The following is a 60,948-nucleotide window of genomic DNA, read 5'->3' as shown; positions in this document are numbered from 1 at the left end:
AAAAGACATCAAGTTAATTTTGCTGCAGTACTTCTCTTTGTAACTGAGCCTTTGTTCTCAACCTGAAAGTACACCAATATAATTTTACTCAACTTTCCAAATGTCTGAAATTCAACTGGAATTTTAAGAATTTGAAGCAGAATAATTTTCTAAGATCTAGACTGTAGCAAAACCTTTTTTTTCCCCAAGAATGTAGGTACTAAGGTTTCATCTATCCAGAAGTGCTGTTAAAGACTGAACTAACCAATCTTATGTATCATATTTAGCTCTGGAACCTGAGGAAAATGCCTTTTGCACACTCTGGGAAGTCCCTCCATGCTTTGTTTTCCCCCAGATGGGTCACATACTTTCACTCCATCATATCCTTGCTATGAACTCAAGCTGTGCCTCAGCACTTTTTCCAGAGAACTCTCACCTTTACTGCTTCATGTTAATTGAACAATTTAGGGCTTTGCTTATTTTAATAGTCAAGACTTATGATATTCATCTCTTCTATGCAGTAAGGCAGAAATAGTTTCCAGTCTCTGTGGCCACTGGGCAATTTTCTGTGCAGAACATCCCTGTGTGGAAAAGCTGCTGAAGGCCATTCCCTGGAACAGAACCACTTCACTCTCAGCTCCTCCAGCTCTCATTTCACACAGGTGTAATTGCACTGACTGAGGCAATGGTTTTTGACTTGTTCCAAGGTGCTGGGAAAATGCAGCCTTCCAGTTAGACAAAGGGAAGAGCTCTGGCAGGATACCTCAGCTGCCATCAGCAGGGCACAGACGATTGCTTTTGATGTTAGATGGCAGAAGATGTGCTCTGAGGGGATTTGGGAGGTGAAGCATCTCCTGCTCCCTTTTGCACATTTTTGTCTCCTAGCAAGAGCTGTGGTGAGCCAGGCCTGGGTGTTTGCCTGCTTGCTGAGCTGATGGATCTGTGTGTGCCATGGGCATGGCTGGACCTGGCTCAGGGAGATGGGCTCCCCAAGGTGAGGTATCCTGGTGGGGTGAGACAGAACTAAACTGGACTCAGCAGCCTCTCCAATATGTCCAGGAAAGGCAGGGCTGAGGATAAGGAGCTGCACTGTTGTGATGTGGGGTCACTCTGAAGGGAGCTGCTGGGTGGGTGCACTGAGAGCACAGCAGTGAGTGCCTCAGAACCTGCTGGGGGCTCTCCTTGCTGCCCTGGATTCACTTGACTCCAGTTTGCACAAGCTTTGGATGTTCCAGCTGAGTTACTCCTAATTCTTTCCTAATCTTCAGACAGTTAAAAAAGATTTCCCATGTGGCTGGGGTAAATGCAGGGCTGTAGCAGCAATGGTTTATAATCATTTCAAGAACATTGCCACTGGTCTTTAAAATACCTGTAGGTTATATCAAGAGTATTTTTTTGGAATCAGAGACACCTCCCGGGCAGTGCTTAAGCAGATTACTCACATCATGCAGCCATGCTGCTGCTACAGCTTTTCTATTTTTAGTTAAGAAGGTCCCTGAGGATGCAAACATGGGTTTTCCTCATTTACCAACTGCAAGTGCTGTCATATTATTGCAAAAGTTCCATACTGTTGTCTCCTTATCACAAAAGTTTCATGCCTTCTTGCTGTTTTCTCATGGGCAGCTCCTCAGAGCACTGACTCTTTCTTCCTCACAAAGCAGCCAACTGACTCCAGTCCCTTCTCAACCAGCCAACCCACTCTTTTACAGCTCTCTTCTTCTCACTGGTCACAGCTGTGGCCTGTTAAAGTCAGGCCTGTCCCTAATCTTTGGTAATTGGCCCAGCTGTAACTCCTTAGGGGTGAGATTACTTTCTGCACTACCTTTATTATCTTATATTCTATCCCCACACAGAAAAGAACATGAAGTGGTTATTCCTTGACTTGTGTATGATCAAAGAGTCTTTTGCAGAGCTGTGATCCCACATCATGAATTCAGGATTTCATCAAAGCTGCTGCTCTACTGGCCCACATACAGGTAATTGCTCAATTGTTTATGCTCCACACACCTCAGAGATAATGCAATAATAAAAATAACCAAAGCACATAACCAAAACTGGTTATTGCTCTCCCCTTGGTGCAGTACAGACTTTGGGGATGTATGTGGATATCTCTGAGGAACTGGCTCAGTACAATAACACCACCTGCCTCTGCAGGTGAGCTCTAGAGTTTGTGTCTGTGTTTGTGGTTAATGCTGATGGTTTTATTAAGTCACAATGATGTGCTTGTTAATTATTTTAGTTTTGTGTAAGTGCTCCTTATGAGCAGATAAAAGCTCTTATCGGTTACATCTTGGAAAAAAACCTGATTTTTATACTAAAATTCTAAAGGTCGTTGGGATCCTCATAGAAAGAAAAAGGAAGAAAGAGCAGTCACTTTCAAAGCCACTGCTGGGGCTGTACTGGAAGCTGGTCACCACCTGGGCTCCTGGAGGTGAAATACAATGGAAACTCCTTTAAAGCACCAGCACTTTGCCCCACCTGTGAAATGCATGATCTTGTTTGAACAAGAGTTTCATTCTTAGCTGTTGGCTGTTCCTATGCATTGAACTGCTTGTTTCATGTTCAATAGAGCGTGTTCCTATGCTCTACTGAACTGCAGAGTTTTGCTTGTTTCTGGTCAGGCTGCAACTAATTTGTCTTAGAGAGCACCATGATGCCAGAACCTGCAGTTTCTGTTGTCAGGATGGTAATCCACAGGAGGCCTTGCAGATCACTCAGGGTACCTTCAAAAAGTGTCCTTGAAGTCTAATTTCTTTCTCTCTTAGGAGCTTTAGAAGTCACCTGCAGTGACCTAGAAGAGGATGTGCCTTAAAATATATAAGTGTGAACCTGTTCCACGAGCCACTGTTGCAACGTGTCAGTCACAGTAAGAAAATATTACAGTGCATTTGGGAGAGATGAACATACTTCCAATAACTTTGCTTAACGACTGTGCCCTTTTCTGTCTAATGCTCCTTGGATTTTTGTGAAATACCACGGGTTTGCCAGAGACACCTTTCCTAGGCAGTAAACAAAAAAGCATTGATGGGAGCAAATTGCCAGACAGAACATTGACCTCGGAGCAAAGTCTCTGCAAACGGGTGCAGGACATGGACTGCTGCTCTGAGCTGTCAGATCACTGCAGAAAGGGGACGTGCAGGGATGATACTCTCTCAGAAGACATTGGAAAACAAGAGGCAGAGCTAAGCTAGAGGATCAAGAACAATTTCCACAGCTATATCAGGGCCTGATGGGTAGCTGTGAGTCTCCAGGGAGTCCAGCCCATCTGTTCTAAATAGACAGCAGCCAGAAGATGATAGGCAGCACAGGAACCAGACCTATGTCCCTGTGGATGTTAATGACAAATCAATCCAAATCTCTTGAGCTTCAGGACATTTTTTCTTATGTCTAGTTTCAAGTGAAAAAGACAGTTCTTATGCAAAAAAAGCTTAATTAAAGTTTTTTTACACAAGTCCTGATAGGAAACATTCCTTACAGCTATTTCCTTTGTTAATCAGGTGTATTGCCCAGTCAAGTCTGCAGTCCTATATCTTAGGGCTCTGCTATCTCAGCTCACTGTGGGAGACACAGCCACTCCCAAGGGATCTCTCACCTGAAAAACAAACCAGGAAAGCAGAAAAAGAAAAGCAAAATTGCTTATTCAAGGTGACGAGGATCTGCAGTAAAGTTGGGAGTGGAGTTCAGATATTTGAACTCATGGAACACCTCCCTGCCACAGGCTGTACCAACCTCCAGCAGCATTTATATGTGAGGGTCTTTTAATCTCTCAGATGTGCTGAATTTACTTTTTGGGGAAATTTTCTTGTAGGTGCAGTGTGGAAAGATACAGTTGGTCAGAGCAGCTGGAGGATGTAGACAGGCTCAGATTGCCATCTCTTCTTGTAGAAGTCAACTAAAAGGTGCTGCAGACATTTGCCTGTTGAGAGTAGATGGGGGATCAGCTGCACTCTGCTAGGCACGGGATAGAAGAGTTAGAAGATGTGCAAGATATTCAAATGTTTCAAAATATTCCATCACTTCTTCAGTTCACAAGATTTACATTGGTTTTAGGTAGTAGTTTCAAGGTTCTTGTAAGAACTAACATCTGTACTGGTTTTCAGAGAAGTTTGAGTCCACAGCTGTCTAGGTGCCAAATGATCAGGTCAGTACTTTTACGTAACTCACAGATTCTCCAGACCACTTTGGGAGCTGCTTTAGCTATGTCAGCCTTTCATTTCTCCCTTTCTCAGTGGTGTTTTCTGCCTGTGAAAGCTACCTGGAACTCAGTTTACACACATGAGTGCTCAGCATGTGCCAGCCACAGCTCAGAACAGTGTGAGCTCCAGAACACAGCAGGATGGGGTGAGCTGGGCAGCTCCACCCTAACCCTCCCTGAGAAAGCTCCTGATGTTTGAGCTCTGCAGGAGACAGGATGTGCTTGTAAGGACATTCTGGGACTGGAGATGAGATCTGTTTCAAGAATGAGGGGTATGATGAGGCCATTCTCCAAGAGGGAAAAACAAACTAACAGAATAAAGCTTGCTGATGAGTTTAGATAGAATTGGGACATGGATTTGAAGAAATTTGCATATTGTTTTCATAAGGCACAAAGAAGCCAAGAAAAGAGGGAGAGTCATAAAATGAAGAGACAGCAAACCTGAAGCCAGCACTGGGGGGCAATCTGGTGGCTGCTGAACTGAGTGGGAGGGAAGTGACCATGCAGTCTGTCTGGGCATGTGTGTTAATCCCCTGGAAAGAGCAAGGACACCAAGGCAAAGGGAGGAAATGCCTCCTTGTTGATTATCATGAACGGGTCTGTGTGGTTGTAATTTTGTCAATGCATCTTTCCTAGAAAGGAAAAGCAGGCTTGGTAGAAATAAGAATGCAGTTGTGCTGAGAGATTCTGATCCATACTTAACCTTCACTGTTTCCAGGCATGGAGGGGGATAGGAAGAATTTTGTGCCTTCACATTAAACATTGAATTTAGGCAGTGCAATCCTTTGTGCTCAAAGAAGGAAAGTAGCTGCTTGGGAAATGACAGGAAAGGCACATCAGAGTACATTATTTTGGCAATGTTTTGGCTCACCTAGGTGCTTGAAAAAGCCTAATGTACCTTAGTTAGAGACCTCTGTACCTCTCCAAGGAACTACTGAAAATAGCAACACAATCAGAGAGCAAGGAAAACAGACTGGAGAACTGCCAGAGAAAAGAAAAAGCCAGAGTCACATTACTTTTGTAGAGTTCATCTAAATCTTGGAGTTGTCCTCCATCTAAAGCCAAGCCATTTAATTATGTCACTTCTTTCACAGTTTATCTCTTGTCTCTCAAGAGTCAAACCAGGATCAGGTTTAATCCAAGGCCACACTCAAATCTCCAAGCTGTAGATTTCTTATTGCTGAGCACAACCAACATTGCAGGTTCTTCTTAATAGATTTTCATCTTTAATATTTTCTTAGCTTGGATTTCTTGTTTATATTTTGGATTTGGAGCTAAAAGGAGGTAGTGAGAATCAGGAGGGGTCTAGTCCAGTGTTATCACCCAGCAGGACTACACTTATCTGTGGTCAGTTCAGGTCAGGTGGTGATGGTGTTTGGAACAGGATGGTACCAGCTCTACAATGCTGGAAAAAAAGCTGTAATGATTTGGAGTTGAAGGGAATGAGATGCAAAGTTTTAATACCATGAAACATTTTTTCAAGTGGTCTGTGGCCATTCTGGCAGCTGGTGGGTCTGTTCTAGTCCGAGTGCATTGCATACCTTTGTGTGTTCGTATTGTCCCCTGACAGCCAGTGTGCCTGGCCCGGAAAGAGAGCCCAGGTTGGAATATTTATAGCACAGCTATAGCTGGAAGGTGCCCTTGAAGTGGAGGGGACATGGAGACCTTCTGGCCTGCATAAGTAATGCCCCAGCACAAACATGCCCGTCACTGCACATCCAGACTTGGCTGGGGAAGGAAATGTGCTGTGACAGCTCAGGCACACAACTGGCAGCAAAACAGCGTCTTGTGTAAATAGGCCAGGGCAGACTGGTCTGTAAGCTGATTAGGTTTTTGTATTTCCAAGTAATTAATAGTCATGAAGAAGGTTTACAAGTGTTCTTAGCGCCATGAACATCCCTAGGCCTATTACAGAAGAACACTTGGGCAGCTGCTGCCTTCTTCATTGGGACCAAGGCTGGTTAATGCCTTCCCTCTGCTCCAGTGGCTGTGCAGGCTCTGTGGGCAGCACTGCAGAGACAATTTGCCCCATAACTGTATGAAGCAGAGTCATGGCTCAGATGGAAGCTCAGATCAGGCAAGCATACGAGAGAGGGGTAAGACAGCAGAATGATCCATCCTTTCTGTGGGGAGCCCAGGGAGTCACCTGGGGCTGGGTGTCCAGCCATGGGAGCCGGCAGATATTTTCAGATCTGGGAGTTCTCTGTCTCATCAGATCTGCCACAGCAGAAGCCTCATATGAATTAGGCTTTTGCTGTTATGTATACACGCATCTTGGTTTGTTTCCCCCTTCTTTCACCAAGAAAATATAAGTAAACTGATATTTCTGATGGAGTTTACACATGGAGCTTAATCAGAGTGAGGCTTGAGAGTTCAGATCCCTGGAGACAGAGAGTAGGAAGGGCAAGAAAGCTGGTGATGCAAAGCCTGTCATTCCCTACAGTCACAGTGACTGGAGCTCCTTGTCATCTTTCCTTTATGTGCTGTAACATAAAGTGATCCTAGAGCAGGTATTAATGACTAAGCTGAACAGCTAAAAAAAGTAATTGGCTTTTCATAGTTTAGTAAAATGTGCCTGTATTTCAAGTTGTGTGTATTTTGTACTGTCTCTAACCTACCAGCCTTTGGTTTTTTTTTGGGTAGTAAATTCACTTTTTATCATGCAAAGATTGTTTTTTCATCTGGCCAGCTGCTGAAGTGTCAGTAAGGATGGCAGCATTGGGCAGAGAATGCTTTTAAGTTTAAAGGTACTAAGATCAGGAGTTTGTGCGACCTCCTCATTAACAGACCACAAGTTCCATCCAGTGTTTCCTACATGGAGATACACTCACCCCACTACAGGGCTGTACCAGCAGGGACAGAGGATCATGGAATGGTTTGGGTTGGAAGGGACCTTAAAGGACTCTCATTCCAGCCCTGCCATGGGCAGGGACCTTCCACTACCCCGGGCTGCTCTCTGTCCAACCTGCCTTGGATACTTCCAGGGATGGGGCAGGATGGCCAAACATCTGTCTGTGGGTGATGTCATCTGGGCAGGCCAAACCTTAAGGTGCTTTACCTAGAGCAAGTGCTTTGGGAACGCTTCCCTTCTTGTTTGGAAAGGGGGGCTGGAGTCTCTGGGGTGTCTGTGAGCTGAGCTGAGAACCAGGGGCCACCACACCTGCTGGTGGCACTCTGTTGTTGGAGCTGACTGGCAACATCCCTGCGCCACAGGGACACCAGGGGTCCCCTCCCATCTGCAGTAAGTCCATTTGCTGTGAAATACCTGCACTTAGGCTGCAATCTTGGTGGGGAAGCATCTTTCAGCTACAAGGTCTGCCCCTGCTGAGGCCACACCTGCAGAATAAGCAATAAGCACTTACACCTCCGTGGGAATGAGGATTGGAAGGATTCTGGTTTGATGGTAGTGGGATCCTCCTGGTTTTTCAGCCCCCAGTTTGTCCTGTGCTCTTTCCCAGCACAGTAAGTAAGGATGTGGTCAAGGGACTCTGCAGAGGAGGGTGAAGTGGGGGAGTTTGATATTCCACTTCTCATGGGCTACTGACAAGGATTGCCTTTCTTTCCACCTTCCACATCTATAAAACAACTGCTCCCATGGACTTTGAATTTCAATACTGGGAATATGTTTTGTAATAGCTCCTGACACTTCTTTCTCAACTGTTAATTTAGTTGAGCTCTCTGCTGCACAGGCTAACGCTTCAGTGTGGAGGCAGTGGAAAATCATTTAATAAAACTTAACGCTGCTTTCATTTCATGGCTGTTATTATCGAATATTAGTCATTGCTGAGAATCATTCCTTGAACAGTTTGTTCTTATCATCTGAATGCATTTGGCTATCACCCCTTTGAAATGCAGCAGCATCTTGGGTGGTAAAGGAAGGCAGCTTTCATTTTGTTCAGTTGTGCATCTTGAAAGCAGTTGTGATCTTAACAAACAGGAGTTGTTGTAATTTCTGTGTCTTCTGTGGTAGTTCAGCATAAAAGATGAAGTTTTAGCTGAAGTTTCATGAAAGGACACCAGAGCTGAAAAAACAGCAAATGGTTCTGTTACCAGTGAAACTTATTTCTTAACTTTGACTGAACCAAGCACATAATTTTTGGTGAGAAACATTTTCTTGCTGTTGGGTCAGAAATACCCTTTGCCTTCTCTTAACATGAATTGATAAGAGCTGGGAAGAGCAGACCCAGACGTTGAAAAGCTTTCTGTACGTGTGTTTACATACAGGTACTGACTACCACAGTTCTGCTGCCTATTTGTATGAACAAAGCTCCATGTACAAACATTCAAAACTCTTTCAAGACCAGTAATGTTTGCAGCGTAGACTGAAACCCTTTGATAATGTTTATTTTCTCCTTATATTCATTGGGTAATGAAGATGTGCGTTACCAGTGTTACTTTGGTGAAAAATCAGAGCATTCCCACCTGTGATATTCTACTGAAATGGGTGTAGCTGTCTCATCCAGCCACCCTGCTCTCTCAGGACAGAAAAACATTGTGTTTTATGTTAGAGTCTGGATCTGTGGAAATAACAACCCTCAAAAAGTTTTTATCATCTGGGAGATGTTTCAAAATATACCCTGCTTTGTCATGTTTTTTTCTTCTAATCTTCCATTCTGAATGCTATGTTTTCCAGTCAGACAAAATCAAATTTTTCTGTGCTTGATGCTGACATTCCACCCAAATGGCACACAGCAGGCAGCACTATTTATACTATTTATTTTCTACAGCTTGAATAAATTCTAAGAACCTGGTCTGTGTGGTGGTTCTTGTCAGCTGCATTTTGCACTGCTGTGGTAGGACCAAACCTGGTTCACCAGGAGACATAAAGAGGTTTGGAAGGAACTTTGGGAACACCTGGAGCACTCAAAACACACACATTAAATGAGTTCAATGGGATGGTCCTTACAGTCTCATGGATCAAAATGTCAGTGGTGAAGGACAAAGTGCCACTCGTGGCTTGTCTGTTTGTTGGATATTTGTGTTTTAGGGAAGACTAATTCTGTCAGAGCTGTACAACCCACGCTGCAGGGGCTTCCCGAGGAGGTGTTTATTGAAGCAGCTCTGCCCCATGGAGAGCCAGCCCAGCCTGTCCCCATCACAGCTTCCCCTGTGCTTTGCACCATCAATATCAACATGGGAACCCTGCATTTGCTTTCTGGTGTGTGGGTGTCTTGAGTCACCTCTCCCTGTGGGTGCCTGGCAATGATGTTTTCTTACCCTCACAGCATTCATTGTGCTGCTGCGTGAAGGGCAGTGTCTTCTCTGTGTAAATCAGGAGTCTGTGTGGTCAGGGAACTTTCTGAGAAGGCAGGAAAACTTAGCTAAAACTGAGAAGAAATCTCTTGTTATTTCCGAGGTCGTCCTCACTCAAAATTTGTTTAAACATTCATTATTTGCTAAAAGTTAAATGGGCTTTTACAGAAACATCACAGACTCCTGAGCTGGAATTTTCTGTGTCTGGCAGAAACTGGTCCTTCCCAAACTTTTATTCAAGATGTATTGCCATTTCATGAGTCAGATAGAAAACCTGATCTTGTAAGAAAACTAAATCCCCTGTCACTCAATTTCAGTTAATTTCTATTTGGAGTAAGACGTGTGGGAAGAGGGAATATCTCTAATTGTCACATTTAGAAAGAATAGTCAAACTTTTGGCTGCACAAATGTTGTCATCTAATTACAAAAGCTCCATGCCTTCTTGGTGATGTCTCAGGGGCAGCTCCTCACAGCACAGCTAACAAACTCCAGCTCTAACTTAACTTCTCAACTAACCAACCTACTCTTTTACAATACCCATCCTAACTGGACCTAGCTGTGACCTATTAATGGCAGGCCTGTTCCTAATGCTTGATAATTAGTGCAGCTGTAACTCCTTAGAGGTGAGATTACCTTCATCACTATCCCTATTCTCCTACATTCCATCCGTCCACACACAAGTGTTTCCCAGGGGACAATGCAACTTGTAGGATAGCTGTGTCTACTTGCCAAGCTGATTTCTCTTCTCTCTTTGCACCCATTCTTAAGACTTATCTCCAAGAGTTACATTCCCTCTTCCTTTCCTACCTCAACTCAAGGAACTGCCATTGTTTTCCTCATGTCCCCAACACTTTCACCTCTTTTTCTTCACCCCCTCTGTGCTCCACAGAGCTGAGTTTACTGGAGCTCTCCAGGGAATCTTTGAGGATTTGATTCTGCTCAGACCGAATCAGAGGCTCACGGGCATCTTTGGGTTGTGCTGGTTTCCATGCCCCAAATCTTGCAGCCTCTGAGCTGTGCACGCTGTGTGCACTGGAGATCCCGGGGTCCCAGCGGCAGTCAGTGCTGCAGTGGGATCCCTTTAGGATAAACACATCTCTGGACATGGAAAATGGGATCACTGCAGTGTTATTTTAAAGGTCAGCCTGCTAGATTTGTATGGCAGCACTGAGGGTGACTGCCTGCCCACGTGATTTATGTGGACCAGGCTTGGGGCCAAATACTGATAATGCTGATTGAAAAAGGCTGGGGAAGGTGAATCCTAGCACTGCAAATATTGAACCTCTTATGTTTATAATCTTATTAAAAAAGGGAAATTTAGTAGGAAAATTAATCACTTACTCAATGATAGAGACTTATAGAATTTTTTAACAATTTCAAAGCAAACCCCCACCCTTGTGGGAATCAGCCATCTGTGGGGGTAAGGCCAGCCTGTTGTTCTGATTAACGTAATACAAATGCAAATAACATCAAGATTTAAAATTCAGGCAGCTGAACTGCAACCCTAAGCAAATCATCTGCAAAACCATTAGAAGGATTTGGTTTCTTCAAATTCTGAAAGCATTCACAGGTTTTTTAATGGGAGAAGGGAGGTTCCTCTTAGAGGATTCAAAAAAATAAGAGGCATAAAAAGCACCATGGTGGATTTTGAAGGGGGCTGTGGGCAGTTATCCATCTCAGAAATACTTATCCAACAATGGGTATCAGGGTCAGATAATTTATACATGCCCCAAATCCCATTAACATTAGAAATTAGAAAATTAGAAAATTTCCTTTTGTAGATATAATCAAATAACAGTAAATAACCAACAAAGAAAAAGAGCAAGGATTAAACTCATTCATCTCTAACTAGCACAAGAAAAGGGAGGGAAAACAACCATCTTTATAATCTTGTACGTGTTCCTAATTTATTACTGTGCACATGAGGGGTGAGTATCAGTATTATAGCTGGAAGTAGAGAGAAATGACAAAGCAGAGAGCAACATTTTCCTCATTTTGCAGCGGTTCTGAGGCTTGTCAGGGGCTCAGGATGGGCCTGAAGGTGCAGCCTGGCCCGTGCAGCCCCTCGGTGCTCCAGCCAGAGCTCGTGGGGCGAACGCTGCCTGTGGCTGTCCATTCCCAGACTCATTTTGAGGTCTGCCAGTGTTATAGCAGAGGATTTTGTTCTCTCTGCATGGCTTTGTACAATGCATCCCAGCAGCAGCCAGCTCTCAGAAGCACAGCCTGTCCCAGAGTGCTCCAAGGACTGCAGGAGGAGAGGAGAGGCTGCAGAGGAGGCTCCTTGCTCTCACCACAGGGGTTTGAGCTCTGCCTTGTGCCACCTGCACATGGACAAAGGAGCTTCCCTAAAAGAGAGGGGACTGAGTGAGGGTTTGCACAACAGCCCCAAACGTAATTTCAGCAACCTGCACTCTTGTAAAATCCAGTACAGCTCATTTGGTTCTAGATGTTTCTTCCTAGAACTATTTTTTACTGCTGTAATGGTTCTGATCTGCTTGCTCACAGTGAAATCTCTATTAGGACTTCAACATTTCTTTGTTTCTTTGCTAAGCATCCCCTCTTAAGTATGGCAGCATACTGCAAAGTGCTTTTAAATAACTAGACCTGTAGCCATCCCAGTAAAGGAACTAGGAATGCTTTATGGAGCAAAACATTGTTTTCATTGTGTTTTTCCAATTACTTTGTAATTCATAAGGTTCAGTAGCTCACAATGGGTCTCCCAGCAATTATTGCAAATTTGCACAGTTCTGCTGTAGGTAAATTACAGGATAGAGAACTCCAGCAAGAAAAGAAGCTACTTTACTTTCTGCCAAGCCTTCCTTCCCCTTGACTTTCTGCTGCCTCTCCATATTCTCTTTGTTTTGCTCTGGCTCTAAGGAATTCATTTCTGGGTACTGCTGGTGGATGCTTCAGAGAGTTTCCTGGAAAATCAGTGAGGTGGGACTGGAAACACTTTCTCATCTGTGAGAGTCCTTTTCAGCTATGAGGAGGAACAGCCCCACAAGTTCCTATGGCTCTTCAGGAAGCAGCTGCTTTTGCTCAGCTGCCTGGAGCAGGAAAGGAGCCTGCCATCCCTGTGTCTGTCCTGTGTTTAGCAGGGGCAGCTGGGATAACATTTCTGTCCTTCCTGGGAAACTGTAGACCTTTAGGAGAAACCAGCCTGTTCATCTTCTTTTTCCCCTTCTTTTTTCCTCTATGTGTCTCCTTTGCCTCTCCCTCTGCCCTCTCCTTCTCTCTTCCCATCTTCTCTGAGCTGTGTGTGCTGTTCAAACCCCTCCTGCTGCTCCTCTGATTGTTACAGCAACAAACAATGGCCCTGTGGAGAGATCAGCAGGAGCCACTTCATCTGCTGAGGGGAGATTACCACAGTATAGCAAGGAAGGAAAAGTTTATCTGGAGGAGCAAAGAGTAAACAACCACGTTTGCAAACCATCTCAGGGCTGAGTCCCAGAGAAGAGGTGAAACCGCTGAGACCCCCCTCTACAGCCCAGGCAGAGTGCACTTCCATGAGTTCAGGTTCAAAGAACAGATTTGGACTTTGCTTCTCCACACTCTGTGTGTCTGTCCATCCCTCCTAAAAGCTTCTGGCACTGTCAGACAGTTTCACCAGTTTGATAGAGGGATGGTGGCTTACAGACCTGGTTCCTGTAAGATTCACAGCCACAGAGGGGCAGTGCAATCCCTGCTGCCTGTCACCATGATATTTTCTGAAAAATCCCTTTGCCAGGATTTTTTCTCCTGAGAAGCCTCAGAGGAAAAGAAAAACAATAATTATCTGCTGCTGTGCAATGCAACAGGTACATCTTTGATTGGTACATGTTGGTTGTTTTTAATTAACAGCCAATCACACTCAGCTGGCTTGGACTCTCTGAGAGTCATGAGCTTTTGTTATCATTCCTTTCTCTTCCTTTCCAGCCTTCTGATGGATCCTTTCTCTCTATTCTTGTTAGTATAGTTTTAGTATAGCATTTTAATATAATATAATATCATAATATAATAAATCAGCTTTCTGAAACATGGAGTCAAGATTCTCATCTCTTCCCTTGTCCTGGGACCCTCGAACACAACCATAGCTGCCTGAGGTGAGGAGAAGATGCCACAGAGCCAGGTCTCACTTGATGCTGGAGGGTCCAGCTGGATTTTGTGAGTGCCCCAGGCACAGAGAAAGCTCCCACTGAAGTTTGTACCTTCCCAGACCCGAGGGGATTTTGTAGAGCTCCAGACAGGGATGACAGGGCTACTCTGTGTTCTAGTTGTGTAAGTTTCCAAAGACTGTACTGTGTCCAGCGAAATGAGTCCAGCTTGCCATGAGGCTTCACTGCCCAGTGCAGAGGATCCTTGGAGGCAAAGGATGGGAAAGAGATGCCAGCTCAGCAGCAAGAAGGGAGACTTTGGACAGGAGTGAGGGCAGCACTGAGAGAAGCACTGGAACATTTAAAGTTGATAAAGAGCACTTATGGCTGGGGTCCAAGTGAAGGTGGCCGAAGGCAGGCTCTGAGGTGGGGCAGCGTGTTTATGTCCCAGCAGGAGATGCCCAAAGAGAATGGAAATACGTTTTCTGTTTCATCATGTTTCTCAGGAAAAAACAGAGGGTAAGGCAATGCTGAAATCCTCAGAGGAACTTGGAAAAGCATTTATTGTCTCCAAAACATGAAAACAAAAACTAGCAGATGGAAACTGATCTATTTCAGCTATTTGCACCTTGAATGTCTAGAATTTACAAAACCTTATCTAAGAGGGTGGCTCCTCCTTGATTGCTTCTAGTTCTGTCACTACCAAAGATTAAACCTTTACAGACTTGGGCTGGAAACTTCACCAGAAATTGCTGCTGAACCAAAATAAAAATGGGGGAAGCTGAGTAAACATAAACTAACCGTGTTAAGTGTCTGTCTCTGAAGGGTCATGAAATCTATTTTGAAAAGCTCAGCTGTAAGTTTAAGCATCAGGGTAGCTTTAAGTAACTCAGCCTATTTTACAGGTGTTTTAAAGCAGCCTGGAAAAGGACGATTGCTCATGTTGCTGAAGGTCTCCAGGACAGGACACACTGTCTCTCTCCTGTGCTAGTACAGGGATGTGCCATGAGCACTACAGCACTCTGCTGCTTCCAGCCTCTGGAATAACTGATGGATAACACAAGAGAGGAGTCCCTGAGAGTGGGTAAGGACTCTGTTACCACTGTCTTTTATATTTACAGAAACATGACATTCTGAGCAAAGAATGAGGCTCACCTGGTAGCCCTTCCTTTCTCCCCCTTAGATTTTCAGTTCTCATTTGTTCTTCAGTCCTTAGAGAGGGATCTGTGTGTTTACTGGAAAAACTCTGGCTCTTAATCAGAGCAGCTCAGCTAGTGACAGTAAATTTGATAGCTGTACCCATGAGGTGTCGTGGTTATTTATTACAGGCTCACTGATAGCAAAATGTTTGGATAACAGGAATAATAATTAGAGGCACTTAATCCCTTTTTGTTGTAGTAACTGCTCAGGGCTGCATGCTCCAGGATGTGAACAATTGTTCATATTATATGAAGCTGAGTTTTAATACCTTTCTGGGTGAACCATATTTATTTCAAGATAATACAGCTTTTCACTCAGCAATTCCACTGATTATCTCAAGCATATGCCACATACTGTCATCCCAAAAGGTTAAGTCCTAACTCCTACTTATTCTCCCCCCAGGGGATGTCAGCATTGAGATGCAATGTTTCAGGAGAGTCTGCTCCCCAGCAAGCTGCTTAAATCCCTCTGCAGATCTGGAAAATCCTCAGCTGTTATGGCTTCCAAAGGACCAGATTCTGAGATGTGAAGGTATTTTTGGGGTAGGGCTGTTTGAGAGGAGACTGTCACCCCTGCTGGGTGGCAGCCCAGGCTCTAGCTCACTACAAGGCATTGCAAGCAGCTAATGATAATTCTAATTAATTTCAGCATCTTTCCAGACCAGTTCAGGGGCTGTACAGACCTCAGATAATCCACATGTACATGTGTAGGGCTGCATGGACCAGCCCAGTGGGTGCTGCTGTCCAAGGGGGTGTTGACACATCCCTTTGGAGCACAGCCCTCCCTGGAGTGTCATCTGCAGTCCTGACACAGCACATGGGGGTGATGAGGATGTGTAAACAGGTGTCCATCTGCTGAGAAGGTGACACTGGTGACACTGCTGTTGGGAAGATAGACTAGTCATCATCAGTGTGTTGGTTGTAGCAGCATTTGGCTACTAGCACATCAAAAGATACTGTATATTGAACATAATCAAATATCTAATTGCAAATATCCAATACATTAAGACTTTCAGTTCCAGTGATAGCTTATTTCCCTAAATGAACACCCTGAGATAAAAAAATGATCCTGATATAGAAAATGTACCATGCTTTTCAACACACTATTGAAACCATTCCTTACCCTTTCAGTAAAATGTCATCTACAGAACACACCATATTTTTCCTTTTCTCCATTTTAGCACTGACAGGTGGATAATAGAAATGTTCTGGACAGTCAGAGTGCTGCTGGAGATGACATATGGGAAGGTGAGTGAGCAGCTCTGTTCCTTCGTGACAGATCTCCTCTGCAGGACCAAGAGGCAGATTTAAACTCCTTGCTGAAGGGTCCTGGCCAGGAAAGTTATTTGAGAGTATCTACTCCTCAGTATTCAGCACATCAGCAACACCCAGTTTTTTCCTATTCATTCTGGAAGGGGGAGAAAGACTGCTCCACACTGCCCTGGATTTGCAGGTTTGCATCTGTTCAGGGCCAAAGTGACATCAGGACAAACTCTGTCAGGTTTGTTTTTATGAGCTGTCTGAGCACAGGCAGTTCTTTGGTGAAATAACTGCTTTTCAGCTGTTTGTCTCAAGTCCCACTGTCAAAATTTGCCTGTTTTCCCAGAAAATCACTGCTGGAGTGCATTTGAGGAGGGCCTACCTTCTAGTTATCTGTGTAACAGCTGAGATCAAAGAACCTTTACATGTGTTGGCTTTTAAGCATCCCTGAATCCAGAGCTGGGCAGGGAGAGGTAAGGAGAAGAAAAGGCAACTCTGGAAGACTGAGGCAGTTGATCCAGTGCTGGAAAAGTGTTCCCAGGTATCTTCCCAAGGAGCGAAATTTGACAGTGTGGCTGTTTCCTGCTCCTGGAAAAGCTCCCTGTGACCAGCACAGAGCCACATGCAGCCCTTAACTCATTACCTGGCCATGGATCACCAGGGTGAGATTCCCTTTGTTTCAGGGTTGTGAACATGCCTAGAAACACACAACAGATTTTTTATCTAAAGCCTGGGCTTAAACCTCTATCCTAAACATGGTTAAAAGTGGCTTAGGAAGTTTTTTCACACGCTGGGAATGCAGTAACCTGGCCTGGGCTGTGCCCAGTCACCACCAGAGCTGGGTGGCTGCAGGCAGCATGGGACACTTGCTGGGCCTAGCTCTGCTCTCCAGCTGGGCATAACTCCTCCCTGGAAGGTGTGGAAGAGGCTGGAGAGGCTGCAGAGCTGTGCAGGGAAGTGGAGGGACACAGAGCTCTCGGGTGTGCCTTGTGCCCGCAGGGAGCTGCGCCTGTGCCCGGGCAGAGCCCCAGGTGTGGGCAGAAAGCTCTGGCACTTTATGGCACTGGGGCACACCTGACTTATCCGACCATGCAGGGCTTTGCTGGGACCTGAGCGTGGTCACAGGTCATGTGTTTGTGGCTATTGCTACTTCTGTTGGAAAAGCACAACTGTCGTGTCTCATCTGGGTAATACCTTGCAAGCCTCAAATTGTACATGAAATCCATGGTGAAAGCAGTTCAAAATTCTGTGCTTGAGTGTATTCTGTGCCCTAGAAACTGTTAAACCCTTTCATGCAGTGACAGGAGGTTAGCATATCTGCAGAGAGAGGGAGACTGCTGCTGGTTTAGCAATAGATTAGTTGATGTAAAAAGCTAAAGGTCTTCTCTATATGTTTTGACCTCCTAAAGCCAGCTGGAGTTGGGATATCTAAGCTAAAAGGACTGGAACAAGTGTTTAATAGCCTGAAGGCAAGGGTCAAAATTCCAAACCTCCAGCATCATGATGTTCCAAAGAAGATGGGGAAAAATCAGATTCCCCAGTGCCAGCAAACAAACGTGGAGGATAACAGAATGTGCTGTGTAGGAGTGTAAATTGTGAGCCCCAGCTACAGGGCAGAGGGTTTTACTTAAAACTGATGTGTCCAAGAAAGAGAAATTAGGGGACTTCTAGGTTTTGGGTCCAGTAAATGCTAAGGAAATGTATTCACATCTTATGTAATGCATCTTTGTTACAAAAACAGTCCCAGTGCTATTTTCAGCTGTAGACAATGGGTTGTGCACAATTATGATCTGTTAAAATGAGACCCAAAAGAGGATCTTAGACGCTTTCTGATCTATCCCCACCAGGCAAGAAAGGACAAAGCAGCTAGAGTTGGGTGCAAATATTTGGGTAACCTGTCTGCCTTTAGCTTTCCATACGTTGATTCTGGGGCTTTTAAATAAATTTGGCTGTATTTTTTATTTGGAGCATTCCCACTTCATCAATGCTACGTTGGCAGATGGGAAGGGAATGAGAATTCTTCTGGCTGCACGTGTTTCACCTAACACTGGATATTTGGTACCACCCAAGGTTTTCTCCAAATCTAAACTAGGTTAGTCCTGTACCTCCTGAGCAGACAGGCTGTCTCAGTACAGTAAAGTCTGAACTTGTTGTATTTGATAAGACCTGAGCTTGTTGCAATATGAAGTAAAGTTTTATGAGAAGGGGGTGTTGCTTTCCAACCAAATGGGGTCACTTTTCCCCTGTTGGTCATAATCCTTTATTATACCAGCAGAATTATGGTACAAAGTCCATTTGATTTCCCACACATAATGAAGACAAGCACTCATGACAACTTGTGATGGCTCTTTGGCAAGTAAATATTTAAGTTTTGAATGAATATATTTGTTTGTTGTTAGAAGATACAGAACTAATTATTCTCTGGGTGTTATAACAAAATTAAAGAAGCACAACCATGGTGTACTTGTACAATGCATTTGTAATAGCAGCAAGAGAGGAGAAAAATAGAAATTTCATTAGGGAGAGGCAATATTTTACACAACTCCTGTTAAAAAAGAGATCCCATGTATAGGATGAACTCTGTGAAGAATCTGGGCACAGGAGGTTGAGTTTTGTGAACATTCACTCCATGGCTTATATCAGCATTTGAAAAAGCCGCAATAAATATTTCCACTTGAAATCAAATGAATTATCAAGGATGCAGATGTAGAATTTCATTGAGATATTCTATACAGTCATTACAATACACCCAGGTTTTGAAGCATCTAGATCTCAGGATGCTCTATGAGCAGAATAGAGTGATACAGCTCAGTGCGTCTGCAGAAGGTCTCATGAAATGCAAACTAAATAGCTGAAAGAAATATTCTTACTATGGGAAAAATGAGGCTTCAATGTGTGAGATAAATTTTGCTAACAGAATCCTAAACAGGGATCTGGTTACAGATGTCAACAGCACCCCCCACCTCTGCTCGAGAAGCAACTCAATCTTCCTTCCTCTTCAGCAAAGTCCTGCTAAACCAGCCCCATTCCAGCAGTAATGCTGACATCCTGATCCTGCTGCTGTGCAGGAGCATTCTCAAGGTCATTACAGGCTCTAAAACTCTTGATGATGTCAGCTGGAACTTGGGGGTTAAGAATGTGATGTTGCTGTAAACCACCATGGCACGAGGGAGACAGGCTAAATGCACAGGAGACAGCCATTCCTCTTTTTCATGAAGACACACAGAATATGTCACCAGACCTTCTAGGTCCATTTTTAATGATAGGCAAAAACCTTGGGAATGCTGAGGAGTAGGATAACGAGAACCTGACAGATAACGAGGCTGACAGCTCGGGGAGCTCTGCAGAGAGGACCTGGGGCACTGCAGGTGTATTTAAGGTGGTGACACCTGCCTGTGTTTTGGGCTGTTCATGTGTGGCCACAGGTCAGACACTGCTCTCAGCCCCTGTGAGGCTGAGCTCAGGTGGACACTGTGGGTTTGGTGAATTCCTGGGCCACAGAGAGGTCAGCAAGGGGGAGCAAGTCCAGCAGAAAGTCAGTGGGTGCTCAGGAGAGCGCAGCACGTGGTATTTCAGGAGAGGCTCTGAGGGCTGGGTTATTTTATCCTGGGGGAGATAAGACAAGGGGGCATCTAATCACTGTCTACCATTAATGGAAAGGGAAGGACAGATGATGGATTCAGACTCTGCCACAGAGTGCTGCACAAAGACAAGGCTGTGGTCATGCATTGCAGCAAGGGAAACTCCTTCTGTTTGTATATGGGGAAAAATCCTCAGAATAAGGGTTGTGCAGCACAGGAGCCATATTCCTTGGGGAGACTGTGGGCTCTCCATCCTTGAGATTTATCAGAACAGAACTGGAAAGGCCCTCAACAACTTCCCTTAGCATAGAAGTAGTCCCAGCTTTAAACAGGAGGCTGAACTGGGAGCTTTCATAGGTCCCTTCTCACCTCAGTTATCCTCTGATTCTCTGACTTTATTTCAGGAAGTTGCTAATACCTGTGAAATTTGGTCCTACCATGAAAAAAATGGTTGTTAGTATGGCACTCCATCCTTCAGTAAATATGCTCCATGTGGATATTTATAGTCCTGCCTGCTCCCTTCAGTGAGAACAGGACGTTCTTTCTCCCATAAGCTCTGTACAGCTGCCAGGAGAGATGGTGGAAGCCTTTCCTCCCCTCACCTACTGTGGATGTTCATTGGTTTCAGTTCCACAGCCCCTGCAATATCCAAGGATCTGTGTAAGTGTTTGAAAGGATCTAATTTAAAAAGATAACTGTCTCTTCTAGGCAGTGCTGGTATCCGTGGGTGAGTTTGATTGGCTTGCAGACCATGTGTTAATTTCGGGGACAAGAATAAAAAGAGGGAAAAGCTCCCATCTGCTCTCTGAGCTGCTGCTATCCCTGGGGACACACAGCGTGTGTCCTGAGCCTCTCTGACAGCGCTGTGGGGTGGTTCCAGGCAGATGTGGGGGTGACCTGCTCCGCTCCCTCTCCCTGCCCTTCCTGGCGCCCCTGTGTCCATCCTGGAGCTGTGCCCAGGCCACCCAAGGAGCCTGGGACAGCTGGTCCAGCCCCCTGGTCCTGGGGGCCCTGGGGCTGAAATCAAAGGGAATTGCTTGGACACCAACTGCTTCCATCGGATCCACCTGGTATTTGTGAGAACAGTTCCCTGGGGATGAGGCTGGGTACAGAGCAACGAGGAATTCTCAGGAAGGTTGGATTTCAATGGGGATGACTCTTTTTCCTTGCCAGCTGTTTCTCTCTTAGCTGTGTTCTCTCTAATGAAATTGCCCATTCAGCTCTGGGTTTGTAATTTAAACTGAGTGCTATAGATTAACAGTTGTTGCTGCTTTATTATTGAAATGAGAGTCATGAGATCAATTTAACTGTGCCTGGCTTCATTATTTGCTTAAGACAATAGACTTATCTCTTCAAATTCTATTGCTCTGTGGGTATTTTTAGGTTGATTATCATAGATATTAGCAACAATCAACAAAGATTTCTTAGGTGCAAGTGCTTGCTCCTTGGAACACTAGGTTTTTATAGATTTTGTACTTTTAACTCGTCTTCCTCTTTTGTAGTCAATCCAGTCTGCTCTCAGAAAAAAAAGCAACGAAACAGGAGCAACAGCAAAAGGAAAACAATCCAACTTACTTTGCAAAGACTTAAATGTTTTCTTAGTAGTATATTTTCAGAATTAAAGGCATAGTGAAGGTTGTGTCTTCTGTTATGTGTAGTTAAATATTGTGGCAATTGAGCCTGTGTAGGTACAATGGGAACTACAGCTGTTTTGGAGGGGTGGGGTATTTAAAATCGTTCAGAATAAATTAAATGCTAACTTTGATTTGAGTTTTCAGTAAGGCCTGACTGATTCCAGGTTTCCCTTGCTTAGCAGAGTGTCAAAAGCTACAGCCAGGCCTGTTGGCCCAAGGTTTGTGGAGCAGCAGGTTTGTCCCTCCCAGCCTGGCCAAGCAGAGACCAAGGCCCCCAGGCAGAGGTTGGTGCCTCCACTGAAGGGAGGTAGAGTTAGGTTCATTCGAGCTGGATTGGCACAAAAACCAAGCCTCTGGTACTACCAACAAAGTTTAAAAAATAATCTCTCAATATGACTTCCCAGCATTCTAAATCCTACATTCACCTATAATTGGATTAATGTCCCCCAGGGGACTCAGCAGGGGGAGTGGGTGTCAGGGAATGTGCTCTTTGTCCACTGAATGCACAGAGCTTTGGATCCTGGCCTGAGTTAAAGGTTCTTGAACAATTTTATGGGGAATATGTAAACAAAAGTCTGTCTGGTGGGTTGAAGGACAGCTGGATGCCCCAGCAGAGCAAAGAGACACATCTGCAGGTTTGTTTACACCACCTCTTCCATTTAAAATATTGCAAGAAAAAGTCTTATTAACATTTCTTAAGAGTGTTAGTAAAAGGAGTAGACAGCTTCCTGCATTTGAAGTGTCAAAAAAGCAATTTTAATATATAGTTTCATATAACATAAATATAAACATTTTACTAACCACTTAGATTATTTCTAGATACATTAACCATAATTACTGAAAACCTCTTAGACTGCTTTCAAACTGCATCCCTCACAAGGTAATATTCTAAGATGTTTTTCTTTGTTAAATAAGCAGAATTATCCTTATGTCACAAGCTTTTGTACCTCATCCTCTCTCCATATTTTCTGCTTTTCCCCTTCTCCCCAAAAAGGTAAGACTGTAGGAAAGCAGGGCTAATTTTATATCCATTTTAACAGACGACAGACTAATAAAAGTCTAGTGGAGATGCTATGGGGCTCTGTTTTAGCATTGTACCTGAAATCTTCTAGGCCTTAGCTGGTTGGATATTCTGCTGCATTCAGGCTAAAGTATTTAGCCCAAGGATGCAAAGAATAGTTAAAAATGAATACACAAAATCAGGTTCAAGGCCACTTCCACTAGAGTGTGCTCTTAATTGCTTTACTTTTATCTTATTGGTTCAGAATTTGGACATCCTTCTGGAAAGGTGAGCTTTGGCATGTGTCCTTGTCAAATGAAGCCTTCCTGACTGAATTTCTGATGTGCAGAGGTCAGTCACAGGCAGGAGGCAAAAGTACATGTGTGGCTTTTTGCTCGGTTGGTTTCTGTGCAGGCGAGGCAGAGGGATGCCAGATTGTGTTCATGTGCCAAACACGGGGCTTGTGTCTGATGACAAGGATCCAGAGGCCATGCTGGTGGGAGCTGGGGCCCAGCAGATGTGGCTGTCCCCACATCTGGATGCTGAGCAGTGCCAGCTGCAGGGGTGGCTGTCCCCTTCCCCCGGCATGGCTCCACACACAGCTCCTCTGCAGGCTGCCACCACTGCTTTTCACATTCCCATCATTTTGCCTGCAGTAGAGAGGCTCTCTTCTTGAAAATAACAGCAACCAGGATTTAATGAGGAGATTTAGCTTTCCTTTGATAAGACCATGGCTGTAATAGAGTTTGCCTGCCTGAATAGTCCCATGGCACAGGCAGAAATTCCAGTATTTCCTTCTTTAGCATTATTTGACCAACTAAAAATTCAAGCCAAGGATTGCTTGTATTGAAAGAATACAAATGGGTTTTTTTTTCAATATCAGAACAAAGAGATGCACACATAACTGTAGGTGGTATGGAAATGAGTGTTTGCAAGTCTATAACAGCAGGATATCAATTGCTCCCAAATGATTGTTATTTTTTTGCCATGCCAGTTTAGCATCTCTCCCAATTCTGAGAGATGCTAAAGGAGACTTTTCAAGTAGAAGCTTCCAGTGAGACCGTGGGGTCTGCACAAAATAACTGCAGACCAGAAAAAGTGAAAAAAACCCCAATGTATTTGAGTAAATAATGCTTTATGGAGCAAGTGCTGCAGTGAGCTAATATTCACCCCACCTGAGGTGGCTCTGCAATTCATACCTCCCTGTACAGAGTGACCTTGTGTCTCCCAAATCTCCTGCTGCAGAACTCCACAGGCTGCTCCTGTCTCCTGACGTGCTGTTCCTCTCCTGTGCTGGGCAGGGTTGTTGCCCTTCAGTCTCACCTTGGAGCAGATTAGTAGAAACTTTCAGTGTGTGTCCACTGTGCACCTCTCCTTTCTTCAGTTGCTTTGTTGTAGCCATGACTTTGCTTCTTGACATAAATATCCTGCAAGTTACTGACCTGTCTTCCACCATCTGAAGGCAGATTTTTCATCTAGACTCTCTGAGGATGTCTAAAAGGAGTTCCAAAGGCTCTGTGTGCTGGGAGAAGGTGGCTCTTTGCACGTCACAGATTTTTTGGGAGCAACACTAACTCATTCACACCTTGGTCAAATTAGCATTGACTAAAGAGGTGGCAGAAACAAAAGACTTTCTCTTACAGCCATAATTCAAACTCTGACACTCACTGATTTGGATTAAAAGCTTTGTTTTTGTAGTTAATGCTCTCCTGCAAGAACCCATCATTCAACAAGGTAAACACTGATTTAGGGCTCTAAGTTCAGTCCACGGTCTGTGCTTAAAGCAAATAATTTCTGTACTACTAATTTGATTTCTTCTGCCATGAGTACAGACCCCTCTTAAGTCCTTACTGCGATTCCTGTCAGGTTATATCTCACATGGTGGGGTTTTGAATACCACATTTTTATACAGAACATAGATTAGGTCTGTACAATCAGATATGTTGATGCCATTGTGTGATAATATTTGATCTGTGTGGATGTTTTTTGTTCTTTGTATGGTGCATGGGTTGTGTGAACTGAAATAAGAGTCTAGCAGCAAGAACCTGCCATGCAGTCCTGTCCCACACAGCCAGAAACCAGAGGCAGAGGAAAATTATGCTCTTTGCACCCAGCAAAGTCAGGCTGCAAGAAGGAACATGCATTGGGTCCTAACTCAGCTGGCCCCAGTGGAGGAATGGAGAACTTGGAGAGCATTAAAGAGTGTTTGCCTCTTGTTAGCAATCCCTTAGTGCATACCCTCCTCCATTCTTACTCACAGTCTGCTCTGGTTGCATTGGGACAGGAGATTTTCCATGTAATTAGTTGAGGCAGAAGGAGAAGAGGATGCCTACTGATAATCTGAGTGCAGGTACAATGAGATTAACAGTGGGACAGCTGGGGTGGAAAGCCAGGTATGATTATTTTCCATTAGCCAAGCATACCCCTTCCCTGAGAGAGTGGCTATTGCATGGCTCCTGCCAGATCCAAGGAAAACACATCTGTCCTCTTTGCCCAGGCAGTTTGTAATGTGCTCTGGGATTTTCTGAGGTGAGAAGAGTGTTTGTCACTGCTGTTCAGCTGAGAAATGTTTTAGGAAACAATTACCATCTGCCTGCTGCCTGAAGAGCGAGCAAACCAATAAGGTAAGGTAATGACCACAAATTCAGGTCACAGGTTTTCAATCAAACCTTGATTGAGATGAGGAAACCATGAGGGACCATTTAACATGACAGTAACTCCAATTACAGCATCTTCAATACCCAACTGAAGCCAATGGCTCTTCTGTTTCCCTCCTGCAGCATCCTCACCAAGATGATCTCTGCTCCCTCAGCTGTCCTGCAGTGAGGATCCTTTGTCCTCAGTGATTCATGGATGGGACAGTGCTCTGTGGGACAGAAGTTTTGCTCCTGTGATTTATCCATCCTACACCATTGCCAATTGCTGCAGTCTCAAGGCTCCTTCTGCAAGGACAAAAGACTCAGACTTTGGTCTCACAAATACATTTGCTCACTGGAACTGGGTTATTATCCCATAAAACCTTTCATCCTGTTAATGAAGGGAGCATGAAGCATGTCAAATAGACAGTAATTGATATAAGCTGAATGCTCCAGCCTGGCCTGATAGGGAACGTTCCAGCCTACTTTATTTTCACAACTATCATCCTAAAAAATATTTATGGATGGGTGGATTTTCCTACTCTTTCTAAGGCTGAGAAGTAGGTGTCTGGTGCAATCCTACCCATTTGTTTTCAAATAGTTATTCATCATTGGATGGCTTTCTCAAAGGGATATAGAAACATCCTTTGCTCAGGACGGCAAAGAAAGCCAAGAAAATAACAACACGTTTGTTTTTGCCTGGCTCATTTATTGCTTACAGTTTGTCTGTGCATTTAGGAAGACAAGGTGAATTTAAATGCAAAGCAGCAGAGAAATCCACTGAGAGGAAGATAAGAGTCTGAAGCCATTACAGACAAGTGGAATAATTGATGGTAGGAATTGAAAAGAAATTGCATATGAGACTTAACCACATCTTGTCTTATTTTTGGGACAGTAATTTTCAATGGCCAGCACTTGAGTATGGCTGGAAGAGGGTACAACCGTGCAGCCTCTGCTTCTCAGGAGAGAAGAATTCCAGAGGCTCAGCACGGAGGGCTCAGAGCAGCCCCAGCTAGCCCTGCGCTTGCTGCTCTGCTTCTGACCTGGAGAACTGCTCTGAGCAGAAAGCCTTGGGTCTTCTCAGAGTGGTGTGTGCTCATCTGAACCTCTTCCACGTGCTGAAAAACAACAGAAATAGGGATGAGAAAAGCCAAGTAGTTCTCAGAGTTTCTAATTTAGAGCCCCATGCCAGCACCAAATGCCATCTCCAGCTCTCTGGCCACTCACTATCCAGCAGTGGCTGCTTACACATTGCAGGGAAATTATTCCTTATTTAACAAGCCTGGTTGTGAGAACAGATCAGTGCACTGGGGGTGTTAAAATGGGTGTAGTTACTGTGCTTTACTAGTGCAGGAGGTCTGCTCCTCTGACCTGAGCTCTTTGAGTGCCTCAAGGTTAATACCAGATTTCACTGTGGTGGAAAAGTACAGCAGCAGCAACAGTTTCAGAACCATTCCAAGTGACAATGAGCTGTTGTTCATTGCAAAACTTTCTGTTGCAGGTCATAAAGCTCAAGTGGAGAAATGCTTTCTCAGGTGATCCTTCACTTTTTGCTGCTAATTTTCAATATTAAGAATGATCTTGGCTGTGGTTAATAATGTTGAGTGATTTGCTGTTCCATCCAATGGGATAAGATGCAAGAGGTTCAATGACTTGGAGTGAGCTGAAAAAATGAAGGGGAAGAGCTGAACCAACCAGAACTTTACAAATTCACTTTATGATAATGAATACCTGCTCCCTTCCTTCTCAGAGGAATCAATTCCATTTTTCCATCCTGAGGGGCAAAGAAAATGCCAGTCCAATAGACTGTTAGTGTGGATTGCCTCAAACTGCAAAGAAAGAAAAATTGTCTAAGTGTCCATGTGAGAGCAAGAACAGCTCCCATCCTGCATCTTAATGGCAGTGGAAAATGACCAGCAATTCTGCAGCAGATTACGGGGTCACATCTCTCATTACTGTGGGCTATGCAGAAGGCAGAGTACAGAACTACAGATACCACACTCCTGTCTGCTTCTCCAAATACCCCTCCTTTCAGTGCCCTTTTCTTCCTTTATTTTAATAGCAATGGAATGTGCTGAACTACAAATGCTGGTACTTGCTGTATTTTCCCTCATCCCAGGAGTTATATATTCTTTTCCATCCTGTAAAAATAACCTGTTTATTCCATTTCTAAGTCCTGCATGAGATGGTTCTCATTTTCCCTGTTCCCTGTGGTTTTATCACAGCTGCCTGCCCACCTATGTGCTTTGTCTCAGCTACAGAGTTTTCCTTCTCCAGAAAGCTGCCAAGCAGTTCTCTCCAGCAGCAGAGAAATGATGGTCAGTGCACAAGCCTCTTTGTGTTGAATTAATTGCAAGCCTCCCTACTAATTTCACAGAAAGCAGTGAGTGTCCTAACTTATCCTGGGTGATTTGGGAGCTCGTTTATTTCTCTGGTTGTCTCCAGCCAGTGGAAATAGATGATTGTATGCTCTGTGCTCCCACCTCCACACACCTCCTGCATCTCACCCAGCCCGGTCCCTGCAGGCTGTGCCAGCCCAGCCCCTTTGCTGCAGGGACCAGCAGTCTCAGCCACAACCAGGCTGGTCACCAGTGCCAGGGGATGGGCAAACAACGCTGTTGTACCAGAGCGCACTGAGGATGGATGGCCAGAAAAATCCACTTTCCACTCAAAAATGTTCTGAAGCCCAGGGATATGTCATTAAGGGGTGGTGGAATTCTTTATGGGATGGCCAAGCATGTCTCAGCCCCATGGTGGCCATAAGTCTTGGAGCTGGAGGGTGGGCTGGCTGTGCCCACTTGGCAAGCTACCTGCTTTCCCATAGCTGTACAATTCTTTGGTTTCCAAAAATAAATGTAATTTTATTACTAGCTGCCTTATCATTGCTTTATTATTTTCTATTCAGAGCCTGCAAAATTGAATTACTGAGCATCCCCTAAATCTACCACTCCTCACAGAGCTCTGGTCTCTTCTGAACTCAACCAGAACCATCAGCTCTCAGGCAGGCATGTGCAGGTGGATCCCTGGAGCATCTGTAGGACACATTTATGAGTAATTACCTATCATCTGGAAGGTTACAGAGCAGCAGCTTAAGTGTGACCTGCCTTCTGCATTTATATCCAAGTCAAGACTAAGAAAGATCTCCAGCAGATGGGAAAACTCTCCAGCCTCTCAGAGCCTCCCCAAGATGGATTATTTACTATCTGGCACCTCTCAGAGCAATGAGAGCTTATCCAACACAGTTTCTCCTGGATCTACTTACTCTTTTTTATTCCATAAGGATCCCAATCAAGGTTCATCAAAACACTCAATGGGATACTAGCCAGCAGAAGGGATTTATTTTTTATTACCTATTTTGTGACCTATTTTTTATTTGCATGCTGCTAGGAAGTTGCATGCCTGGTTTTGACACGCTGTGTGCACCACATGCAGAAATGTTTCCTGAGCAGTTCATGCCAGAACCTTTCAGTCCCTGGGCTGTCTAACGCTGTGTTCCCTCTGATTATCTGCTGCTCTCAGTACAGGACTGTCCCTCACAAGGCAGACAAGTGCCACAGTCTCTCTCTGACCTGTGGGACAGTGTTGGGAAGGTGACAGCCTTGAGACCTGCTGGGACCCTCTCCATGAGCTTCACACACATCTCAGCAAATTTACTCTTCTTCTCTAATATCCTGTTTTATGCCACTCTGGCAGAGTGAAAATATAAGCCTAGCTTCATTTGGCTTTGGCTGGTTTTGCAGATTCAATCTGGATGCTGAAATGTCCTTTAGTGTGGAAAACACAGCTGCTGTGAGAGGAGGAAATTCCGTAACCAGCTGAGTGAGTTTGTGGTGTTTCAAGGGGCTCCTCTAGACAGAAAAGGTGTTTGTGGCTCCTGGGGCTGGACATGCACATTGCTCACTGCCTGTGCCTTCAGTCCACACCTACACTTGTTTGCTGTTAGCTTCTCCCAGCTGCAAGGAAGTCATCCAGATGGAAATCACTTGTTTGGCTCTCTGTGAACAAAACCAAATCCTTTTGGGGAGCTTCCATCCAGCCATCTAAAAGCTTGGCACAAATTTGGAAGTACAGAGGAATTTCTTGAATTGCAACTTTCTAACAACCTTTTCCAAAAATCAGAGGTTGAATTTGGCCTGAGCTTTAGAAAATATCCATGCAAAAACTTGTTATGTGCAAACTGTTTCACTTTCCTTTAAACCAACATGAAAAAAGAAGAAAAAGCTGACATTTCAGTTCTACAAACACTTCAGTGCTGGCTCCACTCCAAGACCTCTGTTCCCTCTTCCCTTTCTACCTGGAGTGCCTTGAGACCACACATTCAGAGATTTTTGGGAAATTTAGGAATAACATGTGCTATGGAAATCTTATATCATAATTTTGGATAATTATTTTTCTTTTAATTAATCAAACAGTTAAACCATGCATGCATTTGCAACATGAAAATTAAACACATCTTAGGGATGGTGATAATCATGGGAAGCAAAACTTATAGGAAATATATGAAGTCTCTCCAACTGTAACCCCTATTTTTTCCCTCATGTCATGAAGTCATTGATTCTTTAGAATTTCCCAAATGTGTCCTGAGTAAAAGCAGTGCCTTGCAGTGGGTTTGACACTATTTTTGCCACGGTCAAAGTGGAAGCTCCCATTGTCAGCAGCAAAACCCTGGAGGGAATGTGCCAGCCAGGAGAGGTTTAATGTTCTTTGTATTGTACAACAAAAAGCGTTGTAAGGTTGATTACAATAAAAGCTTTCCAAAGTGGCAGCATTAGGTTCCTTCTCTTTTTTTCCTTCCTTTAAGCTGTTATAAAAAGAAATAACATTTCAGCAAAGTGAATGGCCATTCAGTGCTCAGGATAAAATGTACATTCCTTTTTCAGGGACAGACAGTGACCGCTGCAGTCCCTGGGGCTCTCGTGGAGCTGGGTCTCTGGCAGAAGCTGTGCTGCTGCCTTGGAAATGGGAAAAATTACCTTTAACATAGCCTGGTGTGGCTTTGAGGTTGGACAGGTTTATGTCAAACTTCCTAGTCTCTCCAGAAGGCAGTTTCATTAATGCCACAGCAATCTGATAGGGGTGACACGACTTCTGGAGAGTGTCTATTTGTTTGTAATATGCCTAGTTTAAAGTCAGAACACCGAGAAACAGAAATAATCCCAAATATACTCGCTGCAATTTGAAAACCTTTCAGACACCTCCAAGCAGCTAGAATTTCTCAAAGCCCTGCTGAGCTCTGGTAAATCCTGTCCTGTCAGTGGTAAGACCTTGTTCTCCTGGGACAGACCAGTGAGGGGATCCCAGCCTCTGCTGAGAGCACTCAGAATGGTGCAGAAGAGCAGAAGTGAGTGGCACAGACCACTTACTCATTTTCTCTTTAGTTGACTTCAAGAAATTAAGGAATTAAATGAAATTTACTTTTGTTTATCTGGGGAATTCAAAGTGAAAGTCAGAAAATGAAAACTAAAGCAGTGCTCTGCCCTGCTGAAATTAAATACATGACCTGCAATTCCCAGCCATCACCAGCACACCTCGGGTTAATGCAGCTCTGTGCTTATCCAATTAGGAAAGAATGGGGCAACAAACAAGATCTCATCAAGCTGATAGACCAGGAAATATTTGATCTGAATTTTCTCCTCAGAAAACCATTCCGACTGATATGAAGGCATCCCTGTATTTGTGGTAACTGCATTTTCTGTGAGCAAATCATCCTGATAGAAATTTCCCAGCTATCTTTTCCAGGAATAATTGGGTCATGATAATGCAGTGCCTTGAAGAGAGCCTGGAAAGATTAGGCATGCTTGCTTTGAAAAGATTAGCCATGCTTGTTTGGGAAAGGAGGGGCCGCGATAAAAATAATGACTGCTTTATCTAAACATCTCAGAAATCTATAATTGTGGTTTTATACAAGGGTGGACATATTTGTTATTAAGATGACAAGTTCAAACTCATAAAAGGCAAAGCAAATTTTACAAGATTTGACACTATTCTATGATTAGCAAGACAAGAGAGAAGTGACAAAGGTGGCACTGAACATCTGCAAGTCTGGAGAGGAAATGTTCCCAAATAGAAAGAAATGCTGAGACAAACCTCTCTGTATGCAAATGCCATAAAGACCCAAAATGCCCCAAAGCTGTGAGCTTTTTGTGCCATTTTTTTTTTTTTTTTCAGATGGCTGAGCACTAACAAGTCCAGGCCCCACATAAACCCACCCCGTTCACAGGCAGGGCAGGGGAGAGGCATCTGGTTCATCTCCCTGCTCCAAGGAAATCACTAATGATCCTGATGTTCCTTCAGCCTGTCTGTCAGCAGGGCTCAAGCACACATATGAGCGTTTCACCTTTCCATTTGAATCAGCACCCTCCACTTGCCTGGTGCAATCAGAACTGTGCTTACTAACTCTTGCATTAGTGTACAGACAACAAGGATGCTGGATAGGACAGGCTGTTTCCTCCCTTCTTACTCCTACCAGGGACAAATCCGTCCTCCAGATTTTCAGGTGTTCATTGAGCCAGCACCATTTGTAGCTGCCTGTAGATTTTTTTTTTTTTTTTTTGTAACCCTACATCATTATTGCCAACCCCTAAACTAAACCAGCAATACACAAATATTTCTTTCACTAAGAGCACTCCAGGTTTGATCATCAGCCCAGGTGGCATCACTTTATTATCAAGGAGGTCAAAATTACCCTCTAGAGCCATGAATTCCTCAAGCAGCACCTGGCTGTGGTGATGTGTGCCAGGTGAGGAGGGAAGGACAGGGAGGGGCCACATGAGCAGGACTGAGCTCATGTGGAGCTCGTGGGGAGGCAGTCAGGGCAGTCAGCTGTTGTAGTGGGCTCAGAAATCTGAATTCTTCCCAACAGGGGGTAGAAGCTGTTATTGTTGAATGTTTTTAGTGTATTTAAGGAAGGATGGTGGATGGCAGCTTGGCTCATTACCATGTGCTCAGGTGTGAGCATCCCCCAGGCTGCCTGGGGGAAGCAAACCAGTCCCTGGATCTGCTCTGGAGCATTTCTTTCTGACCTGTTGCCTTCGTGTTGTCATCCCTTGCTGCTAATTACTCTCTTCGTGCTTCTGAGAGCTGCTGTGTGGGCTTGGCAGAGGAGGCAGACTCAATATTCAGCCTTTATGAGTTATGTGGTGCCAGCCATGCCAGGGGGAGTTGTGTTTGCAGAAGAAAACTTTTGGATTTTTTTTTTCCCCTGAATATCACTTTAATGGTTTGTGAATAATTGGAAAAAGAACTTGTGCTTGAACTTTTCCATCGTTGCCTCCCTGTGAATGAAACCAAGCTGCACCCCTGCTGGACAAGTGCCAAGGTATGGATCTGTTTCTCACTGGAGCTCTGGCTGTGTTTCCTCTTTGATATTCTGGTGGAGCAAATAACAACATTTGCAATTCTCTTTCACTGCAGCAAAGTGTATCAGCAAGGTAGTTCTGCAGGTTTTCCTGGATGGTGCAGAGTGCCTGATTCCCTGGGGAGCTGGTGTGGGATGGGATCCCCGTTGTGCTTTTAAAAAGCCTCACTGTAAATGTTTGCATTCTGTGTTTGTGGGATGCCCTGCTGGAGGGGGGTTTTGGCAAGGTTCTGCTTTGAAGGCTGGGGTGGTCATGGAGTGTTCCCGTGTGTGTGAGCTGAGTTCAGCTGGCTGGACAACCAGTGGCCAAAGGAGTGGTCACTTTGGGCTGCCTGTCTTCACCCTGTGCCTGACTCAGCTTGGCTCCCTCCAAAGAACCAGCCCAAAACCCATGTGGGGAATATGTGGAGGGAGGAGCTGTGTCAAAGGCAGGCTGCAGGGAAGGAAATGTGGAAAACTGTGGCTTAACTGAAGTGGATTTAGCTCTGATACATGGAAGACCAAGGAGGATTTTTTAAAAAATCTGCTTGTCAACCCTTGGAGAGTGTGTGCACTTGGCACGTAATGGAGAGGGAGCACGTGGAGGCTCCAGGCTGGCTGGAAGCCTGGCAGCCCTGTCTGCTGTGGTGGCACTGTGCGGGCTGGCTGCCCTTCCTCCAGGCACACCCTGCCCTGCTCTTCCTCTGAATCTCAGCCAGAGATTCATCAGCACCCCAGGGCAGGGCCTCGCCACCTCTCCTGAGCAAACCTCTGGTGTATTTTGATTTGTATTTCAAAATGTGTTTCTTTTTATTGTGCTGTTTCTGCTGAACCCAAAGGAAATGGTATCAATATGCAGCTTTCTAGAAGGAATCAATGATTGCTTTTCGGAGTGCTCTCCTGTGCCAGCATTGCTGGGAAGCTCTGGTTCCATTTGAACCAACATTCCAGTTTTGTCCCATTGCACAGCCCTTGCTGCTTGCCATGATTTGTCTCAGAGGCTGCAGTGAAATGTGGCACACTGAGGGGTTGGTGTTCCTGCACTGCAGTGTAGTGTTTCTTTTAGATATATGAGGATTTTAGCTGTAAATATGGGTATATGATATATTTGTGAAAGCATAATTACAGAATGTCCAGTTCCAGGCACAGTTGCAATAGATTTTCTGAAAATCTTTGAAGGTTTAACCTATGACCACTCCATTTAACTCTTTCAAACTTCTGTCTTGTGTTGCCTCTCTCTTCTCCCATGAAAGAGTAATGAGCTCCCAAGCCCTGCTGGCTTGGTGTTCGGGGGCAGACTGTGTCCAGAGGACAGGGGATCTGTGGAGCACTGCTTTCAGTGAGCTGTATTTAATAGCTGGGCCTTTTATAGCAGCCCCTTACCTTTGTTAAGGGTCACATCCAGCAGGGCTTTCTGTGCAGGGAGCTGTTGTGCTATTGTCTGCCATGGGGAGAGCATCATTCCCTGCCCAGATTCAGGAGGTCTGGCTGACTTTACAGGTGGAGCAGCTATTCCAGTCTCCCAGTCACAAACTCATCTTGACAGGCTCTGCCACCCCCCAGACCACCAAAGGAGCAGCACCAGTTCCCTGGTTTTCCCCAGGAGAGGCATTTTCTTTGGTCAGTCAGCAAAGACTGATGGTGCTGCTGTGATGGAGGGAGGCACAGTGGAGCAGCCTGTGGGAGCTGCCCTGGCTCAGAGCCAGAGCAGAGCAGCCAGGCAGAGCCAGCTCAGGGCAGGGGCTCACAGCAGCACCCAGGGGCTCACAGCAGCACCCAGGGGCTCACAGCAGCACCCAGGGGCTCACAGCCCTGCCCTGCCTTGCTGGCAGGGGACGTGTCCTGGAGACCACCCAGCCAGCCTTGGAAGGGACTTCACCGAGGAGCAGATCTCTCACTGCTTCTGAAGTTAGCTTGGTGCTTTTATATCTCGCTTGCCTGTGAGTGATTATCTCCATAAATTTGCCTGGAGGGTGTTTTGGTCTTATTTATCATGAGATGTGTTATTGCCTGCTTGGTGAATTCTTTGTGGCACCAGTATGACAACAAATGCAGCACTTCTGATGGAAAACTGAATGGTCTTGTGTTGTCACTGAATCTTTAAACTGAAAGGTTTGGGGTGTTCTGTGGGATTTTTTTAAAATTATTTTTATTTTTTTTTTTTATTATGACTGCATAAAAAGATCTGTAGACAAAAATGTTTTGGGGGACAGCTGAATTTAGTTGAGCTGGTCTCCTTGGGTGGCTCTATGTCACAAGCATTGTGCAATTGCTCCAAACACCTGGAGCTGCTGTTACAGCAGAGCCTCTGCAGTGGGCACAGACCAAAATTAGGGCTCTGCTCTCTTGTGGCTGCTCAAAATCATTACCATTTATTGCTCTTCCATAAATATTTTTAGTAGGAAAGCTAGATTCAGCTCCCTGTTCTGCTTAATTCCTGCCTGTGGGTGCCCTGTGGGATGGGTCTGGGCTGGTGCTGGGAGCCCAGCCCTGCTCAGAGACAGGACCTGCTGTCACCTCCCCATGTCACATTAAATGGGCTTTGTCCCACAGGGCTGGGGTGGTGAGAGGTAGATGTGCCATCTTTCATGTAATTAAGATAAGGCTGTAAGTATTTAAATATTGATTTTAATAAGAAAAAAAATCCATTTACTTAACTACCTTAGGTGGTGGCTTTTTCTTTAAAATATTTAAGGACAGTAGATGATGCCTTTGATTTTAATGAGACTGGATAACTTGGGGGGCATTTGGAGAGCACTTAGGGTTCAGAAATAATTTCTTACCTCTGGTGCCAGCAGTGATAGCATGGCAGTGGTTCCTCCAGAGCTGCAGGTCTTTAAATAAGAGTATTGATGAACTTCATCAATAAAGTGTGAGTGTGTCTAGTGAGAGCTTAGGCTAGAACAGTTTCATGTTTTTCATTCCCTGTCTCTAATTTACTTTGAATCTACCCTCAGCTGATTATGTTCTGTGCAATAAATAAGTTCAAATAATGATTATGCAATTAATACACAAAGACTTACTGCTATATGTAAACTAGGATGATGTTAATACTGAGATAATGCTGACTTGGAATGTAGCTGCCATATCTACAACTGTATCTAAGAAAAGTGTAACATAAGATGCCTAACACAAGATCAAAGGCAGGAGCTTATCCCTGAGTGCTCTTATTAAACATATTTCACTCAAGTCAGTTCTCAAATTTATTTTTCAATAGAGAAAATTTTCCCTTGCTGATTTCCTTAAATTATTCAGTAGATGTGGACACCCCAGATAATCTCACTCATCCAAATCGTGTTTCATGCAGTGAATACACTGCTGGCACTCGTCCCTTTTTCAGCAAGACACTTGCAGTATGAAATCCTGTATTTACTCATTAGCTTTGTGTTTTTGACTCCAGGATTTTCTATAAGCACACCAATGTTTCAGCCTCAGTCAGTTCTGATAGAAAACCCTGGAGAATTCAGAGGAGCTGACCTTTTGTGAGGGGCTGAGACACAACAGAACACCTCAGTCAGTTCTGATAGAAAACCCTGGAGAATTCAGAGGGGCTGAGACACAACAGAACATGAGAAGGGTTTGTGTCACTCAGAGCCACCACACGTCCCACAGAGCTGACTGCTGAGAATCTGGCTGGGGATGCAAATGCATTCCAGCCGTGCGATGCAATAGGTCTGAGCAGAGTGCCAGGTTTTATCGGTTTTATCTCCCCTGATGGCCCACGTTCACTGCACCTTTGAGGAGACATTCCCTCCTCCCCTGCAGTGAGCTGATCCCAAACCTCTCCGTGGCACTGTAGTCTGCCTCCGTAAGAAAGGGAGAATAAACTAATAAATACCCTTTAATCCCTTTCACCTTAAACATAAACTCCTATATTCGTGTTCAGGTAACAATTACTGAAAATGTTTTTTCCAACATTAAAATTTTTAATTAAACAGACACCAGAAATAGGGGAATGAGTTCAGTACCTGTGAGCAGAGCTCCCTCTGCTTCAGCCGTACCTAGGACTGAGCTCTTAATTGTCTTCTGTCTTATTCTGTAAAGGAGAATTCATAAATCATCACAGTCCTTGTCATGACAATTGAAGGATCTCTGAGATAGGAATGGCAAAACAAAATAAGCTGCACATTATGGCAACATACATGTTGTATGTTTTTAATTCAAAAAGTGGATTTGATCGCTTGAAATGCTTTCACCAGATCTCCTTATCACTGAGTACTGAGATGGGAGGGATTTTTTTATTTTTAATTTCTGTGTTGTAACCTGTGTAGGTTTTGTTTCCCCACACAAATTGTTTGTGATGAACACAAGCCACCTGCACAGTAACCTGCGAGCTCCCTAACCCAGCAAGGCAGTGCAGTTCTTAGTGCAGGTGCCTTCAGAGGCACCTGTGGCACTGGAGTTAGCACCACCATTCCAGGCACCCATCTGGAAATGCACGGCAGCAATAAACCCGGGCACCTGTGGGTGGCATTATTGGCCTGCTTTTCACTGCTCTGCAGGACCAGGAGCAATTCCCGACCTGCAGAAGCAAGTATTGGTACGAATGGAAATGAATGATGCATAGAAGTTCAGCTGCTGACAAATTTCTTTCCTTGCAACACAGGGATTTTGGAGAGAGAAACACTGGTTATGACTACTTTGTACTCCAGTTTCTGCCTGGTTATTAAAAGCTGCACGAGGGAGTACAGCAGCCTGGAGTGCTGTCAGGAAAGCTGTTTGCACTTGCAAGAAGCAGTGAGACACCTATATTCACAGAGAGTTTATCTGTGTGTCTGTAAAGCCTACCTACATCTGGAATAGGTCCCAAAGGTTATTTTCTCCAAAGGTTGAATGCATCCAGGCCAGGGAAAGCCACAGAGCTCTCTCCTGCTCTTTGGGGTGCTCTGTCAGCCAGAGCCCCCTCACCCTCCTCACTGTGATGAGAGGTTTCTCCAGGACCCTTCCCCACCTCCTCCTCTCTGGGACCCAGACCTTGTGTCTTGCACCATCTGCAAGCATAAATCCAGCTCCATCTCTCTGCTGATGTTTCCCACTGCCTGACCCACATTCAAGAGAATATCTAAGTATTTCTGACACCTTTTCAGAGCTCTGGAGCTGCCAGGTCCAGCTCCATGGAGCTGCAGACAGGTTAATCTGTATTCCCACCTTGCTGCTTTACTAGACCAGCATGGGCAAAATGCTGTCTGTGGGGTGGGAGCCTTGTCCCTGACCAAGATTTTCATGTGGATGCTTTTATTTGGCCAATGTCTAAATCTTGCTGATTCCTGCTGCAAAATACTACCCCCCATTCATATATAAACCCAGGGCCTGAAATATTGTTTTGTCATATTTCAGTTAGCGGTGGAATTGTTCTTCTCACCTTGGTGGCTGTGGTCTGCCTTCCTCGCAGTGTTGGGAAGCCTCTGCAAAGGTGATTTCCTCTGGTCTGTGTCCCTGCCCATGTCCCTGACTCTTTGTGTTCCTTCACTGCTCTCCCTTGCCAGTCAGGCCAGGGATAAACGAGCTGTTCCCATCTGCAGCACTGCTCTTGGTGCTGCTCCCTCCTCCTCCTGCCCATGAGCCTTTTTATTACTCCTGAGTTAGCAGCTCTCACCTGGGCCCTGCTAAACCCTTAAAAGTGCAGCTGCCAAATGCTGAGAAATGGATCTTGGAGCTTTTCCTGCCCTCAGCAGGAGCTCTCTATATCCAAACTCTGCTCCCAGCCTCTACCCCCACTCTAAAAGTGTTCCTGTGGCATTTGGCAGTGAGCTGGGGGCTCCCTGCACACCAGCATCTCCTCTCTGCCTGGGTTTTGGGCCCTGTCTGCTCCACAGCAGGCTTTAGTTCTTGTCCCACTGAGCTCCTTTGATGCTCTCTACTCATTTGTCACCTTGAAGGATGGAATTTGGGCTTGGATCTAAGGTTTTTGGGTGCTGCAGTAATACAGACAATTAACTGCAGCTCTGTGTCTGACACTCCATAAATGACAGCTTGCACTGATATATGCCCTAACACTTTGCTGTGGCCAAAGCCTGCTCTTGGCTTTGTGTACATGACCTACCACTTCAGTCATAGCAGGCATTGTTAGCAAGAACACTGCAGTCTTGTTGCTGTTATTTCACTACCCAGGCAATTTATGGTGCAGTGAGATAATAGGAGTAGACAGGTTTTAGCTCTGTTTACAATGACTGTGTTTAACAGTAACTCAAAAAAGTTGGCACTGCTGACAAAAAGCATAAAAGCAAAAGAAATCATGTTTGATTGTTTGTGAGAGGGAATGTGATTTCATCTCTTTCACTGACATTAAGCTTGGAAGGGGAAAAAAAAGTACTGGTTCTCCTGCCAGAAATTAAAACTACCATTTAATTCCTTTTTTGGCAGACTATTGTTTTTTAAAGTTGATGTCCAGATCTTAGATTTGTATTAAGAGGGAGAAGTGATAATTCTGAAAACAGCACTAAAGGCTCTAACAGGGACTATCAGAAGCTTTCACTCTGATAAAATGAAAGAGATAGCAATCTCAGAAAAATTCTCACTTGTGACTTTTTTTTCCTCTTAAATGCTTAAGGCTGCATTTGACTTTATTACCAAAATAGGATGAAGTTAAATCCTAACCCATACTCACTGAAATCTGTGATTACTTCCAGTAACCATTAAGGGTGTTTGAAAGCCTCTTAGGTGAGATTTGTTCCACTGAGCTTCAGCCACTTCACTGAGGCACTGGAACTTGGAGCACACTTAACCCGTGCTCCCCTAATTCAGCAGGGTGAGTGCTTCTAGCATGGGCTGAATTGCCCTCTGGAGAGGTCTCTGCTCACTGATTAACCCCTTCACTGATTGTGCTCTTTATGTCGCTGAGGTTTGGTGGGGTGGGTGTGAAATACCCGGACTGGTGGCACAGGACCCCAGCCTGGTGCTGCTTCCCAGCAGAGCCCATTTAACCCATCCGTGTTTTTAGAGCAACGAGGATTCTGCTGGTGTGGTCCCTGCAGGGTGGGTTTGCTGTGGGGATGGATGTTCCAGGCTCCCTCAGGTCCTCCTGCCCACAGGTTTGATTCAGCATTTGGAAGGAGGTGGTTGGGAAGTCTCTCCTGTGCTTGCATCTCAGTTCAGACCCTTTCTTTTAACAGCCCCATCCTCAACAACCAGAACAAGACTTGTGCTTAGTTTGAGGGGAGAAAAAAGATTGCCTTAATATGATAACTCCCCTTATAATTTTTTGGTGCCTGCAGAGGCAGTTTTGAATTCCTGTGCTAACCCTGTGTAGGTTTTTTGACACTGTGCTGATACTTTTCTCAAGCTCCAGCAAAGAGCAGTGTCTCACGCCAGGCAGAGTGACAGGGCCTGGAACATCTCATGTTTGTGCTGCCTTTGGAGCCTGAAATGCCTCCAGCCTGGAGGAGGTAAGCAAGGGCTGCATTACAGCTTCCCCACAGTTGTTTTGAAAAATCTTTTCAGTTTTTTTTCTCCCCTGTGTTTCAAGGTCAGAAAAAAAAAATAGCTCTGAAATATGAATCAAAGTCTTAAGCTCCAGCCTTAGGAAAGAAAGATGCTATAATAAACAAAGCTGTATGAAATGAAGGATTGTGAGAGGCTCAGAGGTCTGTCTCTCCTGCTATAAAACCTCCTTTATTCCTGTGGCTCCTCCATGGACTCTCTACTCCTCCAATTTTCCTCATTGCTTCAGTGCTTCATAGCTTTCCTTAAGTCTCTCCCCCTCAGGCTTGGGCTCAATTCGTCATTGTCCTTTCATCATCTTCACAGCAATGATTTCTCATTCTGATTTATTTAGTATTTTGCAAACCTCTGCATTAGAACAAAAGAGTGAAGTGACTTCAAGGAGATGATAAATTTTTTTTTTTTTTTTTTTCTTCAGAGCCCTGATTCTCATCTTGGCAAACTGACATTTCTCCCTGGCAATGAATTCCTTCATTGCTGTCTCCCATGTTTGGGTCTGCCAGCAGCAGTGGCTGGGGGATGCTGGGTGAAGTGATTCCACTGGAGAAGGGCTCTGTGCTTTGCACAAGCTCAAGTGTGTTACAGCACTGCTTCCAGAGGAGTTCTTATCAAGCTGCTAAGATGAATCCGAATTTATTTTGTAGTATAAGAATACTGTAAGTGCCTTTCCTGGAACCTGGGGCATAGAGGTTTCCTAAAACAAAGCAGCCAGTGGTGCTGCCAACAAAATAATAATGTGATTTCACATCCTAGGTGACAAATTGTGACAAATCCCTGTGATTTATGGAAATGCCATTGGCACATGTACCAAGGTTCCCAGACAGAATCCATGGGGCTGTCAGGGCTCCACGCACATGGAGAGGTCTGGCTGTGCTGGCTCTGCACTGTTTGTGGGGGAGATTTAATGGCTGAGGATCTGTGGTGTTAATGACGGAATCATTTCTGCTCCAGCACTTTATTTGATGTTATTTTATGACTTTCCAGTTGAATAGGTGCAGTACCAGTGGGGTGCAATATATCAAGCACATCAGGAATCTCCTACATTACTGCTTTGGACCCTCTGAAGCTGTAATTCCCCATGTTTATTGACCTTCCCACTTGAGACCTTGCTGGTGAAAGGATTTGACTGCAAAGAAGCTGCTTGATGTAAAGAGCTCAATATGCAGCAGAAGACACAAGCTTTAAATTGCTGATGGAAGAGCAATGTCCTATGCCAGGACTGAAGGGAGTCACTTGTGGAGCCCACAGTGTGGTGGCTGATCCCCAGAGCAGTGCCATGGCTAAAACCCACAGAGACACTGCCCCTGTTCCAGGTTCTGTGCAGGGCTTACAGGGAAATGGAGACTGAGCAGTATTGAAATCTAGCGCTATTCATTGGTCCAAACTTTCACAGCCACACAATTTTAATTATATGTTGTGACACTCCCAGATAAAAGTATGATGACTTATACATAACAGAATGAGACAAAAAGCAGAGAAATTATTCCAAAGTTCTGGTTTCTCAGAAGGAATAATTTCCTTGATCAAGTGACATTCTCAATTGCTAAAAAACAGAGTGAATTTTCAGGTAGAACTTTACACCAGCTAAAGGTCTGGTGGTGTAGTTACATTTGAATTTCAAGAACCCACCTGAAACAGATACAGGTTTTTTACAATAAAGTAGTTTTTAAAATCCCTGTGCAAACAGTGAGGCTGCAGAGGTTGCACATAGAGTTTAAACAGGGGAGAAAAAAGAAGATCCCATCTGGCAGGAGGCTGGGCACATACTGCTCATCAGAACATTTTATCTACTCCAAGAGATTGGAGTTTGGCATTCTCAAGCATCTCACATCTTAAGGTCAGGAGAAGACGAATGCAATTCTTATTTTTCAGGGAGTTCTGTTAGTTTATGATCTAAACTTTTCTGTTCCTTGACCTGCTGCAGTTATCAGCCAGCATTTCAGTGGATGTTTCCTTGCTAACTTGTGAAGCTACAGTGGCAGCTGGAATTCCTGCACCCGTCACACATCTCAGTGTCTGGAAGTGTAGATGTTCAGCTGGGTTTGTGCTGCAGCTGCTTCTCAAATCCAAAGCAAACCTGAAACAAACACACAACAGTGAACCATATGGAATACGACTGTTTTCTATCTGACATTGTAATGCAATAGAATGTAGTAGCAAACTTCTTCAGACAAATCTAATTTTTAGCAGAGCTTAAGAATGCTTCCCACACACCCCCACCTTTTTTTTTTTTTTTTTTTTTAGCCATTCTCTGCAGGTCCTATCCCAAGGAAAGCTTGAGAAAGCAAGGTATAAATAAAAACTTAAGGTGAGACACCCTTAATCCCATGAGAAATCAAATTTAGATTGAGAAAGAAAGAAAAAGTTTGCAAGATATTCAGCAGAGCTAGAGCAGGTCTATCCATGCACTAATAATCAAGCACAGCAGAATTCTGTGCACCTTTTTCACCCAAAGGCAGACAAGAAAAGGACTGATGGGAGTAATCACCGGCAAAAATACTCAGTACTTTGGGGCTCTTACTCACTGAAATGTGAAGGGAGAACAGGAGCAGGGAAGTTTTGTAGAACTGAGTCTCTGGGGAAACACATTTCTGCTCTGGGCTGGTGTTTGCTCTCGGCCAGAGAGCTGCACAAACTGTAGCAGCAGAGGCTGTAACACTGGGCAGCAGTCAGCGGTGCCACTGCTGAGAAATCCACTCACTGCAAGATTTATTAGTCTAAATAACTTGATAGAAATTTGAGTTCATGACAGACAGATGCATAGAAACCAAAAGACAGGGTTTTTTTCTTTGTAGGTTATTTTTGCCACTTGTCATACTCAGACCAGGAGCTCCAAAACTCCAATTTGTGCCAGACCAAGAGGCAGCCTTGCATGTTGCAAAGGAGCTCAGAGGAATCTTCCTGTGCACTTCTCTTCACACAGATGGAGGAGGGGATGTTTTGTTTTTATCTGCCCTTTGAGAGCCCATCTGTGTCGTTCAGTGGTTTAAAATGCTGGGCTCCAAAACTGGATGAAAATTAAGAGGCTGCATTCCCAGTGATGTGATTTACCTGACTCCCAAGGAACACAGGGATGTTTGCTCTCACGTGGAGCTCCTTTCAGTGCCCCTGAAGCTGCTGCTTGGGGAAATGATAATGATCAACCCCCCGTTTATCTGAACTGCCCGGGCCTCCTGTGCAATGTGGGGGTTCACCTGTGTTAGCAGAGAGTTTTACTGTAAGAATGGAGGGTGTCTGCAGCTGGTGTGTTTGACTGGTGTGTTTATTTTGCTTTGAAAATGGAATTCCCTCCTACTGTCCCCTCTCCTGTCACACTGCAAGCTGGCAGCAGCAGGACATTCCTGGTCTCAATGCACTGCAGCTCTCAGTGTCACAAAAATGTAATCTTGTAAATCTAAATGTCTTAAAATTTCCTTTACCTTAGCTTGTTATTGCCAGTTAGGGCATCCTATACTCTTTGGAGTGTAGACTCTGTCAGGGAGATACAATCCACAAAATATTTCTGGTCCTAATTCCCAGAGACACAAGATATAACTGGAAAGTCAGCACCTCACTGGATCAGCTCAGCTTATCAGGCAGGGAGAAGAATGGGCATGTCTCAATAAATCCAGAGTGCTTTTATTTGTTTTATATCACAAATATAGACAGTGCCTTTTGAAAGGAAGAGTGGCCCCAGTTTTGTGAAGACAAGGCAATTTGAGTACAAAGAAACAAGAAGTGAACTTTGCCACTCCAAAGGCAACCCAGTTATCTAGTGTTTCATAGAAAATGAATATATGCATTTTCCAGCACACACAATCCAGTCTCTCCAGGGAGATGGAAAAATTATTCCCTTTAAAAAGGGGGGAAGAAAAGGTTATTTGCACTGCCAGCTGTCCTAGCTAGCTTCTGTCTGCCTAAATTTCAAATCAAATGAAATCATATAGAAACATACAGATGGGTGCCAATGTGCAAGATTGAATTTGTATCTGGTAGCATTATTATCTTTCCTTCTGAAGCTATTTCTTGTGCAAAAAACTTGTCCAGCTCTCTGTATTAGCCAAGGTGTGAAGATTAGTACTAATGCACTTTTTGAGCAACTTTAATCTTGTTTTTATACACAAATTAATGCTTCCTTTGAACACAGCCTGGTCCATCATGTTTTGCTTCCTCAGAAAAGCAGCTGCATGCTTAATCTCCTCACATTAAGGGACACAAAGGCGGTCACATGCCATTTATTGGAGCTGCCCTAGAAGTAGTGCTGAGCTGCCTGGCCGTGGGGACAATGCTTTGATCTGTGTGCACAAGGAGGGGTTACGAGAAGTCAGAGTCACCTTTAAATAATAAACCTGGATGCTTGTCACTCTGCTCTTTGAAGTTCTTCTAAGCCTTCTGATGTTTACATTTTTGTAATGGAGTTTCTCACGCACACTTTCATGTAAATAGTGATTGTTTTGCATTCCTTTCTGGAGGAGGAGAAATTTGATGGACTGTTGGTTTGACCAGTGTCCTTGGAGAAGCAGCAATTTTATCCTCCAATCCAGGGTCACTTTTGGAATTCTATATATATGAGGTCAAGAAATAAACTTCCTTCTTTTTCCTTGAAGGTTTCAGCGTGTTCATCTCGTGTGCGAGATGTGACATCTCAAGCGACAGATGCTTTCAGCAGAAAAAGCCAAAACATCTGTCTTTTATTCCCATGCTAGAGGGGACTGAGTCTCAGGAGGAGGACTCGAGCTGCAGGAGGCCTTTGCCATCAGAGACCAGCAGGGATGAGCCCAGGGCTGCTGTGCTGGGGAGCTCCGTGTGCCAGGCTGGCAGCACAGAGCCCCGAGCCATGCCAGCATGGATCTCAGCGTTATCGTGTTAGTGCTTTATAAATGGTCCTGTTTACACTCTGCTGGGCTTCTAATGGTGATCTCAGTGCTCCTTAGTAAATAGTTTTAATTCCTCTTAGAGATGCTGTGGGAAAGAATTTTTCCTCTTCAGAAAGTAAACATAAAAGACTTTACTTGTTTACTGCTTTCAAGAAAGACTTAAAAGTTGCCATGAACTTTTTCTGGCCCTAGATTTTCACTTTAAGGAAATAAAATTATTTAATCTTTTATAGATTTGTAATTTTTTCCCCTGTAAACAACGAGTAATAGTAAATCTCAATTTACCCTTTTACCCTAAAATGAGGACAGCAGAAAGAACTTGCAAACACTTGGCTATGGAGAACTTTGGGAATCTGAAGTGTGTCGGCTGAGAGTTCTGCTATGTGGTGAATAAGGAATGACTCTGCCATGATTTGATACTTTCCTCTGAGAGCCTGGTGCTCACAGAAGGTGCAACAGGAGGAATGGGGCTGTCAGAGGGTGGGAATGTTCCCTTGGCCATGGAGTGCAGTGAGCTGGAAGTGAGGAGATGTAGGGGGTCAGGATGATGCAAGGAATAATGATTACATTAGTAATGTGGGTGAAGGGAGGATGTGGAAGTACTGAACGCTGATAGCAAGAATTTGGAATTCATCTCCTGGATGAGTCCTTCCCCCTTTGCTTGAATGTAGGGTTTAACTAATGCTTAGAGGTTGAAACTGATGGAATGTGGCTGTGGACAGTTACTGAGGAAGGAGTATAATTTGCATTTTAGAATAATTGATGTTTTCTTTTACTTTTCTGTATAATCTGAAAAAAAGGAAAAAAAAGTTCCTCTCCAAATCTAAGGAAGATAAGCACCTTGATCTCAGTCAACAGAGTTTGTAATTCAATATTGGGCTGGGCTGGCTGCACATGTATTTGTCAGGCCTTTTGCTCAAGCCCCTGGATGTATAAAACTCTGAGGCTTTCTAACACCAGTCAAATCATTCACTCTAAAGGGAACAGCTTTCTATTTTCTCAGAAACAAAAAAAATTCCTGATTTTGACAGAATTCTCTATGGCAATAGTTTTCAAAAGCCCTGGAGAAAGTAAAAAAACTGATTGTATGATCCTTCTTTTCAGAAATCCTTACCATAATAAAAAGAACATGCCATTTTATCAAGCCAGGATCTTCCAAATCCCACTGGTTACACAGTTATATAGACAAAAACTCCAGCCAAGAAAACCCAACCAAAAAAATTAATGCCTTTTAGTCTGGATTTTTAGTGGCAATTTTTTTACATGTAGCGTTTCTGAAATATTAAATTTTGGTCTCTCTGCAAGATAATCAGGCAGGAGTATGGCATCCTCTTTTTTGACCTGAATGAAAAGGATTTATCTAGATATAAAAATCTAAAAATATGATTTGTGTTTCATATTTCATTTACTCTAAGCATTTACAAAATTAGGTTGTCAGTGTCATCTATTCACCTATAAAAGCAGATGGGATTGCTATTTGGTGTGTCTATTAACACATTTAATTTGGTGTTATACCTCTGGGTGGAAAATCAAATTATAAACTCTTAAATTCAGATGATCATGCAATGTCACAGGGCTGCTAGCCACCATCTGATGAGCAATAATTACAGATTTTTGAGTTTTTCAAAGATGCCAAAAGCTGTTGCTTTTGTCTGGAAGTCAGAAAAGTAATTGGAAACCAGTTCTTAAAGGCCCCGAGACTTCTTTTAGTCCTAGCTCAACCCCCTCCATTCTGAGCATAAGCATGCCAGACAAAGCCTGTGTTTGGCAGATTTTTTGGTTGGGAATTCAGGAATTCTGGATGCAGTGAGGAAAGGCAGCAGGCCAGTGCTGCAGTGAGGGCTGGGCTGCAGCTGTGCCCTGTGCTGGGGATCGAACCCAGCCCGAGCCCTGGGCTCTGCGCGACCTCAGCGGGGCTGTGTCGGAGCTCTGCACGCTGACCATCCCAGACCTTCTCTGCTGACAGACTCTGACTCCCAGCAGGGCACTGCACTTCACCTGAGGCTGTGGAAAAAGCTTCCAAAATTGGTTGATAGCACTGGGATTACAGGTGTGGAGTTGATTGGAAGTAATGTCACAGGGTGAAAGGGCAAGATGGAGGTTTCAGGGTGGAGGTTGTTCCTTCTTCTTCACCTTCTCCTTCCCTCTTCTCCTTCCTTCTTCACCTTCTTCTTCCTTCTTCTTCACAGGTTTGGGTGGTATTTTGTAATTGGACAGAAAAGTCCACGTTGTGGACTTCGAGTGATTAGTTATTGAGTTAAAAGTGAAAATAATCTAGGTGTCATTTCTTAATTGGATAGTTTAGCCTTAAAAGGCCTTGTAACAAAAGGTAGTTAGCCATTTTGTGCCTTGTTAGTGAAATACTGCAGAACTCACTGCTGTGAGACTGGAACACAGATAAGAAAAAATAAGCATCTAAGCCTGAACATGAACTATTGTCTCAAGTGCCTTCAATCCACAGAGGCAGAAAAAAGAAGCTGAAAACCAACACGTGTGGATCCTGGCACAAGGAGCCAGGCTGGTACAATCCCTCAGCAGAGGCTCACACAGAATGGGTGAAGGGTTTTAAGGGAACCCTGGAGCCCCTGTTGGCCCCAGCTGCGAGGCTGCCCCAGGCTTGGTGCTGAGTGCTGGGCTTCCCTCGTGTGCCCTGTGCTGCTGGGCAGCCTGGCACAGCACACCTGTATGAGCATCAAGAATGGAAAATTTGTCCACAAATGGTGCCATGGAGGGAGAAAAAGCCGTGCAGGAGTGTTGCAGGGAAGGACAGGGGCAGTGACAGCCCCCGGTGGGTACTGCAGGCTGGGACCCGCTGCTGTGAGCGCAGCAGGGCTGGAGCCAGAGCAGCCATCGGGACAGCCCTCAACGTTTTCCTTGTGGTATTTAGGAGTATGGAAGGCTACAGAGAGCCCTTTACAGACCTGGTGGGTAAAACTGCTAAAAGTGCAGAGTGGCTGTAGATATTTGCTGGTTTATGGCTTCCTTTTCTGTCTGCTGCCAGGGTGAGAGCCCGGCAGGTGAGGGGCTGCCTCTCCTGGCTGCAGGGCAGTCAGAGGCGCTGGGACAGCCTCCGGGGAAGGAAAGGAAGCTGCCTCTCTCCTCCAAGTCCAGCTTTTGTAAAGTGATTGTTCAGAAGCAGGACTATAGATGTTTGCCAAGAAAGGGAGTTAATTTTTGGAAATTTTCTGTGCTGTGGAAGGCAGAGCCAGGAAAGCTGGCTGAGTGTCAGCAAATCGTGCCCAGCAGTTGGTGGGATGCAGCACAGAGATGCTGAGGTGACAAGTGCTTTGCAGGTTGAATGCACTAATATGTTCTGGAAGGGATTTCTGCAATAGAAAAGGAATTTTAACCTCAAATAAGACAAAGTTTACAGAAGTGTCTTCAACTCTGTGGAGGAGCAGTGCTGAAACTTAAGGAACAGGGAGCACAGATTATAGAAGTGCATAAACTGTGGAAAAACACAGCACAGCAGTTTTTATTTAATTGCAGGATATAAAATTGACCCCTCTGTACCTGGGGTTTCTGTTCTTTACAAATCCTTTCCTTCCAGTTTAAACTCTGCTATCCAGCTCAGCCAGTGGCTCAGATGGGGAGTGAATGTTGTGAGTACCATGGGACTTACACTCCATATATTGTTGCTATAAAGCTTTAAATGGTAAATCACTGCAATGATAAAGACTGTAAAAAGCCATATAATAAGCACAGCTTTCAATTATTTACCATACTACAAAAAATATTTTTAAATGTCACTGGAACCAGCTATAAAACGTTGTGGTACTAATTTAATGGTGGGATAAAATCTGCAAATATATATGTTGGTCATAGAGATAGAATTGAAGAGGGATTTTGTGCAGGATATTTTTTAATGGCTGCTGGTCTTGGACTTGTAAATCTTGTACTGAATTATGAAAATCATGACTGCAGCACAGTGTTAGCATTTACACTTTTTTATGTGACAAAGGCAGTTACAGTAGACACTGTGTGGCTGTGAATAAGGAGTTACACTCTCACCACAAAATGAGCCTGCTGTTGCTGCAAGTAGAAAAATACAATCTTCAAAGACAGAGTTCATTCCTGGCCTTGATGAGCTCTACTTATCAGAGAGAGGAGGCTGCTGAGGGGTGAGACAAAGCTCCTTTTGTCTGGAGCTGGGCAATGACCCTGACTTCAGCCTGCGACTGTGGCAGCAAACACATCCTGCAGCCTGCCTGCTCCGGGTGCCACAGCCCTCCGTGCCTCTCTGGGGCTCTGGCTCTGGTGTGTCTCCTGGACAGACAGTGCTGCTGGTCCCAGCAGCTCTTTTCACCAGTGAGCCCTTCCCCAGAACCTGGGGGGCCTGTGGGGTGGAGGGGGTACCGGGAGAGCTGTGCAGAGCAGGGCTCTGGCCACAGACCTGCCCTGGGGAGGCTTTCCAGCAGCTGCAGTCTGCTAGAGCTGATTTGCAGCGCTGCAAGGGAGTGTGACTCCTCCCCGAGCGGAGAATTTCACATTTAGTTCATAATCACATAAAGATCTGTTCTGAAATGGGCTTGGTCGTGCCTGAGGATTTATGTCCTGCCCACTTCCCGGGACAGTGGGGCACAGATCTATCTCTCAGGTAACAAATTAGTGTATGACAAGCTGAGAGAGGATTTCTTCATTCTCATCCCCTTGGTCTGCAGCTTGGATGATGCCTTGTAATATATAGTCACAACACAACTCTGCAAATAACTCATGCTAGCTGTGGTTGTGCCTCTAGATGCTGTGTAATTTAAAGGATAATTAGGGCTCAAATTTCAGCAGAAGATGAATGTTGCAATAATGTCACCTTGTACCTGTAGAGCAGCTTTCATCTTGGAGGCATCCTGCTTGCTCAGAGAGGGATGCTCACAAATAAATGTGACTCTTGTCCTGCTGGGAACAGGCAGCCAGGCTCACAGGTGCAGAGCTATCTCTTCTCATGTAAATGGAAGATTTAATAGTACTGCTGGGGACCAATCTCTACTTTCCCATGTAAATGTTTAGTTTAATTAATTTTGATAAATATTTAAAGCAGACATGATTCTTAACCTTCATAATAAAATGTCTATATATTTGCTTGCTATCACAATGATACTTTTTTCCTGCTACCTATTAAAAGAAAGATTAATGAGTGAGAGCACAGTCCATTGACTTCTGCTGAATCCTGTGCTCTCAGTCAGCTGGAAAAGGATTTGTCTCAGCTGATTTTCTCTAAGCAGGATTCTCTTTGTAACTGAGGCAGCTCTGGGGTGCTGGCCTTTTCCTTGGGTAGGCATTTGACACAGATCAGACAGTGCTGGAAATGCAGCAGTTTTGCTCAATTGCCCATAAAGATATTTAGTAGAAAATTAGGTGAGAAATTCTGAAATTAGTCCCATAGTATAATCCTACTTGATACCTCAAAGTTATCAATATACATATATGTTGAAGATGAATGCACTACTACTGGGAGTACAAATGCCATGAACACATTAAAGGCAGTGAACTTTACTCCTGTGAGCAGTTCTGCAGTAGTGAATATAATGTTTTATTCATTTATTTTTGTACACATGAGGTCTGGTTGGTTCCAAAGCTGAGTTTCATGTGGCTCAGGGTAGAAGGACAGATATTTGTTTATACTTAGCTCCATTTCCTACACCACATTCATTCTTAGAGGTCTGAAGTGTTCATTCCTGGGCACAATTCAGAGCAGAAATAAATTAAATGGAATTTCAGAGCAGAGATACCAATAAAGTGGGCAGCAGGTGAAAGTGGGTCTTCAGGCTGTTGTTCACCTACAAGGGAGCCCTCCCTGCCCCTTGGCAATCAGCCATTTCATTAGTGCCATTTACAGGTCTGCTAAACACCCTGCCCTCATCTCTGCAAGACCCTGCTTTGCAGGCCCTGCTTCCTACATGATGAATTGTACAATTAATTTATAATGTATTTATCAGTTAGTTTGCTTGTCTGTCCTGAAAAGTGGAAAATGCTGCTGAGGGCTCTCCTCTTTGTCACTGGTGCATGAACAGCTGCTTCTTGCTAATTTCTTTGTGACACTTTAGCCTTTTAAGGTGGTGGAACATTTAATGTAAGAGATATTTATTTTAAAAAAAATCTGCTTTTTTATTTATGGATCTACAACTCAATAAAAGAATGGATTTTCTAGGGCAGGCTTCTGGGCTATGGAGGTTCCAGATACCATAAGTCATGGTCAGCACTTACTTTTGTTGCTTTGCTGGCACGACTTGAGAAGCTTTTGCCAGGAGAGCTGCACTGAATTCAGTGAGAGCTTGTTGATTTGCATTAAGAAGCCCCAGTCACTCCAGCAAGCAAGTTGCCCTGGTTTCAGAGTAAACAAAATGTGGAGTTTCACACCTGCAGTACCAGTACTGAGCATGGATGTTAAAAACATCCAGCTTTTCTTAGAAAAATTGTTGCAATATTGATAATGAGTCCTACCTTCCTCAGGGTCATTGCTTTTAAACAATTCTTTGTCCTGTCTAGAAGTAACCTTGATTTTTGAAAGAGTATCTTTTTTGCCAGTTTTTTTTTTTTTCTCAGAAAAATCAGAACAAAGCCATAAACACCATGCACTCAAACACATTTTGGATGAGCTGAGCACTGTGTGCACCTCAACATCCTTTGTGCAGAACTTGTTCTTGCATAGATTGCAGTTCACATCATCAGGAGCTGGTGTGTGAGGCTTTGTACACAGAAATAAATGTCAGCTGTCACTTTCAATTCTTTCTTCAGCTCTTTGACAATATTAGAAGTTAGGAAATCACTTTTATTATTCAATAAACCTTAATTTAAGTCAGGCTTTTGCTTTACTACTGTGCATTTCTGGAAGCTGGAGAAAACCTCCACCAGAGTTGGAACAAGATTCTAGGAAAGGAACTACCAAAGAGGAGAAAAAGGCTGCCCCTCTGTGGCATCGTGAAAATTTGAAGAGATCTTCCTGTTGGAAGCTCTCATTTGTCATTTGCAGTAAATTACAATAACCTCCTTCTTTATCTGTCACAAACAAGAATGGGTTTGCTCTTGGCCATAAGTCCTGGCCCAGGAAGTGACCTCCTTAATTTATTCATCATGAAGTGTGCAGAATACACATTGTATGAGCTGAAATGGCCAGAATAAACCCTTCCCCCCAGAGAAATGTGTGTGCTCCATGGTGCAGAAGGAAAATGCAGGCACATTCCAGAACCAATGGATACACAGCCTTTGAGTCCAGGTGCCTTATATAATATTAAAAAGTGCTCAATTAACTGTTTTCCATTTAAACGACTGCTAGAGAGGGCAACATTAATATTATATGTACTTCTTCTCTTTTTTTTTTTATCTATTACCTAAACAGTGGATTAAAAAGTATAGGACTGCAGATAACAAAGCCTGAGTTTTGTAATAAAAATGCAGCAAGTGCCTTGTTATACAGTGGGGGACTACAGCAGCCAGGCAGGCAGCAAGAGGCTCTGAAGGTGAAAATACAATGGAGTTGTTTTCACTTTTCATCTTTAACCTTGGCAGGAGGTGTTGGCTTTGGAATCTTTTGAAGCACTGTGGGACAGGCCTCATTAATTCTAGCCCCTTAATTTTCAGAATACCAAGGAAGTAGAATGAAAAAGTAAAACGAGCACAAAAGAAACTTAAAAAGGATTATAAACAGATTACAGGCCAATTTCATCTTCAGAAGAGCACCTCTAATGTGTCTAAACTGGGAGCTGAAGAGGTTGATTAATGAATGTAGAATCATTTCTAGATGAGCATTTATTTCAAATGCTTCAGGCTTAATTCTTATTTATGTAAAGCCAATTTAGGACATTTTGCAGGTCATTTATGTCCAAGTCTTTACACCAGAGAAAGCCAAAGAAAAAAGTCTTTCAATAGGGAATAAAAAGAGCTATATTTTGAATCATAAATGACTGTATTTCTGATGTGCACTCAGTGTCAAAATGGAATTGTCTGTGTGCCAAAAACTGAGTTGTGGTTTGAAGGATGATGGTGGAAAAAACAAAGAGTTAAGAAAATTTTTCCTCCTTTCAGAAGTGATTGAGAAGAATATCAATAATAAAGAGAATTATAAAATATGCAAATAATAAAATGTTCTTTGCCTGTCTCTGCTCATACCCTGGTCTGAGCCCTATTTTGATGGCTCAGAGTTTAGGCTGGGATATGAGTGGGACTGGCTTTGTACTGGATGGGCTGGCATCCAGAGCACAGGGGAGCCCTTCCACCAGGAATGGTGTAAATCAGACAAGGACCAGCTGAGAACAGGGCTGGAATTCTCCTGCTCCAAAGCCTTCAGTGCTGGTTTGAGTGCAGAGAGCAGCAGGAAGCAAGTGGGGGAAGGCCAGTCCATGGCTCTGCTTTAGTGCTTGAGCACCACTGGCTGTGTCCAAGAGACACAAAGGCTCATATCCCCCTGGTTCTTTCTGTGCATGCTCCCAGTAGCTGAAGCATGAATTTTCTGGCAGATCAAGGGTGAAGGATGGATCCAGCTCAAGTGCAATTTTTTACTGTGAATCTGTAAAAGTTTTGAATACACGTGCTCTAATTTTGACCTGGCTGCTTGTGGAATATGGTTATTCCTGTTTATGTGCCCCATTATTCCTAAGTCAAAGAATTCCTAAGAATCCAAATGAACCTCACTAGCTCCTCCTGAAGGAGTGCAGGTTATATCATGCAGAACTGCTGCTGCCATGTGGCCAAGGGCTACAGGCTTTCCTTTACTCTTAGGGCAACTAGACTTTCACTCTTCAAACTCTCTTGAAGGTCAAAGCTGTGCAATCTGAGCACATGTGAAACCTGAGATGTTGGTGGTAGTAATGTTAAACATATTCTGAAGTAGGACATGTGCTCTCTATTTTTAGCTGTAATCTTGGCTGAGTGGCAGAGTTAATGCACTGGTTAGAATTTGAATAAAACATGAGCCTTGTACTATGAGAACAATAATTTAGCTGTAATCTGATGCATGAGGTAAGGAGTGGTAATTTTCTCTGGAGATGCAGTAAGTCACTGTGTACCTTGGTAAACAAGTGTGATAGTTTGGTGAGCACATGGTGGTCACAATGGACTCATTTAGCCTCGTGTTGGAATCACAAAGAAGGATGGCAGGGCTACACTTGTCCCAGTGTCTTGCAGAAGATTTCCAGCTGGAAAGAGATGCAAAGGGATGAAGCATCCATCAGTAAATAAAACGTGCTTATTTCAGAAAAGTAATTGAGAATATTTATTTGTATCTTTATGGAAGGATTGCTCTCAGGAGACAAAACTGTTGTGTTTGTAACAGACTCAGATTCCTTGATTGCACAAATTTTGTGCTACCTCAGTAAAAGCAGCGACTTGCCTGCATTCATTTCTCGAGGGCTGTCCTGGCAAAAGCAAATGGAAAGCCAAACATAGTTAAACAATGACAGACCTGCAAGATAGGCATTGAAAGGGGAGCAGTGATAAGCACCCTGTGTTTAGCTGGCTGAACTCTAATCTTGGGGGAAGGATCACCCTAAATCCACAAACTGCCTCACAATCTCCCCCAGCATTCACATTAACGTTTCTTACAGTTAATAAAGGAATTAGCAGTTAGAATTTTGGGGAGGTGTACAATATAGCCATTTATATTCTTACAGAACCCTAAACACAAATCTTACAGCTCACATGGCAGTTGCTTTATATGCAAACTACTTGCACAAGCTTCTCTCTAAACCAGAATTTTAAATAAATTAGGCATCTAGATGGGTTTGCTTTAAAATGAACTCTTTTGAAATTCTGGTCTCAGGCTCTTCACTCCTGCCAAGTTCCCAGTCCATTTGGAGATCTCACTTTGTTTTCAAGCAGCAGTTCTTGCAAGGCACTGGTGGAAGTCTCTGCCAGCCCTGAATTGTCCCAAAGAGACAGAGAAAGGAGAGCCTGAAGATCCAAAGAGAAATTAATCTGTACAGTTAGGTCAATACATGCAGTTGTTGCTAAGCCTTGCCTGGGTGTAAGCTGAGCTCAGCTTCTTTCATGGCTCATTTAATGTGGCAATGATCGAGTAAAGGTGAGGTGAAAACATCCTTTGCTGGGAGTGCAGAAAACAAGATACCACTCTGCTTCTCTTAACTCTTGGGCAAGAGAGAAAAAGTCCAGGTTTCTCCCCAGCTGAGGGGTTCAGTCAGTTTTGCTTCTGTTTTTACACTGTAAATCCTCAAATATTTTTACTTTACTGTATGCATATAATTCCTCTCAAACTTGTTATGATATAAACATGACAGGGTTTAAGCTGAGTTTGACTGAAATTTAGCTTCAAAATATTTTGATCAAATTAAATAAATAGAAGTAACATGACATATTTATTCAATCTTTGAAAAAAACCCAACCCCGTTTTGTTTTTGTTTTTTTAATAGAATAATATAAAAGATGGACAATTCTAAATTCGTGGTAGAAGGCAGTTGCAACAGAAGGTAGAAGTTAAATTGTTTTCAACATCCTTTCAGGTAGTCTTTTGTCAATGGCAAAGAGATAGTATGATATGTAATAAAAAATGACAGTATTTGATTAAGTGGCCTGTGTAACGTGTCAGAACCTGTGGGCTGTGATGTACATGAAGCTGTAACTGTGAGTTTTGTTGCTTGTGTTACCCTGTTGTCCTTATTGGAATTTCTGCCATGTTTCTCTAAGGCAGTGCTGGGGGAATCATGAATTTCAGATCACAGAAAGCAAGGATGGAATTCAGGCAATGAAGGAAACAGTGGCAACCTGGTCTTACTGGTATTTAAATAAACCTAGACTGAAATTTGGTAAAGGGAGATTTGTTGGAAGATCTGGTTGTCTTTCTCTTTGCGGGAAAAGCACAAAGCAGAGTCTGAGCAGATGCAGAGTGGGATGGTCCCAGGGAAGTGCCAGAGCGGTCCTGGCTGAGAGTTCTGTGCTGTGGGTGCCCCTCTCCAGCCGTGGCTTCAGAGAGCTCTCAGGCTGAGGTTCTGCCCAGAGCATGGCAGATTTCTCCATCTCGGGAAGTCCGTGCCCATCTCCAGGGTGGTGATGGACTCCCCTGGTGTTCCCCAGGGCTTGAGGGCCCCGTGGGCTTGGGGGATCCTTCAGGCTGCTCTGGGACATTTCAGGTCAACCTCTGGAGTTTCAGCCATTCCTCGTTCCATTCCAGTGGAATTGGGTCCAGACATTTGTCAGGACTGGAGCCAAATTGCTTCATTATGACTTAGGAGAAGTAAGAATCTCATTTGTTAATAGACTAGATGCAAGTCTGATCTTAGGCTGGAGGTGCTGGATGCTGCAGTATGAGGGGATGCCTTACTCTGCATTTATTTTAAGAGCAAGATTTTAGTTTTCTAATAGAATAGACTTCCACAGGCAAGGAAATTATTTTAGTCCTCTCCTTCTGAGCTGTTCTACCCATTCTCCTCAAAATGTATGTTCCTCTTTATTTTTTCTGTTTGTTCTTCAGGATGCAGGGAAAAAAAAAGGCATTTAAAAATGTACTGCCCCCAGGTTTTACCAAAATCAAAATTAAGGGGAAAAAACTTGAGTGGAAGATTTTTGTTTGGTTCAAAGTTGGATGGGAATGGCCAAGGGCTGTCTGGAGCAGGTATAGAATAAATTTTATACAGGTGAAAAGGTGAAACCAAACTTTGGTACTTTCGGCTCTCCACAGCTATGATGACACAAACCTCATTTTGAGAACTCATTTGAAGAGGCTGATTACTTCCAAAGCCTTGGCTCCTCTATGAATTCATTAAGTGATACTTTGGCAATTTGAAAAGTTCAGGAAAATGACTACTAATCAACAAAGATGTTGAATTATTCAGATATCTCCAGTGATGAGGGTTGTGTTCCCCCTGTGCTGGAAGCAGCCCCTGGGGAGTGGGGAAAGCTCACAAAGCCAGGAAGGAGGAAGGGCCATTTCCTTCCTGGGTTAGCTCTGAAATGAGCAGGACCTAGGAAAGCAAGCATCTGTCCAAATCTCAAATTGGGAATGAGTCATGAAAACAAAACAAAGCTCACTGCTGGGCTGGTCTGCATCAAGTTGCAGCCCCCCAGTTTATTCCTTTGAAGTTTCCTTTGCCTTCTCGTTTATTTTTTATGGATTCTTTTAAGTGCCAAAGCTCAAGAACTCTTCCTCTGACCTTCCAGCATCTCATTTCCCAGAATACAATTCCTTTTCTTTGACAACTACATCATGTTCATCTCATGAACATGAGTCTGCCACCTTTAAAATATGTTCATGGAAAGAACAAAATCTTCTTATCTATAACTTCTTCAGTTTTTATTTGTAGTTTTAGCTCTTTATTAAAGAGTTTCTTCCACATAGTGCCACAACCAAATTGTAGTCAAGGAATTACAAGAGGAAAAATATTATGGATAAGGAAATATCAGATCTGTGTCACAAGAGGAGCGGCTTTCACTGTGGTGTTGTGCTTCAAAATTCCAAGTTTGCTAATTCAGAACACACATCTTGGCAAAGTTCAGCTGTTCTTGTCCCAGAGCAGCTGCATGGAGGTGCCTCTCTGTGAGATGTGGCAGCAGCTGCAAGAAAAAACCTCCTGCCCAAGCCCCTGGGAGATGAGGAGTGTGAAGCCTTCTCCCACTGAGAAGCAGAAGTGTCCAGGAGGTGCTGGATGCCAGAGGGACAGGGCAAGCCCTGAGCCTGCACAGGGGCTCCAGTGCAAGAAGAAAAGATGCAAAGGAATACACAGGCAAAAAATCTGTGAAGAGGGAGAGGAAGAAGTGTTTAGAAACCAAGAACATTGTGTCAAGTAATAGGGAAATGCCAGCAAGAGAGATCAGGGAAAGGAGAATAATGAAGCCAGAAAGTTTCAAGGTTTGTTCATATACAGAGCAGCACAGGTCTGTGCTGAGCTGCTCCCTGTAGGCACAATGTGAAAAAACAGAAAATAACCAAGGGAAACAGTTTATGGCCTAACTTTATGGTGAATTACATAGAGATCATCTGTAAGTACAGCTCAGTGTGGGATGAGGCACAATTCTTCTTTATTGCATCCCCATAACAAATTTCAAACAGCTCTATTAGGTGTCAGATAAACAGCTGTTAAAATAATCTCTGCTCTGTGTCAGATCCTCAGGCATGGACAGATTTGGTCCAGGAGGAGAAGAGTCTGAGGTCCATCAGGAGATGCTCTGAAGTCCATACCTTGTATCACCAGGGTGGAATGGTACCTGGACAAGGGTTTTGCAGTGCTGCTGTAGCCACATCTCACCTGTACCACATTCACTCTGTTCCTTTTTGCTGCAAGACAGCAATGATGCAGATTAGACCATTTTTACAGTGCTCACAGTAGTAAATTCTTTGACCATGCAAAGCTAGTGAAATATAATTTATCTCTAGGGCAACACTATGTATTCCCTGGAGTTACACTGAGGAGAATCCAGTGTGCAGTATTTATAATGGCAGCAATTAGTGCTGAAGCACAATGTTTATAGCAAAATTCACTGCTGCTCATTTTAAACTGTTTTGCAACTTAAACTGTACCAATTTAATTACATGGCAGAAGTTAAGTTCTGACACTGTCACTTGGGATTCTGGCTTTCACAGTGTGCAGGACCAGCCACAGACACCATCCCTAGAGAACTCCCACTGATGTGAGACCTCAGAACATTCAGCATCTTCCAGGAGCACCTCAGCTTCTTATAGCATGTGCTTTTTGCAAGCAATATGATGGTGGTGTAATGATAAAAGTGATGTGAAATGATTTCTGAATCTGTCTAGTTTTATGGAAGTTTCAAGCAAACAAGTGTGATTTCCTCCCCCAGCTGCACTGTTTACACACTGCTACCCAAACACAACTTTTTAGGATTCCCTATTAACACCCTGCTATCTTCTGTATCCAGCTGCTCTGGGGACCACTTTAGAACATATAAATCTGAATGAAGGTCAAGAGTTGAGAGAGATTAAAGAATTAGTCTGTTAAACAGATTAAATAGAAGGCTATTTTCCTAGTAGAATAGCTTCATTGTAAAAGATACCTTTTCTTTATAATAGCTACATAATCAGTTCCTAGAAAAAGTTAGGAAGAGCTGAAGGAACATCTCTGTCTCTTGCTGATGTCCAGATCACTGCAGGGCCCTCTCAGTGGCCAGCATGGCTTTCCTGTGACAGAGACTTGGAATGTCCCTCCCAGGTACAGCTAATAGGTTGCAGGCTGGATCTAATTAGTGTCCTGCTAAAGAGGGAAATGCTACTGAGCAGATCTAGAGAAACAGTGCAGCTTCTTAAAATGGCATGGAGTGAGATTTCCCCTGGGACTGAGTAAATTAGCCATGTGCAATCAAAGCTTGTGGAGCTGAGCCAAACTACTGCAGCTCAGTTTTCTGAGGACCATGCTCTCTGAATTTCTGAGCAAAACAATGATGGTACTCAAAATTCCACCTTGTTCTACCCAAAGCAAGGATACATCTCTTGGTTTGTGTTTTGAGCCCTGTTCCTGTGTGCTGTGAGGCTGAGCCTCCAGCCCTGCTGGGATGCAGGGCAGCCAATGCTCCTGAGCCCAGCCAGTGCCCCTGAAGGGCTTGCTGGGATCCCTTGCAGCTCCTCTGGGTGGGAGCAGTGACCTGAGCTGAGCAGCTCAGCTCTTGCACAGCCGCAGCAGAGCATCCAGAACTGCTGCCTCTGCCTCCTGCCTGCTCCTGGAGCGTTTCCTGAGGCAGGGGATCCTCTCAGTGGGGTCAGATGAAGCTGGCTGGGCAGTGCTCACTGCACAGGGAATCACTGCCAGAAGAGATTTCCCTGCTGGGAAGTGCTTGCGCACAGCTGATGGATTCTCTGGTGCGGCATGGCAGGGACATGGGCTTGGGAGAGGTGGAGGCAATGAGACTCTTCAGATTTACTTGACTTTTTCTCTTCCATGGGAGTAATGAATTAAGTCTATGGAGTACAGTTAGGAAGAGCTGTGCCCTGAATCCAAGCAGCAGCACCTGCCTCTCTTTGGGTATGGAATATGGGGACTTAAGACAGCTCCAGAAACTTAAGTTACTTCTCCCATTTCTCTGCACAGGAAAGAACTCCTTATCTTTTTTTCCTTTGTCCTTTCCAGAGTCTATTGTCAGGGAGGTTTATTTAGCAAAACAATTGACAAATATGCATATCTATTAACTGCCACATCACGTTAAGTCTCAGCTGGTCTGTTTTCCTCTGTCAAACTTAATTACGGTCCAGGAGACAATGTAACATGATACAAGTGACAAAAAATGACAGAACATGTCAAAACAAAATGTGTCAGCCTGGAATATCCAGAAGGCAGTTCCTGAAGCAAAGAAGTGATCCCACTCATCCCCCAGCTCCTCTCTCAGCTTCCTCTCCTACACAGATGAGTTCACAGTCCTCAGCTTGACTCACAGCGTCTGAAAATTGAAATTGTTTTGTTTCCTGAATGCCTTCAAATCAGAAGTCACATCCTGTGTATCATTTACTAAATGTCCTTTTTTGGGTATATTACTGCTCTATAGGGCAATTCCTGCAGCCTTGTTTGCATCTGGCCTTGTTTCTGGCTCCTCATTCTTGTCTGGCTCAGAGCTCTCTCCATCTCCTCCCTTCAGACATCACATCTGCTCTCCCTGCTCCTGATCAGCATTAATGAAACACCCACCACTATTCCATCCTTTGGGCTTCCTTCTTCTTGTCCATGTAGTAAACAATTTAGAATTTGAAAACAGAATCATTTGCATTGGTTTTGGTTGCTACTCTGCTGAAGCTGCAGTCATGAGCTGGAGGTTGGAGCCACGTCCTCACTCATTGCAGTCTGTGTAGGTGTTGGGACTAGTATGAGAAATTTGCTGCTAAATATATTTGAGGGAGGGAAAGATTTCCTTCAGTCATGTTAATGATGTCCTCATGATCAAGAAATATGTGAAAGAGGCAGATTCTTCAATAATTAATCTCTCCCTAAGTCACTTTTGGACTAATTTTGAAAATTCACATTGTTGAGTGATTCAATTTCTTATATGGACCTGCCTCCACTGAAATTTTGGTTATGAGATGCTGTATTTTAGAATGACTTCAGGAATTTGTATTTGTTTGAGCTGATGTCATAGGTGTTTATCAGGATTTCCCCTTCACAAAACATAAGGTATGCTTTCAAAATAATTCCGTATTAGCCAAAAAGTGTAGTTCTTCATGACTGAAAGTTCAAGGCTGAATCCTTTTCTAAGGCTTTGTTCCAACACCAGTTACTGATTTGCTGAAGAAGTTTTTCAAATGATATTCCTTGAGCTGAGTTGAGCAGGAGTAAAAACTCTTACTATATGATCATGTAGGTCTGATTATAAAATTTATCATCTTTCTTGTTCTCAGCTATTTTGGTGGTTTTCTTTCTGTTTTCCTTTGATGTTTGGGTTGTCCACAGGGCTAAATGAGGATTTTTAAAAATGCTTTTTCTTTTTGGCTTTGAAGTGAACCAGACTGACCTTTTTTTCATTTCAATGCATTAATTTCCTGTATTTTATGTTCTCACTGTCTTAGAAACTGCTTAAGTCTTAACATTTTCTATGGTTATGCACTATTGACCCATTCTGGGTATACAG

At 43.9% G+C, this 60,948-nt stretch overlaps 2 long non-coding RNA genes across 2 annotated transcripts; both read left to right on the top strand.

Moving 5' to 3' along the window:
- The first annotated feature begins 14,438 nt into the window (after positions 1–14,438).
- LOC121350941 lies at positions 14,439–15,950 on the top strand. The gene is made up of 3 exons (XR_005954738.1): positions 14,439–14,584; positions 15,103–15,231; positions 15,881–15,950. It is a non-coding gene; the product is annotated as an uncharacterized LOC121350941 (long non-coding RNA).
- A 4,048-nt stretch (positions 15,951–19,998) lies between these two features.
- On the top strand, positions 19,999–29,564 carry LOC121350940. The gene is made up of 3 exons (XR_005954737.1): positions 19,999–20,200; positions 26,312–27,128; positions 27,716–29,564. It is a non-coding gene; the product is annotated as an uncharacterized LOC121350940 (long non-coding RNA).
- The last annotated feature ends 31,384 nt before the right edge of the window (positions 29,565–60,948 follow it).

This window comes from Pyrgilauda ruficollis, unplaced genomic scaffold, assembly GCF_017590135.1.
Source record: "Pyrgilauda ruficollis isolate IOZ18807 unplaced genomic scaffold, ASM1759013v1 scaffold16, whole genome shotgun sequence".
NCBI lineage: Eukaryota > Metazoa > Chordata > Aves > Passeriformes > Passeridae > Pyrgilauda > Pyrgilauda ruficollis.
The sequence above is the reverse complement of the archived record's forward strand: the minus strand, read 5'-3'. Positions and strand labels throughout refer to the sequence as shown.